We start from the raw sequence: 72,089 nt of genomic DNA, 5'->3' as shown, positions 1-72,089 counted from the left end.
CTGACATCTCCTGACATCTCCTGAGAATTTTCAGTGTTTGAACTTTTTGACTTTTTTCCCAACTTATTTTGACCCACCCTCCCACCCCTAATTTCGATTAATAAAAAACTGAACACGCACATGTACATGCACTTTCATGTACATATACTTGAACATGAACATGTATACCCATGTACATGTGTGTCTAGTTCAGTGACGGCGTGAAGTTGTCGGTCTTCCTCTTTTGCACTGGTGACCTTCAGTTTTCTTGTGTCTTGCCAGCTAATATGCTGTTGGGAAAGACAGGTTGTGCCTGTCACGTGAGGTAGCTGAGAAAAACATTCGCTCGTACCCCCCCCCCCCCCCCGCCCTGTTTGCAGGGCGGGGGGTACGAGCGAAAGAAAAACATCAGGTTTGGGCAGACCTCACATCACAGGTTGCGGTCCTCGTAGCCTTAGAGTCCAGTGGTTGAATAGTCCAGTTTATATAGCGATTGGTAATCGACGCCCGCGGCGTGTTATAGAGCCGATCTAGTACACCTGGTACCCTGCTGCCTCTGCCTAACCGCTACAAACGCGCAGCGTCCAAGTCTACTGAAAAACCACCTCCCTCTCATACCACAGTGGGTCTACATACACGTACATGACGTACATGTACAGTACATACAGGGGACGAAGTTGGAAAAGAAACACGAATCGCGCTATCGAAACGCTTGCGCGTAGTTCAGGCAAGTCAAAAGATCTATCTTTCTTTTCTTTTCTTGTATCTTTTCCCATGGAAATTGAATTTCGATTTTTCAATTATTTAGCTTGACCCACCCACCCACAATTTGGAAAAAAAATCGAAATTTTAAAACATTGAAAATTCTGAATGGCTCCTATACATAGACAAGTCCCAGAAGTGGTGCGGCAACACTTTTTTGGTCTCCACTTTTTTCTTCTTCAAATGTCGGCTGATATTGGCCTCTGTCGCCCTAAGCCTGTGACTCTGTGAATTGGGTCAGAGAAAAATCGGATTCCCGGTATCCAATTCGGTTCAAACCCAATTCTAAAAAGGACTAAACTTTTTTTACGAATGCATTCGTAATTACACGCATGCGCATAAATGGGCCTGGCGGACAAAAGAGAAAACGGTCCAATGAAAATGTTCAGGGCCACAAACATTTGGTTCATTTTCTCTAAATTTGTCAAAGATTTGTCAGTAGAGAGCACCTTATAAAAGGAACCAACTTATCCAATAACAATATGGCGGCCATCTTGGATTTTACGGATGGCTGCCATTTAAAACCTATATTTACCCATATCTCATCTTCTAAGCCACTTAAAATTAAAGTTTTGGTGTTTAAACATACATTTTTAGGGTCAATAAATGCAACTGTACCATTTGGTATAGTGTCAAATGGTTTGTTTGTCCAGATACAGTATTAATGCCATCTTATTTTTTTTTAGAAAATGGCCGCCGGCATTGAAAACTGCATGTATTGCATCTTTAAGCCACTTAACATTGAAATCTTAGTGTCTAACATATATTTTCAGGGTCAAAGAACGCAACTGAACCGTTTGTGTTAGTGCTAAATGGTTAATTTGCCCAGATACGTTGCAGTGGCGATCTTGGATTTTAAAGATGGCTGCCATTGAAAACCTATTTTTACCAATATCTGTTCTTCTAAGCCACTTAGGATTACAATTTTTGCGTCCAAACATACATTTTCAGGGTCAAGGAATGCAACTATACCATTTATGACAGTGTCAAATGTTCAGTTTGTACACTATTGTGGCCATCTTCGATTTTGAAGAGGCCGCCAGATACTATTTGGCATTTACTGATATCTCAGCTACTACCCCTTATCAAATCAAAACCTAGGAGTCAAAACATACATTTTCAGGGTCAGAAAATGCAATTCTTTTATTCAGAAGAGACCAGGATGATTTTACTTATACATACAAAATTGTCAAACTGAAGGTAAAATCTCTAACAGAATATCGTTTATACATACTGGAGTCACTGGAAATACTTTATGAAGTATAAGTAAAACAACATTATGTGAGAATAAATGTCATCACTCACAAACATTTACAGTTGAAGCCAATACCAAAATTAAGTCTGTCCAGTAATATGCTCTCGTAGATAATGGAATAAAACTGCAAGTTTTTGGCGACATGTGAGGTACACTTTTTTTTTCAAATGGAGCATTTAATTTTCAACATCTCTAAAGCGTTGAAAATTTACATGAAATGTGATTATTGCCATTAAGTAGCTAATTTATAAGTTATTATTGCATCAACATTTCAAAAATCGTTTTGAAATGGTTGCTTATTTGGTGAATTTTAATACAGCGTGAAAAAGTATTGATAACTGTCGTTTATTTTGAAAAATTCGTTAAATAAAGTTAATTATCTATCTGGAAAAACGATCACCTTTTGCAGCATGTTGTATAGACTTTTTGGCTTTTGGTGAATGCGCGGCTGAATACGCAGTTGAATACGCCGCTAGATATCCGGCCGAATCCGCGGCTACCTTGAGCCAGGTCAAGTTGCTGTGAACAAAATTCACGCATGAGTGGGTTTACAACTTGGGCCTGTCGTGAATATTGGCGTCAATATTGGCGCCAATATTTGCGACATGGAGACCATGTCGTGAATATTGGCGTCAATATTGGCGTCAATATTCCGACTTGGGTAAGATTTTCATTAGATTTTTAAGCTTTTTGGTACAATAATAATAAATTAGAAAATATATTACGCCAAATTATTTTTTTCAGAAAAATAAATGTGCACGATGGTTCGAAACTGCTCATCTCAGAAAATACATTTTGACCCCTCGGGGAATGGGATATTCGGTCAATGTTGCAGCCAATCACCGACTCGGGATTTAAAGTCTATAACTTCATTAGTCGGGTAATCAAAACATGCAGGGGTAACAATCAGCCAGTATAAAAACAGAAGGAAAAAAACCTTCAAATAACCTTTAAAAAATTACGCAAAAAAAAAATCAACATTTTCAAAATTAAAAAAGGTTAAATGGGACATAAACAAAACTGCATTTCAATGCGGATTGCATCAAAAATATATTGCACGGACCCTTTAACATTAAATCGTCGTGTGCCCGGCAGAAGGGCATATGTGCATATGCCCTTATGCAATAGCGCCTAATGACCAAAATGTTCCCAGCAAAAGGGCATATGCAGAAAACTGCCTCTATTTTAATGAAATTTAAACATTTTTTTGTCAGAAATTACTACTAGTTGTTTCAAAACTAATGATTCATACGTGTGACAAATTTCAAATTCCTACGATTTATATTACATGTGGGACTACATTGGATACATAATGCACTCTGGGGAACAATGGAACCTTTCAATGCAATTTTCTTGAAAATGATTTTTGTGTCAGAACGCTCATATGCCCTTCTGCCGGGCACCCGACGAAATATAGATTTACCATTGTCCCTTACCTTTTCCCTTATATTGGTTCTTCTCCCTTATTATTTCCTCGTATGGGAATACTCAGACCCTGGGATCTACCTCCGTGTATTGCACTGAATGACAAACTTACAAATCACTCACGCTAGTCAATAATAATTGAAAAAGAGGAGTATTAAACGCTCTTCTTTAGAAATTGTGCTCTCGAATAGAAGAGTGCAGGCTTCGATGTTGGCCACCGCACACAATCGGTTGTGTTCTTCGTATTTCTTAAACTGCAATCATAGTTCATATCCTACATTTTCTGCTCCTCAGGCCATCACGTACAGAGGACACATTTAACACTTCTATTTAATTGTCATTCTAGATACGTTTATCATCTTTGGCTGACGTCCAACTTAAATCACAAAGATGCAGCAAGACAGACTTGGTCGGCGGGGTAGAGCTAGGATCATAGCCGAGGAGTACAACCACTCACTCAGCAAACTCGTCAGCACGAAGAGGAGGGTTAAGCCAAGTCGTAAGGCGGCATTCATGGCCGCCTTTCCAGTCAAAGCCTCGCCAAGACTCCATCTTGTTGAAGAGGGAGCATCGGTCCTGCCACTGATAGGGGCTTCAGTAAAACATCTTGAGCACAGCAAAACTGCGACAACAGAAGAAACAACCAGGAACTCTGAAGTGAAAAGGTATGACCGGGAAATTACTCTGGAAACTTCAATTTACCAAATGTTCACTTATCACATATTTGGGCTGTACTTTTTTCATTTCCTAACGTACCAGGAGTATTGGTTTTCAGCATAGACTAAACCGAGTTCTTACCTCTAATGTTCATAAATTCATTTTCATTTTGTTAATAATAAAATCACATTTTGCGTCTTCGTGTTTAAACTTATTTGGTTTAGCAGTTCCAAGAAGATATCACTCTGTATCTTTAAACTAATTGCAAATTTGCAAATGCATAATACAATATAGCGAATATGACTATTTTTCTGAATTCTTAAGAATTGATCGTTATTTCCCCCATCCCAATCAACTACATGTATTAGTAAGCAACCTCTGGAATCAAAGAAAAAAGTGTATACAGGCCTAATAGAAACCTAACAAAGGTTAGCTGAATTGGCAAAAAAAAATGTCAGGGTTTTGTTGTCCATCTCATGCAGGAGATTTCATTGTATTTTCAATTTGCAGTCCCGTTGATGTTAGACAGAAATTGCAGGTGTTTGTGCGAGGTCTCCTCTTACCAAAGACACTTTGCCTGCAACTGGATCCGGAGACATCCGTATCTGATTTAAAGGCATTGGTGGAAAGTGAGAGTGGCATCAAGCCTGAAAGTCAACACCTTTACATCGGGAGAAACTTTCAGGTATTGCTTCTTACATTTACCATATATTTAAAAACCAAAAAAAAAAACATACTTTTTAAAAAAAAATTGATCTAATCTGAGAGTATAAAGGACAAATCAACTGTAATTAGCGCTTTCGGCAGACGCAGAAACAGCTATTTTTTTCTTCAGATTTTGTTTCATGTTAATTCTCTCCTTTCTCCGATTCTTGTGTAGGATGTGTTAGATATGAAAATTAAAGTGCTGTTATGATTATGTCATCACAAGTTATGTGACGTCACATTAAAGAAACATTATTTTGCGACCTATATCCAGTGAACTAAGGCCTGATTCGGTGTAATTTTGTGCTATACATGAATATTACCAACAGTCATTTCAAACAGCCGAAACAGCTGTGTATGGCAACTTGACAAATTACTTTATAGTTTCTTCATCTTTTTTTTATTGCATTCCTTCTATTTGAAAAATGTTGGTGGATTTTTATGGAGTGTTGTTTTCTCGGAAAGATTTATACTACGTAAATGTAAAAGGAGTTTGTAAAAAAAAATGTGACTAGTAAATGTATGGCAAGGTATTCTGCAAGACTGTCAGGTCCTTTTATTCTGCTACGATTTGGAAATGTTATGTCAGTCAAATAAGCAGTATACGCAACATGTTTTCTCAATAATTCAAATTTGAAATATTATTAAAATTGCTTTGCAGCTTTGTGACCTACTCTCCATTCGCGATCATGGGATACAACAAGATCAGAACATCAAACTTCGCGTCGGCGGGTTGTTAGGCGGTGGGTCATTAGGTAACTATGATGGGCCATGAAGCCGTCTCAAAAATCAGTTAAATTGAGAGTTTAACCAATGTTCGTTTTTCAAAACGGAGGGAAACGTTATCACCAATTTCGGCCTCATCCCTTTGCAAATTATGCATTACAATATGTTAAGAATACTGCAGAAACGGCGACCTTCGAAATGACAGAGTGTGCTTTGATTCTCTTAAAACGTATTATGAGCATTTGTATGAGAGGGTAACTGACTACATTTACACGTGCATTAGTCGAAAGCGTCATAAATGGTTCATCTGTACGATGGGCTTCTGATCTTCTGTAACCTCATCCCTAAGTGAAAAGGAGCTCACATTTTGTTTGGAGCCTTTAAAGCCTCGCTTAGATGATTGATGTAAACTGTTTATATGGTTTTGCATTCCAGACGAAGAGCAGTCGAGAAGCGATTACTTCTCCGAATTGTCAGACGAGCTTGGACATGGCTGGAAGAGGCTGGCCGAAAGATTGGGATTCAAGGAAGGACAAATCGCCCAATTCGAAGAAAACAACAGGGGAGACTTACGTGAACAAAGCTACCAGATGTTAAAGGCCTGGTGGCAGAAGCAGGAAAACCCCGCAGATGCGCCTGAGAAGCTGGAAAACGCTCTGAAATATATGCGTCGACAATTACCAGGTATGAAAACTAACAGAAAAGGTCAATGTTCGATTTCTTTGTCATATTCAGCTTGCTATTCTGACCCTTGTCGTGGCCCAAGTGGACGGTGCATAGTGGGCCCTCAAAAGGTACAACAATTAAAACAGTGGGCCTACTCGCACTATCGTCTTGGCCATTTCGTAACAGCAGTTACACTTGTTGTTTTTTTTCCATTGGCTTTCCTAGGGAATCAATGAGCGATCGAGAAATGTTCAATAACTCGCCCGACGGTGACGTTTTTAGTTTTAGTTTTCACCACTGTGTTACTTTAGACGACAATTAAAAGAAATGCAGTAATGGATAATCTTTCGAAAGTCTTGTTGCTTAAAGGTAATTGCACTTTCAGCAAATTGTGCTTGCAATAAAAAAAATGTTCAAAATGCAAGTGCTGAGAGACGAAACAAAACTACATAGTCCAAACACGCGCGAAATGTAAGTTAGAGTATATAGCATACCGTATGTTGAAGAGCTTCGCCGTTCGTATAGATCAATGTGCCAATAAGGAAATCCATGTAAAATTGTCGTGGTGCTGCTAAAATAGTTAGCAGAGAAAAATGCGTTAGATACAGCAAATTGTGAGATTCTTAAACATGAATAACTTGCTCTTAAAACACAGATTCTCATAATAAACCTTCAATTTGCATGTTTTGTTTTACTGGACACATGGGAGTAAATCCCAGGGTGGGGGTATTATCCCCCACACTATTTTGACCGGGCGATGGGGTATTGTATCATCCCAAACGTCTTCGTGGTGAGAAAAAGATTTTTGAGGTATGTTTCGAACTTCCCAAAATGTGTTCAGTCTGTAGTAATGAAAAATGTCATGTGCTGTCCAGCCCCCCCCCCCTTCCCGCTTTTCGAATGTCCACGGCCGGGCAATTTTTTGAGCTTAGTCATCCCCACTCGGCACAGATTTACGTCACCGAATGAACAAGTGGTCTGCGAACCGCATGTGTCGCCCTTTTCAGCGGGCGATACAAATAGTTATGTTTTGTGTTCTGAAAAAGTCAGATTGTGGGCATTTTTAAACAACGACCTTAAATAAGCACTAGATGACCTTTGACTCTCAATTTTGGAAGACGAGTGATGAATTCCATTTCCTAGGAACACTCAATCCAAGTTCCGTTAAAATCCATCAAATTCTGTAGACAAAGAAACATTTGAAGCATTTTTAACAATGACCTCTAATGACCCCAACATGACTGTTGACCTCAGTAATCTGATGAGGAATTGTGTCTTTTCACCTAAGGTTCACTGTATCCAAGTTTCATCAAAATGTATTGTCATACATTTTGATGAAACTTGGATACGTAGAAGTTTAACATTATTTTAACAAACTTAACCTAAATTTCTGTGAATTGCATCATAATTGACTTCATTTGACCTTTGACCTACGACCTTTGACCTGAAATATATTCCACATTATCTTTGGTACTTAATTAACCTTGTGTGCAAATTTCATGGAATTTAGCGAATATTTTAGCAATGACAGTAATTGGAAAAACTTTAACATCAATTCTAACATCATACGGAAAACGGTCATACGGTCATACAGAAATTATAAGTGTCTCCCAAAACGTTCGTTTAGGCGACACAAATAGTAAGTCTTCTTCAGTTCGATGTAGGGCGATTGCAAACCTCCGAAAAGGGCTTATTTTGTGCAAAAGTGGACCCTTAATGAAAGAGCCGAGTTATTGTCTGGCAGACAAAAAAATAATCATTTTCTGAAGATTAATTCATTACGAAAAGGATGGTAGTGTTTTTTTACTAAAACCTTTAGTGCAACGAGAAACTCGAAAATACGAAGAGGAACGCGTCTTTATTATTTCATGGCCTGCTTACGCTTTTGCGCGCGCGCACACGAAGGGTCCAACTTTTGTAACGTCACTCACTTAAGCATTTTTTTTACTCTGAAGTTACAAGCGCTTACTGCTGATGGTCTCTGTGAAAAAGATGTCTGAAGCATGAACGTTTAGCAGCCACATGAAATTTAGCCCGTTTTTAAACCTGGATTCATTGAGATTTATGCTCATAGTAGTTTTCAAATTGCTTTGTTTCTGCGCAGGAATTTCTTTTGACGTTACACAGTGTGCAAGAGAATTGGCAGCGCATTATCGAGAGACGATGAAAGTGACGACACATCCTACAGAGAAGCATATGGCTAGAGGGATGGATGACATCTACGTCAAGCCACTGCTACTGCACGAGACGAACATGCCAACTCCCGCCTCCTCGTCCGAGACAAAGAGGCAGGCAGAAACAGGTACCCAATCGGAGCATTCGAAAGCTTCGAAAAGAGGTACCTCTGATCCACTCGGATCGCAAACTGATATGGAGAAAGGGTTTCATGTCCAGAAAATTCCCATCGGCTCCTATGAAGACATGCTTAAGCTCGAAGGAAATCGATTATTAGTCACAGCTGAGGCGGGTTTTGGGAAAAGCACACTCCTTAAAAGGATAGCATACGATTGGGCTGATCTGAAAACCCCAAGGAAGGTATAACTGAAAACCAACAACAACAACCGGAGTCCACATCAGTTCTGGGTAGTTACGAGCTTGTCTTTGTGGTTGAGGTAAATCGAATGGGTAAGAAATTTGACATCATCGACGCCATTTTCTCTCAAATCATCACAGACGGGAAACTGAAGGAGAAATTTAAAGACTTAGAAAAATACATCTATGACAACCCAAAGCGCGTATTAATTCTTTTGGATGGCGCTGATGAGATTTCCATGCAAAGATTAAAGGATGAACAGTGTGAGAACGGAATTAGCTTGAACGGTGTACTATCGTTCCAATCACTAAAGTCGTGCAAGGTTATAGTTACGAGCCGACAGAAGACAGCAAATGAACTGCTGAATATGCATGCATACTACACAAAATTTGCCTTGGTAGGATTTAATGAAAACGGCAGGGAAATGTACGCGAGGAAATACTTGGCACATTTTAAAACAGATAAACAAAACAACTTCCTCGATAAAGTGAATGGATCCGAAACGCTTCGTACTTTAGCGGAGATACCGCTATTTCTGTGGCTGATGTGCCACACATGGGCAATTGAAGGGAAACTGCCTGATCAAATAACAAACCTTTTTCGGGATAACATTGAGCTGCTTTTGCGGCATAAGACAAGTAAAGAAACAGACGATCAAGTTTCTGACACCAAGACACATGTTTCCCAACTTGGTCAGATAGCTCTTAAAGGTTTGTTAGATCCAAATGGGGAAAGGCTTCATTTCATGGAAGATGAGATCGATTCAAAGGACCTAGAGATTTTCGAGAGTGGTTCTGATATTGGCTTGTTGTCCAAAAGGAAAGCCTTTCAAGGTCTCAAGACAATCTATCTCTTTTCTTTCCTGCACAAGACTTTCCAGGAATACTGCGCGGCGGCATATCTGGTAGATTTGTCACGGACTGACAGAGAAGCCTTTAACCAATACTTGTCTGGTATACTTCATGGTGATGTGGATAGCTTGGAATACGTTCTGCGATTCTGCTGTGGGATGGACATAAATGCCGCCGAGGTGATATTGAGGCACACTGGAGATGTCTTGAAGCAAAATGAACTGAACATGTCCTTGCATAGACTTCCGATGTTGCTCCTATTTGAAGCGCAGTCAGAATCCCTCGTGAAATACTTTGTCGAGACTGGGAAGGTTGCGTTTCCATATGAACTCCAAGGTGAAGTTCTCGTGGCTGCGCATTATTTCTTTCAAGTCGGGTCCAGACATACAAGTCTGCAAAATGTAGAGGTCCATGAAATTAGCGCTAAATGTCGGGGTTCCGCTGACTTCAGACTTTTAAAGGATATAATGACACTCATGAAATATAAGCCATCCTTGAACCTTGTACTTAATGAAATCAGTTGGGACACCTTCGTGGATAACTCCACAGCGATGTTAAAATGTCTGAAGTCTTTAAACGTAGATTTCTGTGATTGTAACCTTGTCAATCTTTTGCAAATGTTATCAAATAACAAAACGCAAATCGTTTCGTTAACAACAAATGGAACCATATCGGCCGATACTCTGTCTAAAAAAAATATTGAACCGATTCCATCTCTGAAAGAATGTTATCATTTTGACTGTGGTCTGAAAAACAATAATATCCAACCACTTTTTATTCTCCTTGCTGCAGCAGGCAGCATAGAGACGCTTGCTTTAACAGGAAGCAATCTACACGGTTTGCAGCCTCTTCACGTAACTGCCGTTCCGACTCTGTCTAAACTCTATCTCTATGATTGTTGTCTGACGAACAGTGACATTGAGCCACTCTTCTCTCTCCTGTCAGCAGCAGGCAGCATAGAGACGCTTCATTTGACAGGAAACAATCTACACGGTTTACAGCCTACGAATGTCGCAGCTATTCCGTCTCTGACTGAACTACAACTCGATCAGTGTGGTCTGACAAACACTGACATTGATTCAGTCTTCTCACTCCTGTCCGCAGCAGGCAGCATAGAGACGCTTGATTTGACAGGAAACAATCTACACGGTTTACAGCCTATGAATGTCGCAGCTGTTCCGTCTCTGACTGAACTACAACTCGATCAGTGTGGTCTGACAAACACTGACATTGATTCAGTCTTCTCACTCCTGTCCGCAGCAGGCAGCATAGAGACGCTTGATTTGACAGGAAACAATCTACACGGTTTACAGGCTTCGAATGTCGCAGCTGTTCCGTCTCTGACTAAACTACAACTCTACGATTGTTGTCTGACGGACAGTGACATTGAGCCACTCTTCTCTCTCCTGTCAGCAGCAGGCAGCATCAATACATGTGTTTTGATAGCAAACAATTTACACGGTTTGCAGCCTGAAAAGGTCGCTGCTGTTCCCTCCCTGTCGGTACTCCATCTCTACGATTGTTGTCTGACGGACAGTGACATTGAGCCACTCTTCTCTCTCCTGTCAGCAGCAGGCAGCATAAAAACAGTTTTTCTGAGAGGAAACTATCTACACGGTTTGCAGTCTATTAAGGTAAATGCTGTTCCGTCTCTGGAGAAACTACATCTCTACGAATGTAGTCTGACAAACACTGACATTGAGTCAGTCTTCTCACTCCTGTCCGCAGCAGGCAGCATGAAGACACTTTGTTTGAAAGGAAACAATCTACACGGTTTACAGCCTACGAATATTGCAGCAGTATCGTCTCTGACTGAACTACAACTCGATCGGTGTGGTCTGACAAACACTGACATTGAGTCAGTCTTCTCTCTCATGTCAGCTGCAGGCAGCATAGAGAGGCTTGATTTGACAGGAAACAATCTACACGGTTTACAGCCTACGAATGTTGAAGCTGTTCCGTCTCTGACTGAACTACAACTCGATCAGTGTGGTCTGACAAACACTGACATTGATTCAGTCTTCTCTCTCCTGTCAGCAGCAGGCAGCATCAATACATGTGCTTTGATAGCAAACAATTTACACGGTTTGCAGCCTGAAAAGGTCGCTGCTGTTCCCTCCCTGTCGGTACTCCATCTCTACGATTGTTGTCTGACGGAGAGTGACAATGAGCCACTCTTCTCTCTCCTGTCAGCAGCAGGCAGCATAAAGACAGCTATTCTGAGAGGAAACAATCTACACGGTTTGCAGTCTATTAAGGTAAATGCTGTTCCGTCTCTGGAGAAACTACATCTCTACGAATGTGGTCTGACAAACACTGACATTGAGTCAGTCTTCTCACTTCTGTCCGCAACAGGCAGCATGAAGACACTTTGTTTGAGAGGAAACAATCTACACGGTTTACAGCCTACGAATATTGCAGCAGTTTGGTCTCTGACTGAACTACAACTCGATCGGTGTGGTCTGACAAACACTGACATTGAGTCAGTCTTCTCTCTCATGTCAGCTGCAGGCAGCATAGAGAGACTTAATTTGACAGGAAACAATCTACACGGTTTACAGCCTACGAATGTCGCAGCTGTTCCGTCTCTGACTGAACTACAACTCGATCAGTGTGGTCTGACAAACACTGACATTGATTCAGTCTTCTCTCTCCTGTCAGCAGCAGGCAGCATCAATACGTGTGGTTTGATAGCAAACAATTTACACGATTTGCAGCCTGAAAAGGTCGCTGCTGTTCCCTCCTTGTCGGTACTCCATCTCTACGATTGTTGTCTGACGGACAGTGACATTGAGCCACTCTTCTCTCTCCTGTCAGCAGCAGGCAGCATAAAGACAGTTATTCTGAGAGGAAACAATCTACACGGTTTGCAGTCTATTAAGGTAAATGCTGTTCCGTCTCTGGAGAAACTACATCTCTACGAATGTGGTCTGACAAACACTGACATTGAGTCAGTCTTCTCACTTCTGTCCGCAACAGGCAGCATGAAGACACTTTGTTTGAGAGGGAACAATCTACACGGTTTGCAGTCTATTAAGGTAAATGCTGTTCCGTCTCTGGATAACCTACATCTCTACGAATGTAGTCTGACAGACACTGACATTGAGTCAGTCTTCTCACTCCTGTCAGCAGCAGGCAGCATAGAGAGGCTTGATTTGACAGGAAACAATCTACACGGTTTACAGCCTACGAATGTCGCAGCTGTTCCGTCTCTGACTGAACTACAACTCGATCAGTGTGGTCTGACAAACACTGACATTGATTCAGTCTTCTCTCTCCTGTCAGCAGCAGGCAGCATCAATACGTGTGGTTTGATAGCAAACAATTTACACGATTTGCAGCCTGAAAAGGTCGCTGCTGTTCCCTCCCTGTCGGTACTCCATCTCTACGATTGTTGTCTGACGGACAGTGACATTGAGCCACTCTTTTCTCTCCTGTCAGCAGCAGGCAGCATAAAGACAGTTATTCTGAGAGGAAACAATCTACACGGTTTGCAGTCTATTAAGGTAAATGCTGTTCCGTCTCTGGAGAAACTACATCTCTACGAATGTGGTCTGACAAACACTGACATTGAGTCAGTCTTCTCACTTCTGTCCGCAACAGGCAGCATGAAGACACTTTGTTTGAGAGGGAACAATCTACACGGTTTGCAGTCTATTAAGGTAAATGCTGTTCCGTCTCTGGAGAAACTACATCTCTACGAATGTGGTCTGACAAACACTGACATTGAGTCAGTCTTCTCACTTCTGTCTGCAACAGGCAGCATGAAGACACTTTGTTTGAGAGGAAACAATCTACACGGTTTACAGCCTACAAATATTGCAGCAGTTTCGTCTCTGACTGAACTACAACTCGATCGGTGTGGTCTGACAAACACTGACATTGAGTCAGTCTTCTCTCTCCTGTCAGCTGCAGGCAGCATAGAGAGGCTTGATTTGACAGGAAACAATCTACACGGTTTACAGGCTTCGAATGTCGCAGCTGTTCCGTCTCTGACTGAACTACAACTCGATCAGTGTGGTCTGACAAACACTGACATTGATTCAGTCTTCTCTCTCCTGTCAGCAGCAGGCAGCATCAATACATGTGTTTTGATAGCAAACAATTTACACGGTTTGCAGCCTGAAAAGGTCGCTGCTGTTCCCTCCCTGTCGGTACTGCATCTCTACGAATGTTGTCTGACGGACAGTGACATTGAGCCACTCTTCTCTCTCCTGTCAGCAGCAGGCAGCATAAAGGCAGTTTTTCTGAGAGGAAACAATCTACACGGTTTGCAGTCTATTAAGGTAAATGCTGTTCCGTCTCTGGAGAAACTACATCTCTACGAATGTAGTCTGACAAACACTGACATTGAGTCAGTCTTCTCACTCCTGTCCGCAGCAGGCAGCATGAAGACACTTTGTTTGGGAGGAAACAATCTACACGGTTTACAGCCTACGAATATTGCAGCAGTTTCGTCTCTGACTGAACTACAACTCATTCGGTGTGGTCTGACAAACACTGACATTGAGTCAGTCTTCTCTCTCCTGTCAGCTGCAGGCAGCACAGAGAGGCTTGATTTGACAGGAAACAATCTACACGGCTTACATCCTACGAATGTCGCAGCTGTTCCGTCTCTGACTAAACTACAACTCGATCAGTGTGGTCTGACAAACACTGACATTGATTCAGTCTTCTCTCTCCTGTCAGCAGCAGGCAGCATCAATACATGTGCTTTGATAGCAAACAATTTACACGGTTTGCAGCCTGAAAAGGTCGCTGCTGTTCCCTCCCTGTCGGTACTGCATCTCTACGATTGTTATCTGACGGACAGTGACATTGAGCCACTCTTTTCTCTCCTGTCAGCAGCAGGCAGCATAAAGACAGTTTTTCTGAGAGGAAACAATCTACACGGTTTGCAGTCTATTAAGGTAAATGCTGTTCCGTCTCTGGAGAAACTACATCTCTACGAATGTAGTCTGACAAACACTGACATTGAGTCAGTCTTCTCACTTCTGTCCGCAGCAGGCAGCATGAAGAAACTTTGTTTGAGAGGAAACAATCTACACGATTTACAGCTTACGAATATTGCAGCAGTTTCGTCTCTGACTGAGCTACAACTCGATCGGTGTGGTCTGACAAACACTGACATTGAGTCAATTTTCTCTCTCCTGTCAGCTGCAGGCAGCATAAAGTCTTTTTTTCTGAGAGGAAACAATCTACACGGTTTGCAGTCTATTAAGGTAAATGCTGTTCCGTCTCTGGAGAAGCTACATCTCTACGAATGTAGTCTGACATACACTGACATTGAGTCAGTCTTCTCTCTCATGTCAGCAGCAGGCAGCATAGAGACGCTTGATTTGACAAGAAACAATCTACACGGTTTACTGCCTACGAATGTCGCAGCTGTTCCGTCTCTGACTAAACTACAACTCGATCAGTGTGGACTGACAAACACTGACATTGATTCAGTCTTCTCTCTCCTGTCAGCAGCAGGCAGCATCAATACATGTGTTTTGATAGCAAACAATTTACACGGTTTGCAGCCTGAAAAGGTCGCTGCTGTTCCCTCCCTGTCGGTACTCCATCTCTACGATTGTTGTCTGACGGAGAGTGACATTGAGCCACTCTTCTCTCTCCTGTCAGCAGCTGGCAGCATAAAATCAGTTTTTCTGAGAGGAAACAATCTACACGGTTTGCAGTCTATTAAGGTAAATGCTGTTTCGTCTCTGGAGAAACTACATCTCTACGAATGTAGTCTGACAAACACTGACATTGAGTCAGTCTTCTCACTTCTGTCCGCAGCAGGCAGCGTGAAGAAACTTTGTTTGAGAGGAAACAATCTACACGGTTTACAGCCTACGAATATTGCAGCAGTTTCGTTTCTGACTGAACTACAACTCGATCGGTGTGGTCTGACAAACACTGACATTGAGTCATTCTTCTCTCTCCTGTCAGCTGCAGGCAGCATAAAGGCAGTTTTTCTGAGAGGAAACAATCTACACGGTTTGCAGTCTATTAAGGTAAATGCTGTTCCGTCTCTGGAGAAACTACATCTCTACGAATGTAGTCTGACAGACACTGACATTGAGTCAGTCTTCTCACTCCTGTCAGCAGCAGGCAGCATAGAGACGCTTGATTTGACAGGAAACAATCTACACGGTTTACAGCCTACGAATGTCGCAGCTGTTCCGTCTCTGACTGAACTACAACTCGATCGGTGTGGTCTGACAAACTCTGACATTGAGCCACTCTTCTCTCTCCTGTCAGCAGCAGGCAGCATAAAGACAGTTTTTATGAGAGGAAACAATCTACACGGTTTGCAGTCTATTAAGGTAAATGCTGTTCCGTCTCTGACTGAACTACAACTCGATCAGTGTGGTCTGACAAAAACTGACATTGATTCAATCTTCTCTCTCCTGTCAGCAGCAGGCAGCATAAAGACATGTGTTTTGATAGCAAACAATTTACACGGTTTGCAGCCTGAAAAAGTTGCTGCTGTTCCCTCCCTGTCGGTACTGCATCTCTACGATTGTTGTCTGATGGACAGTGACATTGAGCCACTCTTCTCTCTCCTGTCAGCAGCAGGCAGCATAAAGACAGTTTTTCTGAGAGGAAACAATCTACACGGTTTGCAGTCTATTAAGGTAAATGCTGTTCCGTCTCTGGAGAAACTACATCTCTACGAATGTAGTCTGACAAACACTGACATTGAGTCAGTCTTCTCACTCCTGTCCTCAGCAGGCAGCATGAAGAAACTTTGTTTGAGAGGAAACAATCTACACGGTTTACAGCCTACGAATATTGCAGCAGTTTCGTCTCTGACTGAACTACAACTCGATCGGTGTGGTCTGACAAACTCTGACATTGAGCCACTCTTCTCTCTCCTGTCAGCAGCAGGCAGCATAAAGACAGTTTTTATGAGAGGAAACAATCTACACGGTTTGCAGTCTATTAAGGTAAATGCTGTTCCGTCTCTGACTGAACTACAACTCGATCAGTGTGGTCTGACAAACACTGACATTGATTCAATCTTCTCTCTCCTGTCAGCAGCAGGCAGCATAAAGACATGTGTTTTGATAGCAAACAATTTACACGGTTTGCAGCCTGAAAAGGTCGCTGCTGTTCCCTCCCTGTCGGTACTGCATCTCTACGATTGTTGTCTGACGGACAGTGACATTGAGCCACTCTTTTCTCTCCTGTCAGCAGCAGGCAGCATAAAGACAGTTTTTATGAGAGGAAACAATCTACACGGTTTGCAGTCTATTAAGGTAAATGCTGTTCCGTCTCTGGAGAAACTACATCTCTACGAATGTAGTCTGACAGACACTGACATTGAGTCAGTCTTCTCACTCCTGTCAGCAGCAGGCAGCATAGAGACGCTTGATTTGACAGGAAACAATCTACACGGTTTACAGCCTACGAATGTCGCAGCTGTTCCGTCTCTGACTGAACTACAACTCGATCAGTGTGGTCTGACAAACACTGACATTGATTCAGTCTTCTCTCTCCTGTCAGCAGCAGGCAGCATAAAGAAAGTTGTTCTGCAAGGAAACACTTTGCACGGTTTGCAGCCTATCACGATCGCTAGTGTCCCTTCCCTTGAAGAATTCGAACTACGCGAATGCGGTCTGACAAAGAGTGATATTGAGCCTCTTTTCTCTCTTATTTCATCATCAGACAGCATAAAGACTGTTGTTCTGGAAGCAAACAATTTTCACGGTTTATTAGAAGTCAGCATCGATCCTCTCCCCTCCCTTGACTTAGTGGATTTATCTGACTGTGGTCTGCAAAATAGCGATATCGGGGCAATCATCCATTTACTGTCATCACTTGGTCATGTGACTAAAGTCCATTTAAGCGGAAACGATTTGCATGGTAAGGAACTGGCGGAGGCTTTGGCTGGCGTTCCCTCGTTGGAAGCTTTTATTCTCGATAATGAGGTGAAGCAGATGTCAAACATCAGACATTTAAAAGGTTGCATGGTAATGTAATCCGCATCCCGGAGATGTTTCACTAATCATCCTTTTCCCTACAACTGAAATCCGTAAACGTCCTTCTGATTGCAATAGTTGTCCGAGGCCTTCCAATTAGGACCCATGCCAGATACATGTCAACTGTCCCTCAAGCAAGAGCAGATCACTGTTTTGGCTTGGGGTAGGCGGTGGCTGTAAATATGGTTGTATATGGCAGGCTAGGGGGTATTTACCCTTTTTGTGCTGCCCAAGAAGGTGTTGTTTATACCCTTTACCCCCTTAGTCAGGAATTAATGTTCCACAATTTCTCCTTCTATTTTTTTTCCAATTATAAATTCGGTGCATGTTTCAAACATTGATAAGATTCAGTTCACTGTAGTACACACACACCCTGTGCCGTTTGTTTATGGTGTAAATTGAGGATTTTTGTTTGTTCCTATTCCCTTTTCCTTTGTTTATACTCTAAACTTTTATGCAACAGCTCTCATTGGTTTTGTACACGTTTTCTAATCGAGGTCGTCCTCGATTTTGTTCCTGTTCTCGATTCACCGATGATGTTGCACGTGTGTGTCCTCGATTTACACCATAAACAAGCGCACACACACAGGCCCTAGTACAACTCTCAATGACAACATACAGGAAATAAGATATTCATAACTGGATTTGCAAACATTCCTGGCACACAAAATTGCAATGAAAAAAAAAGAAACAGAAAAATGAAAAGAATATTGGCTCTGCTGTGATAAAATCCTAACAGAGAAAAATTAGTTGCAGAAATGAGCATTGGTCGAGTCAAGTGTGTGAGAATACAGAAACGAAGGAAAATACGTTATAATCCATAAATTAAGAATAATACGTCGTGTCAGTGCAAACAATTTTTTTTTTAAAAGTCAGCTTTTTTGTGAAAATGTATTAAGATTCACCCAAAGATTATTACCGGAGAGTACCGGAAAAGTGTTGTGTCATTATGACGTAATTGATTAAAGTCATAAGGTCGTATCTCAGCAGATGAGAGCACGCAAAAACGTCATATCTCAGCGCGTTTATATGCAAAAGCCATACGATCCTGTTTGTGCAAATCTCAACAATTCTCGAAATTCATGTCCTTGTACCGATGTTACATCAGTTAAGGTTAATTTGGAATTTTCTTGAAAACAAATTATCATAATGAGAAAATAGGACAACATAATGTTATTTTGTAATGAAAAAAATTAGTTAGTGGACAATACGAGAAACAAAAATGATGTAAATGGAAAATAATATCAAACTAAAGATTATTCGTACAACGAATAAGACGGACTTATTTAATTGGACAAGCTAAACACCGATTTAAGCTCTAAAATTAAATAATATCTAAAGGCCTTATTGTGTGTTCGTGCAAAAACGTCGTATCTCGACGAGTTACGACGTTTTGACAGAATTATACAAAGCGCGTCGTCTCAAGCAAAAAATACCTCATTCATTTAAAAGTTTATCTAAAATAACGCGGGATAACAAAGTATTCAACATACTGAACATGTTTCTGAATAAATTTTGTTCTTGATGTTACTCGCACATCTCAGACAGCGGAAAGTGTGTAGTAACCAATAAAATTGCATCAGTGAAGGGGAACACATTGAAATGAAACTTAAGAGGAAAAAATATCTGGGTCACACAATCCGCAAGCCGATTACACACACCTTGCAGTTGACGGCATATCTTATATCGGGCGCATACCTATGTTCCCCAATACCGATGTTCCCCAATACCGATGTGCCCCGAAATCCCTACCCTATAACCCTAATCCTAACCCTAGCCCTAACCCTAACCCATAACCCTAATCCTAAGGGTTTCAGGGAACATCGGTAGTAGGGAACATCGGTATTGGGGAACATCGGATAGACCCCTCTTATATCAGGTATATGTTCCGCATGAGCAGACGTATGTTACTGTCAATTATTTTAAGTGAGAAAACAAAACTGTCATCAGTGAGGGCTCACCATGCAAGGGGTCTGTTGTAGCGATTCTAATGAAAAAATTGTTTCTAAATGTAAAAATAAAGGAGATTGCTATTAGCTGTGGCAGTCACTGTGGTATACTATACTGTGAAAAAAAACAACCACCGAGATTGCGGGTGTCCGAAATTTTAACTAGGATTCGGCCATTCTTTGGCCAGTGTGTGACATAAAATTGATCTCATCTGATTTTGAAGCTTTACCCCTTGTTAACTACATTTGACATACATGTACTTCTTTCACTGATTCATCAGGTTAGTTCTTTTTACTCCCTATAGTATAGTTTCTACTTTCACAAATCTTTCCAAAATATTAGGAGTGGTCATCAAAGTTTGGTCACGTGTGTGAAATCAGACGTAACAAGGTTATCCTGCCCATACCGGATATTCACACTTTTGTCCAAAGTTCTGAGGACACATACACCCATACTTATTTTGGAATATGACTAGTCTTTTATGATTTACAGAATGCAGAAACAATGTACACCCTTTGCTTTAGTTTTGCTAAATGGAAATTGTTTTGTGATCATGTGTGTGATATTTTGATCGTTCACGCGTGTGACATTTTGTAATTACAATTATGGTAATTTATGCACGGAGAGACCAACTTATGGAACGGCTTAAGAAATTTGCATCATTATTTACTAGCAACACCGTAGTGAACAATGATCATTTCTATTTCATCACATAACATTTTTTTCCCCAAAAAAATTAATTGAGGTTCAATTTCTGAAGAATCGCCCAACTTGGGAATTGAGAACTCTAGGTAAAACGATGCTACACTGACAACCATTGTTTGTAGTATATGGAAGTGTCGAAAGCCTTAACTTTTTAACAGACAGTGGAAATAAACATGTATAACAAGTAGCGCTTTCAAGGAGACCTTCCCTCTGTTCATGCTTGAGATGTGCATAAAGAATGTGTTTTGTATAAAGTTGTAAACAAAGATTACATAAAAACTATTCGTTATAAGAGCCATCATTTGCTAAATGGTGTTGTATTTAATGTGCAAGTAGCACCTATAAGAAAAATACTCTGTAACATAAATGTGTGCCCTATTTAATATGTTAACATGCCAACATTCTAAAGTGAAATCATTTCACAGGTGTTCGTTCTGATATTTTGATTTCATGTGTTTTGTATAAAGAATTTGTTTTGTATAAAGTTGTAAACAAAGATTACATAAAACCTATTTATTATAAGGGCCATCATTTGCTAAATGGTATAGTATTTAATGTGCAAGTAGCACCTATAAGAAAAATACTTTGTAACATGAATGTGTGCCCTATTTAATATGTTAACATGCCAACATTCTTAAGTGAAATAATTTCACAGGTGTTCGTTCTGATATTTTGCTTTGTTGTATTGTAAAGGTGTTTAATTATAAAGACGCAAATGCTGCTATGTGGGAAATTATGTGGGATTTATATCTGCATGTTTAGAACAGAAACAAACATCGGGTTTAAGAATGAACACAAAGAGAGAGAAAGACGCTCATTTGTACACCAAATATTGTTTTAAATATTTATGATTGTCATGTTTTCTGGATATACTAATCATATCTAAGTGAATATCTGAAGTTGAATCTTTGTCATATTTTTGAGAGAATCGGAGCCTGCTGTATACCGACGGAATTTTGAGGCAAAAAAAACTTGCAATATCTCTTCAATTGAAGCAAAGTTGTGTATTTCACACTTGCTTCGACGCAAACAGTCATGATTGTACAAATATAATTGTGCAATTATTGAAAGTAGATCAATTTGTACCAAAATAAATCGATTACATTTAACGTCCCATTCCCTCGAATATAGCTCACAATATTTTGTTTTATATCAGTTTAATTGATATTCAGCTAAGATCTGATTTGAGTGATAAAAGTACATGAGAAAGAGTATTAACAGCCAAAATAGGCGAAACATTTGTACAGAGAAATTCTTTGAGGTCGGATCAAAATAGGGGTTAACGTCGCACAGAAAGTTTTGTTGAATTGTACCTTTATACGTTACATATTTTACCTTGGAGCTATTTCTAAAACGGAAAACATGTTCGATAAAAAAATTGTTAAACAATAATTATGGTCAATTTTATAATTTCAACTTATTTGTTGAAAAAGACAGTGTGGCCATAATTAGTTGCAGATTTTGACATTTGTAATAGACGTGTCTCATCGAAATTTAATCAAAATTGCATTGAATTTAAAAATTGTGTTTTTAAGATACAACTTGTTTTGAAGAAACACCCCTGATATAAGATAAGCCCCATTTATAACTGTTGTGGGCAAAATGCAGTTCAATGTGTAAATAAACCTACCAAAACGGTCAATGTCCATACTTTATGACTGATGTTTACCCTGGTAAATAAATACAGTTTCATTGATATATTTCTGAATAAAACGGTTTAAGAAGAAGATAATTTTTTTCGTTGGATTAAGTTTGTTAAAAATAAATAAAAAAATTCTGCTAGAAAACAAACCAGTTATTTTGCACGAACAAAGCTACCTAGAATGCTATATTTCCGTATAACCCTCCCCGTCCGCATCACCGCCCCTCCCAAGTTCTTTGACAGAAATATGACATCATCTGGAAACAGTCCAAGATTTAACAACGAGGATGGCAGAGGGCTTTATGTCAATGAATTTACAGGGGGAATCGGCCGGAGATAAGGTATTGGAACAGGTGGATCAAGGGACAAAAAGGGACTGAACCAATGGACCAAAATGTGGAATTGAAGGAGATGGACGTTATTAATTCAAAAATGTTAAAGACAGTTTGTTTCCAATAATGTAACCAATTAACACGCGTACGCAGTAGAGGAGTGGGTGACCCCCCCCCCCATTCAGTCGCTGAAAAAAATGTTTCGATACTGGTAACACTGACCCATTATAATAATATTGACTCCTACATTTATACTCAAAAATTGCCTTATAATGGAGAAGAGGGTATGCCCCCTGACCTCGTATAGCAGGGGCACCCCTTTACTCAGATATCAACCCCCCCCCCTCCCAGTCTCCATACGCTTAGATCTGCCCCGGCCTGGAACGGGTCAGTCGTTTACATCCCTCATGCCCATCCTTGCATCTTGTATACGTTTCTGCCTATGTAGAATGAACAGCGCCCTCTTTCAGAATCCCATATCCAGCAAAATGATATTTGCATGTCGCCCACCTGCATGTATACCCCGCTGAAGCATTTTTGTTTTTATTAATTAGTGAACATTTTGCCTTTTGCCCCCACCCCACCCTCTTCCCGTCCAACTTATCCGTTAGCCAATAAACAATTTTTTTTTGCGCTGCAAGGTATTGTTTTGTTGTTTAAAATTGTATGATGAATCGATGGACCCAGCCAGAAATTCAGAAAACGCCCTCTTGTGGTATGGTCTTGTGGCGCTCGTCAAAAGCTGGAGTTTTTCCTGCCAATCTTCCCAAGATTGGGTTCGATTCATCTTGTTGATAGCGCCCTCTACCACCGCGGTTGCTTGTTCGTGCCTGCAAGTGATCAGCTGCATTAGGTAAATTAATATAAACAAATCCAGTCTTGGACGAAGACTATCACGTCACAAGTGTTTGGATAGATCCTGGGCTCCAATTTTTCTACTTGGGCTTTTCGGCCTGCATTGCAACTCCTCCGCTTTGCCTAACAAAACAATTAGTAAAATCGACAAGGCGCGTTTCGTTATCCATTCATAAATTCCCGCTAAAAACGTTTTTCAAGAGCCTGCACCCATTCTCTCCGCTCTTTCTGTATTGAGATCGATAGCTTCTCACTGCAAAGGGAAGTGCTGCGTGAAAGAGGATGGGACATGGAGTAAATGTGAAGATTTTCGGGAAGGAATGGGAGTAGGGGGTCCACAGAGCGTGGACCTGGGAAACAGGAAAACCAGGACTTCAATCGAGAAAATTGCCGGTTAAAAGGTTCCGTCACTAATAGGACCTACGTGTCAAAAGAGTAAAGCGAAGCATATTGTTTTTTTAAATCAATGATTCGTGTGAACTTCCGTTAACGAAACCACCACAACACGTGTATGTATGTATTAAGTACCATAGTGAAGGGTTGTTGTATACCGAAATGGGCTTGGATATTAGCCTCTTTTATTTTGTGAAATTAAATACGGCTGTGGGGCCAGCTTACTTTGACTTGTGTTTGATTCCTGTTTAATTTCATATTACGCTTAATTTTGTTTAGTTTAATACTGGCTGGCGATTTTAACATGTTAAGTTGGGTACATGATTGTTCTCAAACCAGCCTAGGCCTACAGAAAAAAAAAGATAATGGATTTCTTTTGTGCTTAACTTGAGTCTGTTCATTAATCTGATTTGGGTGAGGTGTTTCAAATCACTGACACGTTTCCCATATCCAAAAACTATTGAATGTTAGGATTGGGCTTGGAATAGTGGAGTGCTATTACAATACTGCAAGCCAATGTTTGTTTTTGAATGATGCGTCCATAGGTGACAGAATTAGGCCATTCGTCATGGCGTTCGATCGGAAAACAAAGTTGCAACGGCATTATAATCTTACCCATCTCGCCTTGTGGTGTCATGATAATAACCAAAATGGAAAAGGGAGAATCGTTAGTCAGGAGGGTTCGACCTAATGCAAAACGATAATGAAAACACGTAATACAGGTTGAAGATGAAATCGCCAACTACACGGCACAAATCCTTCGCCTGGCATTGCGGGATTCGAATTAGAATAAAGGAAGGAAGTTACAATCCCCAGGGTCTCTTTGGCCATCAAGGTTGAACGAAGACTCTGAGAACGAGACTGTAAAACTGATAGACCCCTTGAATAGCGCGTCCTCACTGAAACCAGGGCTTTGTATTTCTGTGATGTGCATTTGTGCAATCTTCGTACTTTCGCAAGTGCGTATTTGGTTCAGGGTGTTTGTATGTAAACGTATCGGTTGTAGTGCTCCGTCCAAAAGCCGGGCTCATCGGCCTTCAAATTGCTTGTGCCGCGTCAGAACCGTCGGCAACAAGCAAGTCTTGCTCAGGCACTGAGAAATCGCGACAAGCGGCAACAGCGTATCCAGCTTTTGATGTCGGGGGGGGGGGGGGCAACCGCACATCCGCTCCGAAATGTAGACATGTTTTTTTTCTCCGGACACTTGCCCTCCGTAAAATCAAAAAACTGGGGGGGGGGGGGGGGGGGGGGGGGGGCTGGTACCCATCTTCCGAATGGGGGCGCTTTTCAAAACTTACCATTATTATGTATACTATATTATTATATAGACAATTTCAAGGCGCATTGTAATGGTTTTCTTTGGTGGGATTGATGTCAAAAGAACTCTATAAACACTTCAAATCATTGCTAACAAAACAAAATTGTCAAAAAAAATCCGCTGGGGGGGGGGGGGGGGAGTGCCTCCGCCCCATGTGCCCCCTGCCCCCTCCCCCCCCCCCCCCCCCCCCCCCCCTTGGATACGCCACTGACAAGCGGTATCTCGACACAGAAATGTAGCAACCATGCTCATGTCACCCACGACGCGACGACGATCCACAATCAAATAAGATGATAATAATGATGTTGATGCGCGCACGACATCGTAACAGGTGGACTGCGATTGATTCGCGCATGTCGGGACCACATTCTTTCGCGGCGCACAAGTTCAAATGTTGTCCGCTCTTGCCACTGTTGATTTTGTTGAGCGCCAACTAATGTCGTTCGTCTTAAAAACTCGTCGCAGTTACTTTCAGCCCGCAAACAAATTCGGCGACTGAATTTTTCCCGACGGTCCTAGCTCATGCGCAGCACGATCATAAAAAGTCAGTCGCCAATACTTGCCTGTGTCGTCGCCGACTGTTGTGTGTAGTCGCAAGGTGGACCTGAGGGCAGCTTCAGCAACGATGCAGGACACTGTGTACTTTTCTTTCCCGACTCATGTGATTCTACGATTTTTGGCGGGGAGTTTTGACATAATTTCTCGTCAGTATTGAGGGCAAGAAAGTTTGAAAAGATTGGTTAATGTGGTACGCAATGCAATATCAGATTCGAACCAGCCGCCAGCCACATAAGTGGTCGGGGTTGTTGGTTCGAGTCCCACTCGGGTAATTAATGTTTCCTTGCAATTGCTCGAAAAACAAAATCAAGTATACAGTGTTCATAGAATTACTTTGGTGATCGTGAAGGGCCAGGGCTAACCCAGTATCGGACAGGATCTTCAAGATATTACACAGGCCAATTTCGTTCTTGAGATTTTACAATAACAGCTGTTGCGCTTTTTAGAATTCCCTTTTCTTCCTTTCAATTTCGGCGGTCGACCTCCTATGTCCTTCGGTCCCTTCGCAGACCGGGGGCAGAGTCGAGCATTTCTCGGGCCTCTTAAGGCCAATTTTCAGCTCGGTAATCAGACCCCTCTCTCCGCGTAAGCCGATCACGGTAATTGCCGTGCTGGAATTATGTGCACGCGCACGTGCACATCTCAAGTTTCTCTCAACCACGCATTCCGCGCGTAGAACAGACGACAATCAAACCACGCTCACCCAAAAAAATGGCGGGAACACCGGAGTCACGCCTCGTCATTTCAAGCAGAGTGGATGCTCTGATATTATTCGCATCCCGGGAGGGGGGGGGGCGTTATTTTTCAAACCGTGAATTTCAAGTACTGTCAAATAGTGGGCGGTGGCAGGGCGGTAATATAAGGACTGGAATTTACAGAAATCGAACTGAAAGTTGACTTAATTTTCGAGAATCAAGGAGATTTCACGAGACAAAAAAAAACCTGGCTTTCAGGATCATGGTACGTTAGATGCCCCTCTTAGTTATCCATTTGCTTTCACACTTTACGCCGCATTTTCCGAACAAGCTCGGTTTTTTTTTTCGAAACCAAAGCCCTATGACGCATTTCCGTTGATTTTTTTTTGGGGGGGGGGATCAATCCACAATTCAAATGTAACAAAATAAAGGACACATCCAAACATTCAAAGAAAAACATTCGTAAAGTGAAACTCAAAGCAACGCTTTTGAACGAATTGGTATTATCTCCATAATAGAATTAGGACAACAGTGAATTTACCAAGGGCTTTTAATGCACGATGTTTACAACTTCAGTGAATTTTCTTAAGATGTTTTTTTGGATTTTTGTTTCACTGGTCAAAGATTTTTTATCCCTTAACTTTTAGATTGAGCTTGCGCAATGTTTCACATGCTGTGAACATTATTCGAACAGTATTTTCTGCACATAAACATGCGTTAGAAAAGGTGAAAACAAAATACACACAAGAGAGACTCTTCGAAATGTAACGTAATCCCACAAGGCTGTAAATGTTTTTAAGCAGTGAGTTTTTTTAAGCCCACTTCATGGTTTAATGGCGCAAATTGCACCTGCGCCTGGAGTGCAACACCAATTAGAAGATTGATTTGAAGTGTTTAGTAAAGCCGCTATATTTTGCAGGTAGGTAGGAGTTTTCCGGTGAGTATATCTGAAAAAAATGAATCAATGACATAAGAAGGTTTTTGATTGAAAGCTATACAATATCTGAGGAATGATTTGAAGGGGGTGCCGATTGAAAATAACATAAAATCTTTACGTTAAAAGATGAGAAAACAAAACTCTTCAATGAAGATGAAAAACGAAACGATGACCCAGCAGGAGCTTTTGAAACGAAACTTTAAATAGTATTTTTAATGCAGACATTTTCTTTTTTAAGGATTAATCGATCGTGCATCTACATGCACTTTGCTCCGCGGCTTAATGAACATAATGTCTTACTTTTAAATTGTTTCAAAGTATTACAATAACATGATTCGGCCATGAAGTATAGTTCAACCAAGCACAAATCATACAAAGCATACAATCATGCTCGTCATAAAATCATGTAGTGTAACTCTTCCATTATATTAATTGTATTTTTAATACCTGGACCCCAATATGTATAGCTCGAACACATGCGGAATATTAGAGGAAGAACATAGTGCAACTAATATTGATGGACTATGTCGTGGGAATGAAATGACATTACGGTTCAAACCAATCACCCAAAACAAAATTCTTCTAGCAGAAAATTGACTTTTGAAAGACGGGTTGCACAACTTTTCAAAATCGGACACTCTGCCAGCAAAAAATGGAAATAAAAAATTGATTGTCACAAATGTTGGACCTAGGCAAAGAATATAGCACTGCACCAATCCAACTCCTGGGAGAGGCGATTTCGTGTCAACATGGAGGGGGAGTAGCACAGGGTAACAACAGCTGGGAAAATTTGAAAAGCGAGGGGTGCTGAGAAGGGGTGTTGGAAACACTGGACTCTATAGGGCGCTATACAAAGATGAGTATGCACATGAATACAACTAGAAAAGCACTCAGAGAGCGCAAACCTCCGCTAAGGCTCACCAATTTCCCGCCATATTGTAAATACACCCAAAAGAAACTCGCATAAATGGTGAATAATCCTCAAACAAAATCCTGGATCCAGCCCAGATCCGGATCACTTCCAAAATATAATAGATTTGTACCTGTACCAAGGACCAGTCCTCAAAAGAATTTTTAATGCAAATCCGTATATAACTTATTGAGTTATCTTGTCAAACGAACAAACCAACCAACAAACAAACATAACCTCCTTGGCGGCGGTAATTACACATACGTACACAATAATTATACGTGTTTTGCGTTATTTCCGCAGCATACTGTTTCATTTTGTAAAAGCGTGTGGCAGACAAATGATATTTCAGAGCTAGTGCGCCATTAAGAGAAAATAGACTGCAAGGTTATGGACAATCGGACAAAAATCAATATGCACTAATAAAGTACGATCAAGTACTGGGAGAGCATTGCACTAAGCGTGCTCCATACAAACAGACTATTGAGAGAGGGCGTGCCACCGCCCACGCTGATTTCCTTCATTTTGAACGCTCTTGTTCTACCCAAGAAGACTATCGCACTAGAAGGTTCATCTTGCACAAAAGTCACGAAACCCCAACATGATTGAGTATTTCTAACTCTTAACAACGAGCTGCGTATCTCGCCCTCATCTTGACTCCGGAAACTCCGGACAGGAAGAATCGTCCGGCGATACCATCGTAATTACCCCGGCCGGCCGAATCGCTCCTAACCTACCCCTTGCCTCGTTGGTCGTCCGCGCACGCAGGCCGAAATGGCCATTAGTCCCCATCGATATGTCGTCGCCCGAGTTTTTGGACATTATTAATTCGCTGAATTCCTGCTAAACAAATAAGCTGTTGTTGTGGCTGAACAAGCAGTAGATTTGATCTCCCTTGATATGGCTCGGGGTCTAATGAAATATTCTTGCACGGAAATGTTCACGTACGTCCCTGTCAGGTATAACTCGATCCCGTTCAACTGATGTCACCTTTAATCTTCATCGTACGTTGTCGGGCCATTTTGACATCTTCTTGGCCGATGTAAAGACCATTTTTCTTTCATGAAATGTAAGCTTTGTAAAAGTGGGATACGCAAATATCATTAGATGGACTGCATTAGTCCCACGATAAATCCATGTAAACGTTGGTCATAAAGCATACAGTTGTCGAATGGCAAAATACGCATAAATTTGAATTCCTTTTTCAATACATTGTCAACCGGAAAGTGAGTTTGCTCACGTCTCGATCCAAGGAGAATGTTCCTAAAAGGTAAAATAAAAGGCGTTTGGTCTAATTGAAAGATAATGAGCTTCATACACTGTATTATATGATTCTGTTTATCGCACGTCATTCCAGCCCGGATAGCCTTTTTTTAATTACCAACACAATATCGGTAAGGATATTGTCATTAATAAGGTGCAAAGTTTGGAAGGCTAGTTATATTAGGTAATTAAAACATATCTTGGTTAATTGACATTCAAGGATTATGATTGAGTTTGGGTCATTTTCAAGAAGAAACGGTCGTCATTAAAGGGACACTAGGTCCTGGAACAGCCGAATTGGGCTACAAAACGCGCTTTGAACGAAATGATGTTAATTGGAAATAACACTTAAAAGTAGGATATATAAATCCACACAACTATCTTTTCAAAACTGGGCGTTTTTGTGTTATTCCTGTATTATGCGTGCGAGAACGAATTTCGGGGTCCACTTTTGCGACCCCATAAAGTAAACAATCCAAAACATAAAATGTTCAGGGATTTCAGGACCTAGTGCCCCTTTAAGTGGTTGAGACGCGCAATATTTTAGCTCCGAATCACGTCAGACTCGCAAACGAGTCTAAGTAGGCCTAATATTGTATGAAATTGATATAAGATACCACGAATCCATAGACTTCTAATCAATGACGTCATGTAGAAAGACACTGAGGACTTGTAGAGTTAGCCGGTGACGTCACCCGTTCGGTTCTACCCCCGGAGTTCATTTAGTTAGAACAATATCCTGCTTGTTTTAATTTTCTCCCCGTCCACAATTGGACGACTTTATGGGGGTGGCACAGCGTCCATGGGCATGCAACACGCGCGGGCGCTCGATAATCCTTCAACCAATAGCGATGCACATACAAAATTACGCGCAAGCCGCAAACTTAAGAACGCGTGCGACATAATTATACGCAAGCGCGACACCGCCTCAGTAATGGCTTCTAATTATTGTGATCGGTCTATCGTGGGGCGATCGATCGGCCTGTGATTTGGACCGTGTCCGTTTGCAGCGCGATGCCGGGGCCATCGTCGCTCGAAGCCGGCCCAAGATGGATCACTGGCTACGGCGGGATGCGGCCTCTTGGCTTTCGGGCGTGCTCCAAATGGATCAAGTTCATTCCTCGTTTATTGATTGGCTTCCTTTCTGCCCGAGCTCGCATAAATTATCTAAACGAGTCACGACGGCATGATCAAAACCTCAAGAGTGGAGTGATGCGGTACACTGGTAATCAGAAAGTCGTGGGTTCGAATCCCAACCGAAATAGTCGCTGTTCTAAAAGGTTCACAGAAAGCACTGTGCGGGTAGCGTATTTATGCCAACTCTTCATCACTCGTCTGAAACTAATAAATAGATGCCAGAAAAAGTGGTTTTTTTGTCAGTGATCAAATTAACAACAGATTTTAAGAAACACTGACAGGACGTATAAATTACTACTCCCAACAACTTGTCCCTACCCATGTTCATTTCGTAAAAAAAAGACAAGTCCCAAGGCCATGTATGGTGAACTGATATCAATCATCAACTATACAATCACATACACCATTTTAATTGATATCTGGTCTACTAATACATCTTACGAAGTCATACAACTATTATTTGCTGGTTCAAGTGGCCCGGTCTTGTGTTCTCTTTGTACCGGACTGGCCGGGTGACTGTGGAATACTGACTGACTGCCATTCGTGGGTCGGGCAGTGCTATCGTATGGGATCCACTCGTAATGGCAGTGACAGATCTAAAAATCCACCCAATCGTGTCGACCAAAATGTGTGAAAATCTTCAATTAAAATGCAAATCATTCTGGAAAAATCTTTGCGTTCTGCGACCAATGTTAAAAGTATTATCATTTGCATAATGTATTCGCTCGCGTGTGCGCGTCTTATCAACGCTCGCGCGTACTCATTCACGGCTACTGATGGAAATTTCCAAGTATTCCATTACTATCTTTAAACCCATTATTCTTTTTAACAATATTTTTGTCAGTTACTTTTTAGATAGCTGCAAACTTTTAGATATTATCTACCTTTAATAGACTTGCATTGTCTTGTTTGTGGTTATTCAATGTAAAAAAAAGGAAGCCAATTGGAGTATTAATACAAAATAATGTTATCAATACATTTATTAATGCTCCAATTGTTTTATTTTTATAAATCATTATAAGCACCATCGTTTCTGGAATTTTAAGGATTCCCTTGATAACCAATTAAGTTCTTTCGTTGAATCATTATCAGCACCATTATGCAAATTGGAAATAGCCACTATTTGAAGGTGTTCCTGTTTCTGCATGCACATGTAGCCTACTATAATCTTCAGTCATTCTACTTCCTCAATTGCTGTCCTGGGATTTGGTCGTTGAGCGTAAATATACTTCATTGAAAACGATGCTCTAGAGAAGAAAACAGCAGAAGAAAAATCCCACACAATTCGTAATGAGAATCGGCAAGTTGAGCGCGCGTGTTCCGATTGGCGCCTATGGGCTTGACCGTGTAATACAGTATAGATTCTGCGGCATTGATTTTTGGACATTCTAGAGTCTGTCCTGTGCCGTCATCGCGCGCTTTCTGACTCCCGATAGGGAAGAAGTCAGCGAGTTCAATATTCGCCTAAAAGGCAGCACCGTGCCTGTATATCTTCCCTTCTATTTGCCGGTCCCAGCGGGCCAGCGCAGTGTCCTCTTTGCACCTATCTCAATGGTTGGCTGGCATTATTTTGGGAATTAGACTCGCTTAGGTCTCACCGTGGCTCACAATTAGAATTTACTCGCCCCAAGGGGAAAACCTACACAGTCATCTTTGAACCTATCTATCCAACCTCGTCCCCAGTGCTTACTTTATTTCCAACCTCGTTTCCAATATTAAGCCCTGGATAGGAAACTTTCTTCCTGTATCCTGATTCGATACTGCAATGTTTTAGTAATGGATTTGTATCGTGTAGTTGGTGTTGTTATTTCCAACGTGCATAACATGTTTTCACGATCATTGTGATTATAACGTCCACGCGTTCTCAAAAATACCCCTTTCCTTTCCAGTTTGCTCATATTCATATGAAATGTGATACTGCATATTGGCGGGCCAGATTGTAGCATTTTAACCTCCAAACAAAATCGCGTTTTCATAACTCACGGCACGCCGAATCGATGCTGACACCGTATACAAAAACAAACGCTAATGTAACGCACATGCAGGCACCAGACTATTTTTCATTTGCATACGTGTTTAAAAATCTTGCACATGCAAAATGATCCAATACCAGGGTGAGAGAGCAGGCAGTGGTGGGCGCGTACTGCTCGACACCCTGGGGACGCGGTTGCTATCTACCTGATTCACTGAATGTCTGTTCTGTGTTAATTACACTTCAGTCTCACCATTGCTCACACATTTGAGCCAGATGACTACCTTGTCCCCTTAGATTAAATTTGGTCTAATATCAGCTTTACAAGTACGAGACTCGTCTATAGTCTTTTTTATAGACCATTATCATGTTACGGCCATCTTGATTTTTCCCATTCAAATCAACATAGCCAAAGAGAGGCTGGAAGGAACAATAGTCTGGTTCCTTTCTGCACAAAAATCATTATCATTCAGCATCGATATTGGATACAGGGAACATGATTGAAATGATGGAAGCATGATAAGGGTCTATTGTATGCACTTTTTTGCAGAGCATACAGTTCGAAGATTCTCCGAACCCCTTATATAACTCTTGGACAGCGGCTGTCTAAATGTCGAGTAAAAATTACAAGGAAAACAAGCTCGATCGGATCTCCTAAGCTGCAGTTCAACAAATGTGTGCTCATGCATGAGTCACGCAACCTCGTCCCAGTGCTTACCTTATCTCCGACCTCGTTTCCAATAGTAAGCCCTGGATAGGAAACTTTCTTCCTGTATCCTGATTGATACCGTACTTTGCTGAAAATTAATTTATATCGTGTACTTGCCGTGTAGTACGTGTTGTCAACGCCTTCTCGAAATTATTCATTTCCTTTCCAATTTGTTAATATTAATATGAAATGTGATACTGCATGTTGTCTCGTTAAGATTGTAATATTTTAATTAAAATAAAATCGTGTTTTCGTAACTCGCGCCATGCTTGCGCTGCGACGAATTGATTTTGTTTTTACCCCAGACACCGCATATAAAAACAAACGCAAATGTAACGCACTGGCAGGCACCAGAATACGTGCATACGTGGTCAAAAATCTTACACATGCAAATGATCCAATACCAAGGCGAAAGAGCAGGTAGTGCTGGGCGCGTACAGCTCGGCACCCTGGGGACGAGGTTGTGAGTCACGGGATTGTGCTATGTAATTTCTTTTAGTAGTGTTTGAGTAAAGAAATTCAGGGATTTTTTGTTTACTCCAGTGAATCCATGATGACCTTTGACCCGTGTTTGTTCATGTGACATGAATGGGGCTGGGCTACTGATTCTTTGACAAAGTTTGGTCGAAATCTGACAAAATATGTTGGGGCAATAGAAAACGTCAAAATTTGTTACTAACTAACCAACTTACTAACTTACTTACTATTTACTAAACGGAGATACAAAACGATTTGTTGCTAAAAAATGCAATCGATGGTCAGCTGTTAAATATTGATCCTGCTCGTCGGCTTTTTTAACAATTGAGAGGAAAGGGTCTAAGGTTATAAAGTTACAAACAACGGATATCAACAACGACTTGCAATCGGAAAGGATTCTTTTGTTTTTCTCGTAAATGTTCGTTCGCTTTTGATATGTACTCGCTTTTTTTCTCTTTTGCTCTATTTACAATGTCACTTTTAGCTGTTTCTTCATCATTGTATTGTCCAGAACCCTTTAGCACTACTTTGGCATTTTGTCTTATCTATTTTCGGGAATTTTTTTTGCGAATGAAATTTATTTAATTAAGGTTTTTATAATTGTTGGTGGTGTTTTTTATTTAGAAATTTCAATTCACAAATATAGGCAGTTAATACACTGCGATACAGATTTCTTGAAAACTGCAAACGTGGATTAGACTACAAACGTGGACAAATTTCAATTCACAAATCCAGGCAGTAAATGGACTGCGATTCAGATTTCTTGAATACTGCAAACGTGGATTAGACTACAAACGTGGATAAGTCCTCAACTTACAATAATGAGCAGTACATGCGATCGCAGGCGATCATTGTCGTATCATCTGCAAGATTAACAGACGTTTTTATATTTGGCACATCAGTAATGCACCGCGGTGTTTCGTGATCCCATTTTCACCAAACATTCGAAATGGATACAATTGTTTTCCTCCGCGAATCTGCCACACGATATTCCTAGCAAAAAAACACGAGTTAGAGAAACACAGGGCCTACAAATAGATTTTCAATACGCAGTGACGAGTTGGGGCGAAATTGATGCACGATGTATGAATGTGCTCTAATGACAATACCAAATGTTTGCATATTTCGAAGCCTCATTAGCACAACAGAAGGAATGTATACGTATCACATGTTTTGAGTACCCTTCAGAAAATTGTCTATTTATATTTCAGTTGCAATTTTCCATCTTGGTCCGAAACACTTTCTCTCGTTCCAAAACAAAACAAAAATAGCGAAATACCTGTCATTAGCATTTTCTGGGAAGCTGACTGCGGATGACCCTAATTAAAGCTAGTTTTGTGCTGCTGATAATGAAAAAAAAAATAATAACAGACTACATGGAAAACTTGGAATGTAAATTGAAAGGAAAAAAAAATGTTTTTATTTCCGGAAAAGGCTACAATTCAAGTCGAATCCTGAAAAGGGAACGGACAAGTCATTAATGAAGCCAGTGGCGCCCCCTCGCACTTTACAGGTTTTTTTCCAGAAATTTTATTCGGTTCCAATTGTCCATGTCCGATTCAATACTCAGACAAAATCAAGAGATGCTTAATTATTCACCCACACAATTGTTTGTCATACAATGTCCATGCTGGATAAAGAAGAAAACAAAGAACGGTGGAATAGTTCTTTGTTATGAAATGAATAATGCAAAGGGCACGGGAGACTTAAAAATAATGGCAAATTTTAGACATTCTTCGCAAAACTTACCCCGTAATCCAACTGTCGTCAGAACAAATCTTACTAATTAGGTTGTGATAACAACGTAGATGGTCACATATTAAAATGGTACAGCCCGTTCAGGTAGCTCATTATATCATCTGAAAATGCCAGCTCTTATTAACTTGTGGGGGAAACTCATTCCACATTTCTGGATTGTACAATTCATTTACGAAGTATATAAAGGACTCGGGGTTCTCTTTTCAATCTGCTTTGGTATTAACATCATTAGCAAATCTGCACGCCTAATTACAATCAAGTCTAAGACAGTGCTGAAAGGCTCTTTGCATAAATAATATTACTAAACGATGACTGGCAAATGCAATGATGTTATTTGTTATGATGTTACTTACTGATATTTAGCAATACCAACAAATCAGCTTTGAATTAAACTGTGGAAGAAAAATCCGCCCGCGGTTAGTAACGGAATAATAACTTCACAAATTTCGCATTATTGCAGCCCAACAATGATTCACCTCTCTTATTGTACCGGTGGACTGGTTTCGACCCCCAAACTATTATCGAGTACGTGGGGACCGGAAACCAGTCTACTCGCAGGGCAAATATGTTTCTGCGTATAAAAGCAACCAAGATATGTTTGTTCTTGTTTTCTTCTTCTTTTTTTACAGAGGTTTCAGACGCCCGAAATAAGAAACAATGTTAAAGTAAAACACACAAGTTGAAAATTCGTCAAGAGAAGACAAGTGGAATTTGTTGATTGGCTCGGGCAGCGCGTTTTTAACTATTACTCTGTTGCGTGGGCAGGAGTTATGAGAATAACAAACATAAAACACTATCCGTCACGCACGAGGTGATCAATTTCAGACACAGTTATACCTCTCCAGTAGGACAATGTTTCGGGACTTTTCCGGGTTCAGAAAGCGTAACTGAGACTGGTGCAGAGATACCTCACATGAGAATCTTTGGTTCTCCAACTGACGCATTTACAAACCCGGGAGACGCATGCTGACTGCGTGGCGACGCCAATTAGGCCTAACCTTTTCCCAAAACAATAGCAAAAAAAACACACAGCATGCAGGGTCGTGTTTCTGTCTGCCGATTTTGTTCCGTTGAGTTTAAATAAACCTAGCCAAATCGGTATGGACACTTTTGTTTTTACCTCCAGGTTTAGGGTAGACGAATTTGGGTTTAAGTTTGGTTTGGTTGATGTCTGAGTTTAATTAATTTTAAAGATGGTGGCAATTTTCTTGCCCTATTCTGACCCCCCCCCCCCCCCCAGCGGCTCTTGTTTAACCCCGGTCGTCACTGCGCTAATTCTTCATCCCTATGTCGAGATAGTGCGTTATTAATTGTGGACTGTTATTAATACGCCACTATCGTGATCGCACGCACGTACGTATACGGGGTTCGCGATGGTTATCGTTCACTCGACGCCGGATATCCTCCCGAAGCCAATCAGAACGGCCGTCTCTTGACGGAGCGCCAGAAGCCCAAGTGTCGCGGCTCCTGACTGCACCGCACCCATGATATTGCCGCGCGCGTCTGCTCTCCCGGGGAACCAATCAATTTGCTGGAATCTCAGCAGACGATACGTGGACAAAGTGGCCCAAATGGTGGGCGGCGGGGTATAAAATTCCCGCTTCGTGTGGGAAAACTTTCATTTCAAGTGCAGTAAAACGCGAGGAAAGTACGGAACCTCACCTTCTGTCGCTCACAGCCGGAAAACAGCTGACGGGATATCTTCTGAAAGGTATGCTTGTGCTTTTTCTTCTGCAATTGGAAAATGTCACGTTTCTCCTCACCACTCTTCTATTTAACCAGCTGCATCTTTTTGATTGCAAACCCAGCGTTCCTCACAATTTGCACTGCCACAAATCAAAATTACGTGCGAGTTGACTATTCCAAAGAGCAGAGAATCACCTGTTTCCGTGTTTGTATAGCTTTACTGCTTTTATATAAGCACACTATCTGATTTTTTTTCAATTTAAAGGGGTTTCAAAAAGGGTAGTGGATTACGATAAATTATCAGAACTCAATTCCGCTCTTTGCATGGCTTGCTGACACAGTTGTGTTCAATTTACCGAGTTCAATTTCATTCAATAAACGTCGCAGGGAAACATACTGTTAACCGGGTGATCTTTAAAAAAAAAATTCTGCTCACTGTGTATTTATTCTGAGTTGGATTCGGACCTCAGACCCCAAAGTACTTATACTTGTGCTCCACTGACTAAGTCAAAGCAGTGTTAGCTTTGGGCGATAAGCAGAGACCAAAATAAATACATAGCAGCTACTGAACTCTCTGAAAATAAGGAAACTTACCAAAGCCATACTGTTGCGTATTACTTTGTCAATAACTTAACATTAGTAATGCTGCAATTTGATCGGGAAACGTTCATCACGATCATTTAGGGATAACTCCGGTTTAATTGACATACTTTCTGTGGATTGTACAATTTGACTGAATTATTTTGTTAAAATTGGGTTCTACTTGGCCAAATGTTTTGCAGGGACAAAAAAATGACACTTTTCTTGATCACAATGATATTTTCTTTGATCCTTTTCCGTGTCATTTTGACCGGGAAACCTTGGCAAGAGTGTCATTTTGACCCCACAAGATGTCCTCTTTGGACCCTGAAATGATTAGCCCAAATAGCCCGTATATTCTGGATTAAATCTAACATTTTCTGTGTGTTAATTACATTCTCTCATCTCATTGCTAACATATTGCAAAATACCATTAATAGACTATCAAAAAGGCATTATCTGACGTGGTTTAGAGAACCATCGGAAAGAGAGACTATTGAGTTATATCAGTAGGCGTATACAAGGAAATTGTAATTTTAGTCAATATGTGTGCGAGGAGTCTTACAAGAACCGTTATTCATGACATTTAATCAATAAAAGTGCCCTCAGCGACGGCCCCAATGTAAAAGGTAGACCCGAAATACGTTGTTCTCGATTTAGGGAATGTTTAAAAGTTCGCTTATTTTCCTGACTGAACTTTACAGTTAGAAAAGGAGGGGGCGGGGTTATAAGAGCATTTCCAGGGTATCATATCTCAGGGGTGGGCCAGTTACCCAGGAACCCAAATACACGCTACTGCCCAAGCGGTTGAGCTTGGAAGTTTTGTCTTAGTCGTGGACAGCAAACCATATGCCATCATAATTCTGAAGACGATCAGAGCATAATGGTCGAAATGTCAAGTGTTACCGTACGGCTCTTCCTAGAAACACTACCTAATCAATCAGAAGAGAAATCTTCAATACTGCAAGCATTCCACATATGTGTTCCTCCACGATGCAAAATATACAATCATAACTCAGAATCCGAAAACCTATATTTCATTAAGCAGATCTCGAGTCAAGATTTTGTAATATTCTCCTCTTGTCTTCATGTGAAGTACGGAGAAGTCGCGACAGCAGGTCGGAGGTAATAAACTAACTGAGACGTCCGAACGGAAGCTCGTTTGTCATCAGGATTCGTGCCCGGCAAATAATTGCCGAGTACACACGGTCCGAGCACTGTGATAAGGGGAATAGCTGGATAGCTGGGGACTCGTGTACCGCTGATTCACAGATAGTTGTCTGGACAGTTGTCTCTGCTACTCCTTCTTCCGTGATTTAAGACAGGGGTAGGCAGTGAGGGGGAGGGTTAAAGTATGAAGTGGGGACATGATTGGGCATGATTTAGACTTGGCACATGACATATTGCTTACAAAGTTTGGCTTGCTTCAAGTGCCTATCTATGTGCGCGGTTGAGGCATTTATCATTCAGTCACCATTCCTGATTTCATGGAAGTTTACCTGGGCCTAGTTTCTAATCGGCCCTTTTTGTCTTTTGGTATTTTTTATGTTACAGTTCACTGTCCATTTACCCTCTGATCGTAATGCGCCTATGAAATGTTTCCCCCACCCCTTCCTCCTCCCCAACGCGCTGCCCCATGTCCGATGTCGGGGTTTGGTCACGTTTTTCATGCCCCAAAGTGGGGATTTTGGTCACTCAAATAGCATTGTTAACATTGGCGTACTGCATGGAAAGGCAATCACATAGTGCGCCCCACGTATGTATGTCAAGGCATGGTCGGGGATTGTCACTTAAATTTTGCCCGAGGGGTGAGGATTTTGTCACTTCAAAAGTGACAATCCCCACGTCTTGGGCGGGGAAGCCCTGGGGAGGAATGGGGAAACAATTGATAGGTGCATAGCCAGCGTTTACTTTAGCTGCTATACCAGAGGGCAAAGGTCATCTTTGTTCCTGACTGACTCACTGACTGACTGCCTAAATCATACACCGACTATCACATGTGACTAGCCTGGTTGTAAACTGGTGTAAAGAGCTGGGCAGTGCCATTGTATTGGATAACACAGCAATGGTAAAATCGGGCACATAGTGAACTATCTCACAGAAATAACTAATCGTAGTCGATGAAATATAATTTGCGTGCTCCAGTAATAGGCTCACCTTGTCTTGTTTAATTATGTTTTACTTCCTGAACTTTCTCAGTTATTTGTAACTATGACGGCACCAATTTAATGCCTCCTCCATAAAATTAGCCCCTCTCCCTAAGTGCCCCTCCTACAAGTTGGACCCTCTCTCGTCCAGGACTTTACTTACCTGATCTAGAGATAATTGTCCACGATCTTGTGGGTACACAGGTGGCCACAAGTACAATAAAATGTTTTCATGTGGGCCTATAACATCCTGGCAATAAACTGAGAAATTACTACATTCTGTAGATCAATTTGAAGTGGCCTGGTTCAGGTAACGTTACACTACGACCAACGAAATGCTACTCTATTAATATGAACGCGACGATCATTCAGGAAATATACAAGGCCCGTCACTGCAGGCCTTAAAAAAACATAATCGGGTCTAAAATCCACGTAAATGGAACACAGATTTCCCGCGGCCATAAATCACCACGAAGATGAACGGAATCGACTGTTTGTAATTGTCGACCTGCGATGAATCCGCATTTCTTTACGTTTCAACCACATGGACTTTTCCGAAGGGAGGTAATCTCACAAGTCGGAAGCACTCTCGAGATCGAATAATTATGTGTGCACATACACGTCACGAATATTATGTGTACACGTCACACCGAGATAAAGTGTGATGAAATGTTACTGATGTGTGAAATCTTACTGCAATATTTTTTCCCCCGAATTTTCTTTAATGCGAGTCTTATAATTGCAGATTAAAACGGAAGCCTCGCTGCGCATATTTAGTGACGTCATCATCCCGACCAAGACGCGTGGCGTCATATCCCGGTAAAAAAAATTAAACGAAACACACTGCTCGGAATGTAGACAGATTGACGGGGTTTTTATTTTAAAAAAAATCATAATAAGACATGTATCTTTATTTTGTAGAGTACTGGAAAGAATCATTTAGAGTACTTTCCCGGAAAGTTTTTTCTCCAAATCTCTCTTTGCGATACTGACAGACAGCATCATCGTATTTACTTAATGTATCAACAGCAAAAGCTGACCAAGAATCGCTTTAATCCCTCAAATAACAGACTCTGGTGGACAGAACAGTGTGAGAACATTACGTACTTGGATATTCCGAAGCGGCGATCTTAATAGGAATGGCATTCGCCTCACCGGCACACGCAGAAGCCATTAAAACAAAACAGACCCACTATTAACCTGCTATTCAGACTTTCCTCTACGTGCCGAAAATATCACCATAATTTCGATTTGCCATCATCTTGTGTTTCTGTTTTGGCGGCCGGAAACTCTATCTCAGCAGCGGTGCTCGAGTAGGTATAAAAAAACGGTCTTTTTTCTCCCTTATTTGACGGGACAGTGACAATTTCGAGATGGCTCGAATCTCGCATTACGGGCATTAATCTCGCTTTGGCATTTCCCCGATGCGTCATTACCATTCTACAGCTCGTCTTAAATTTGCCCGAAACCGGGAGTTACGGCTATGAGAATTTGAAAACGATATTATTTTTAATTGAATTCTATCATTTGATCCATGTCGTATATCTTTGTAGCCAAAATAACGATATCCATAACAATGTAACTTTTGCTTCCAAATACTGGTGACATCATAAAACCGGAAGTTAGATGTAATAAATGCATGCAATTATATTTTCCATATTTCCATACGTTATTTAACGTCACAATAAACATTTATCCACTCCGAACTAAATCAGTATTCACTTCCCGTTTTTTAATAATGACGTCATCAAGCTAGAGATAACTCGTATGTGTACATGAAATGTTTATGGAAATTTATCACACCGTTAAAGATGCATTGTTAAACAAAATAATGTATTGTGATGGAAATGATTTAATTTCGTGATCCTAGTTCTTACATCAAAATATTCATAATTTAACTCGGCAGTGTTTTATAAAGTTACATCTATGAGAATTTGAAAACGATAACATTTTAAATGTAATTGCATCATTTGATTCATGTCGTATATCTTCGTAGCCCAAATAACGATATCCACAATGTTCACCCTTTGCTTCCAAATACTGTGACGTCATCAAACCGGAAGTTAGGTGTTATGAATACATTCAGTTATATTTTCCATATTTTCATACGTTATTAAACTTCACAACAAACATTTATCCAATCCGAATTACATCAGTATTCATTTCCCGTTTTTGAATAATGACGTCGTAAAGCCAGAAATAACTTGTATATGTACATGGAATGTTTACTCAAATTTATCACACCGTTAAAGATGCATTTTTTTAAACAATAATTGATTGTATTGGAAAGGATTACATTTTGTGATCCTTTGTTCTTACATAAACATATTCATAACTCAACTCGGCAGTGTTTAATGAACAAATTGCATGCCCGACCACACTGCGTTTGTAACACAAACGCGAACCTCTAGTTAACTTTGATATTATGCATTTCGATGAAACAGAGAAAGCTCATGCCCTTTTGGTCTCGTAATTGGGTTCTGTTGCACACTTCCGATTCTAAAGTTGCTGTTTCGTATTTTGAATTACACCCTCTTGTGTACAATCCCCGATCAGCACTTCAGGACATGAGTTTAATCAGCCGGTTATGTTGTAGGCTGCGTGAGGTCGAGGCCCCGGTGGATGGTTAGTTTTTACAGTATATTTAGTGAATATCGTCAACAAAGATCCTGTCCGCGGGCTCAGTTTTTTTAAAAATCAGCTTCAGAGACTCTTTCTTTCCAATTAGGATACCATTTCAGGTGGACTATTTCACAAGGTATTTGGTACTGGTCATATTTTTTTTCTTTAAGCAAGTTTCACTCATAAAATTTGTAAGTTCGTTTTTGGCTAATCACCAATGATACAACGTGCCCTTTTAGCAGCGCTGTGTACAGGTTGTACAATTTACATATTTGTGCGGGTAGCGTGTCTTAACCTGAAACGCCATCGCCATAGAACACACAAGGCATTTGCAGTTAAATCTACATTCTGAAATTTATTCATACGTAATTTTACATTCTGAAATAAAATCACATATTTTAATTTACATTCAGGTTATACATACAATTAATGCTTTTAAGAGTTAATTTATGCTGCAATCTTTGAACCAAGACATCAACCAAACTTCATATACATCGTTAAAAAAAAGTAAAAACTGAAATGCTGTTTGGAAGATGCTTTGCTCAAATGACAAACATATAACTTCATTTTGTTTGCTAAAATGAATCTTGCTATCTGTGTCTTGCAAGAATATTTATAAAGTTGGGAGAAAAACATTGAAAGAAAAAATACAAATCCCGATCATTCCCTTTTTAAATTTTAGCCTTTAAATCGACTACTGACTCGAAACTGCCCCAATTCTCCGGCGGTAAACATTCAATCTGAAATGAAGTAAACTGTCAAAGGACGAAAGTGAAGACTCCATGAATAATTGAAAAGATGATTCAAGCCGCATATAAACATTGGAGTGGGAAAAAATATCAAATAGGGGTTTATGTTTACCTGTTCTTTGTGATTGCTACGGTGTGCATCACCAAGTGTCTGTCAGCACTTGTATAATTATGACTAATTTTAACAAGGTAAGGGTTAGAGTAAGGGCCATAATAACGAACCGGATGGAAATTTCCCCGCGTTTTCTCCCAAAAGGATTTTTTTCCGCAGGTTTTCCGCCCCTCCCGTAATCAGTGAATATAATTATAGCAATATATTGTATTGATGTCACAAGATAGATCCAAATTATTTGTGTTTACTGAATTAGCCTTATATTAAAGCCTGTTAGCGATGTTGTTTCAGACTGTGCATGTAGTTAGTTTTACAATACAATGTATTTATAATAGTTGCTTCACAATTATGCATTAATCCAATGTGCATTGCATTGCATTGCATTACATTGCATTGCATTGTATTGTATTGAACTGTATTGCATTGTAACGTATTGTATTTATGTTTGTAGTCATTTTAATTTGTTTGCAGGGCCCCAATGGAAACCAGTTTTGAACTGTTTGAGCATACCCTGTGTATTCTTATCAATAAATAATAAATTAGTGTAAGACACATAAATTAGACTTGTCAGAGGAGTACAGCATGGTGTAGGCCTACATGCAGTTACACAGTAAAAATGGTGCTCAGGGTTTAATCACTTTTTTTAGTACCCGTTGGTGACATTAGGCATAGGCCCTACATTGTATAAAGTAAAGTCTATCGTTTGGAGGCAAGAGGTTGGGATATTTAGTGACATAAACACACACAAACAAAGAGTATACAGTATACAGTTAACTTGTCTTTCGACATGTACCGATAAGTCGATATTCTATTTACTTTTACAACACTTGAAATACTAACAGACTTTCCTACTGTGTCTATAAACATGTCACGGACATCCGCAAATCTGCACACGTCGTATAGATTCAAACACGTGTAAAGAGTTAAGTGCGGTTTAAATGTTTAGAAATGTGTTCGAACTCTGAATAGTTTTTACAGTATAGCAAATGATGTTTGGACGGTGTTTAAAATAGGGTAAGTGTTCTACATTGGATTGGAGGAATAGGGTTGGCGTTATTTTGAACAGTCTACGGAGTTGTCAATTCAATTTGCAGCTCTGTGTACTTTTACTGAAATCTTCCGTGATTGCCGTCCATTCTTTCGTCTATCACTAAAAAACAAAACAAACAAAACCTCACATATCCTCAGGTTTCTTTGAGTCTCAACCAAACTATAGGACCTTAGATTTCTTTGACAGACTATAGGATTGGGGTTTCTATCACAAATTGGGACGGCTTTCGACCTCAAACGTACCTGCTTCCCGCAAAGACACACGTTTCATAGAAAAATCATCCGGAACAACACATTAAAACAAAATCTAAATTCAACACATTCCGGTCGAGCCCGAATTTCTAATCCCCGCTTGCCGAAGGAGCATGCAGGCTCTACGGAGTGATTCCTGGCGATGAAATGAAATTTAAAAATCAAATTTTCTTCCTCTCTTCCTGGATATTGATGGACAGTTTCCCCTCCGTGTCATGAAAGTGAATGAATAATTCGACCGGGTCTTCCACGGTGCGTGGCACGGTTTTACTTTTCAAGCTATTACGGATATACGTCAGCTCCGGAATGATCCGGCGTCGTCCGGGGATTTGGTATTAATCCGGTTATGGACGGATGCTCCCATGGTTAAGTAATCAATTTGGAGGAACGAAAGAGGACATTGAAAGGACAAGACGAAGACGAGATGTATGACAAAGACGGAAAGACAGAGAGGCAGACAAAGAGACGGAAAGATGAGCACGGTTGGAGAGTATTTCATCTATGTAAATTTATAATTTTTGAAATGATTGGATACAATCTTCTTCTTTTTTCGAGACAAAAGCAAGCATATGTCAAGCTACCTTCACTAAAAATGTTCCACCTTCTCTGTTTTTTTTTTTTTATCAAATTTCTAATTCTTTTCGGGAGGAATTTTTACCAGGACATCATTGGTTAGGGTTACATTTATTTATTTTTTTGTAATTTGTTTTCTCTATCCGTGTTTTTTGGTTTCATGACAGCCTTGCGGTTGTAAAATGTGTACCAGGTAAACATCTTCAGTCAGTATCATTGCTCCATAGTAATATCCGGGTGTTGCAAACAAGTCATGTTTTAGCAGTAACTCATATTATTTTTTTCAGTGGTGGGGGAATTCAAGCTGTTTTCCCCTCAGAATTTGAACCCCGGTTAGATGGGATTTTGAGGACAGAAATACCTTTTTTATAGTAGGTTAAGTCTCCATTAAAATATCACATTTCCTCGCCTTTAGGCATGCTGGATTTGGGGGCATGCGTACTGCAGGGATTCGTCGAGGATATATTAAGTTCGACCATGCGTACAAGAGAATCTACGATTTGCCAATCATTGGAATAAACAAACCGCTCGCAGCCAATCAGCCAGCTTTATTGACATTTTACAATCCTCATCAATTGCCCGCGACGGTGATGGAACAAATGAATGTTGTTAGCTTTGTGTTGCTCGCCCCAGGAACAGCTGTCAGCTAAACATATTTGGACTTTCAAATTGAAACCGCGCCGGCACCGGAATTTAGGCCGTGGATTCTCCATCATTCTACCTTTTTTTCAGTACTTCTTTCTTCTCTGAAACTCATGTAGTTTTGGTGTGAGATACAGCGTCATAGGTAGCGCTAGTTCTTGCGGAATAAACAAGTAACGAGTTACTATAGATACCAACACAAATTAAACTAAGAATCACGGAATGTGAACTACGTGTGTTTTAAATCTGCACAGATCTTAAGGCATATAGGATCATGTGCTTTTCCTATATTTTGTTCGTTTCCAATAACATCACCACTCAGAAACCAAATAATGTTCAAAACTAATCTAGTAAAGTTTCAGCTCATCGGATATTATACTTTTTGAGAAACAGTTAAAAACTGTTACCATGCACTACATTTTGATCACGAAGAAAGATTTCGTCGATGGCACACTTTATTCTAAAAAAAAAAATCAGTCACTTGACTGATCGTTGGAAATCGCCTATGCATTAATTTTCTTGATTTCTCTAAATGACAGCAAGCCAGACGGAATACATTCACGGGGTGTTTAGTAGCAGTGCAATCATTAATCCAAGTAATCGTTTTGATAATAATTCGGTGGGTTACTTTGCGGATAAATACAAATGATGCCATTAAAGCTGCTTTGCTACTGGTCATCATTCAAAATAAATTGATTGAACAAACATCGAATATCAACCTTATAATGACAGATGGCAGTGTGTAAAATATGTCAAGTGTAGCTGCTACGGCTTCATTGTTTTTCTCCATTTTGCGCTAAGGTTAACAGCCCTAGCCATAGTCAGAAATATTCATTTTGCTTGCAGCACTCACGGTTTATGACGAGCGAACTATTTCACCGATGTTCCATGAGGGTGAGGATGCTGCATTCATGCTGAGCAGCAGTGGCGTGTTGTGTAATAAGACATTTCGTCAATTATGAGTTCAATTTCAAGACGAGCGCCATGGCCTCGTGGTTAAGGGCATTGATTTCGTGGTCTGCGGAGAATTCTGCAGGGTTCGAGTCCAGCCTGGGGTTACGGTGCGTGTGCTCTAGGGCAAGGCACTTTGTCACTCATTGCTTCTCCCCTAACCATGAGTAAATGGGTACCTGTGAGGGTAGAGATGGTTATTGTGATTGAAGTAGCTTCCTTGCGCCTAACAGGCTGCATCGAGCTGTATACCCCCCAGGGAGTTGAGATGGTATTTGGAATGTTTATATGAAAGAAAAGGGTAAAAATGCACCCTTCTCACGACTTTTTATTTAGGGGGAGACCGTTCACATGAACATCATATTTTTACATTTTGCTTGTGTATTTTCTTTTTTAATGGATTTTTTGGGGGGAGGGGGGCTAGACAAAATTAAAGGGGGGTTGGGTTAGCGCCCCCCCCCCCCCCCCCCGTAGAACCGCCACTGGCTAACTTCAAACAGAATTCGCCTAGACACTGCACTTTAATAGCTGATCGGACCTGTGATGGTATATATATATATATATATATTATATTCACTGCATGATGCCCAACGGCATAGCGTACCAAGGCTCTTGAATTTATATTGACATTAATTCCATCGTAAGAAACATCTCTTCGGGTGTCAGTGTTTTAAGTGCCTGAAGCGTTTCTATGGTTAGACCCAGTTATAAACTTACCTTGACTCTCCTTTTTTTGTGTAAATTCGATTTCCCGTGAATTTCTTTGACACACTCTCGTAATTGGGGCAAATTTCATTTCATCTTCCGTTCTCGCTGCACGTCAGTTTCCGATTCTCTCGAAGCGGTTTTACATTGTCGGTCCGATGCAACACGTCTCTTGACGTTAAAGGTATACGACCTGCAAACAAAATTCCAAAGAAAGGGTTTCGAATATTCGTAATCTTAAAAGGCTTACATGGTAATAAATCGATTTTTGAATGTCCTTTTTACGGAAGTGAACTAAGACATTGACGTATTTTTTTATATTTTTAGTGCTCAAATAATTATTAAGGTATACCGTTTACCGGTAAATTTATCTTTGTTTATTGTTAATGCAGTTTTCATTTGCTCACATAGGCTTGTTTTTTAATTTAATTGATATTTTGAGTATCCCATATCGTTATTCCGTTGTTTTCCTTTTTAGGTAGTGTAAATTTAGGCACAGTATGGAACCTATATAGACTCGATGGTTGCATTACGCAATCCTTAGTTTGGTAGTGGACATAATTAGGACATTAATTGAAAGATCACGTGTGAGGGTTAGAGTCCATATTAGGAAGAAGAGACCAGATTTCAGAGAAGTCCAATTTTCATACGACACCAGTTTAACTTACACTCATTGAACTGTTCGATGACTTGAACCTCGCGGTGGACTTGTCCTTTAACACGGCGGCGCCATCCTTTGTTTTGTCTCAAAACGTAATCATCTTAAAACATATATTGTTTGGTTATTGGAGGCTATATCGTAGGCTAAGCTTCTGGGTCGGGTAAATAGCACTGATCTTTATATAGAAGATTTAATGTTCCCTTAATCCAGATTCCGAGTCTGTGAACATTTCAAGTGCGACCATTGAGGCTTGACAGGGGAATAATTCGTACAGCGATAATGTTCCACTTCTTTAATGAAGTATTACAATAATCTCCAGATTCATAACTCGTTGGAAATCGGCCAACGATTCCTTTTAGGTTTCCAAATCTAGATTTTGAGGCAATTTGGTTATTATTTTACTTTCAATCGAACTTCGTCACTAATTTTAAATCGTATGTAAATGGTTGCACAGGCCGTGTAGCCTTTCCTTGTAAGATATTTTGGAAACGTCCCAATTTGTATGTTTTTGTTCATAACACAGATTTTCAGCAGCATGAAATATTATAAGAAATGGTCGTAGATGTATACAGATTTATAAACCGTGTTTACAGACAATGTGTATAACCGTAAAAACTACAATTTCGGAAACACCTGAGCGTCAGACGTTTTACCTTTGGGAGACCTTTGGGAGACTCTTATAGGTGGAAAATAAAGTCGCAAAAAGGCTAGATCGAATGCTCGGGGGTCCACTCCATAAATATACCAAAATTCGTGAGGGTAGGTTCAATTGGGGGAAGATGTCACTAAAGTTGGAAACAAAATTGTGCACAAGGCTATGGGAATGTCTGTCTCAGTCATGGGCGTCGCCAGGATTTTTTCTAGAGGGGGGCAAAACACATTTTTCCCAAAAAAATCTTGTATTTCTGAACAAATTCTCGATTTCTCAGTTTTAGACGGGGGCAGGGACATTTTGCCCCCCCCCCCAACTCATTAAATTTACACCACTATGACTTCGCGCCTCTTTTTTTTTCTTTTTTTTTTTGGCTTCCCCCCCCCCCCCTCGCGACGCCCATGGTCTCAGTTACCATTGTCTGTTATTATTTGTGGTTATCTTGTATCGTCGTCCAAGATGACCATAATTATGACAGGTTTGTCGTTTTTTAAAATTAATATTCCAGGAAAGACAAGATATGTGGGCATGCCTAGACAATTTCTTGCATTATTTCTCTACCCCGAGTCCCTCGGGTGTACGGGGTATAGGGTATTTAAAGAACGGATCGGGCAACACGATCTTTACATGTTCACCGATCATCATAGCAATTCAGCCGGCTCATAATCCGCTGTCAAAAGCTCTCTTGGCGCGCAATCACAGACGCGGTGACGTCATACGCCAGCGTGTATTGGCGCCAATTCGGTGTAAAATTTCAATTTCCGGATTTTTTTCCCCCTACTTTCCCTTCTTGTTCCGCATTTGTGTTGGACATGATGTCTCGTCCAGAATGCCAATTTCGGATTTAGATGTGAGAAGAGCCCACCTGCGTAAAGAAGAAGCGGAAGAAAAAAATGCATTTGTTTCTTAAATATGGCATTAGATTTCAACTGCGCGCATATCGGCTATTGGCCGAGTTGCCTTCCTTTGGGTGCATTGTAAAAAGCTTCCATAAGAAAAACAGCAACTTGTCCTTGTCAAAAACAGTTGCAATAGTCTGTGTACTTGAAGTTACTGTAAAGTGACCAAGAAAATACCACGCGTCTGGGTTCTGTTTTCCTTTCATGCTTAAATGTAAATTGCAGAAATTGTTGTTAATTAACCTGAACTCCTGTTTTATCGTGTGTTTTTTACTGTTTGTCTTCATTTGTCGTTCGCCGTGGGTTTTTTTTTTGGGGGGGGGGTTGGTCCTTGCATCCAAATTGGCAAAAATTCCTGTACAATTACCTGAGTTTTTTTAAACAGTAAAATGGTCAAGTTGGGCGACTAATGAATATTGCATCATCTAAGGACTTCTCAACAATATGAAGATGAATTTAAGTAAGTCAATTCAACAGTTCGGTCTTCAAAATCATCTATCAATTTTCCTTTAAACTTTGGTTCAAGACTCATACCCGAGGGAACGAAAAGTGGCTTTCCTAAGTTCTGTATCAACCCTTTTCGGCTTCATTTAGCAATCCACGCGCAGAGCGCTTGAACACAAATTGACCAGCAGTAGAAGGGCCGTCGAGTTTTTGTGCCCGAGGAACGACCAAAAAACAGTAAATTTGTGTTCTACTTATGATCATGTGAAGATCTAAGCCTGGGGTATTTTTTTTTGTCTCCTATACAAATAAAGTGCCAACTTTCAGCAGCATTTGCTCAACAGTTTCGAGAATTATCTTGAGCCTCTAAAGCTCACGGTCCTTTACAAATCATGATGCGCGTCATTGCGTAAATGATTCAATTTAAGCGTTGTTGGACATTTTGTTTGTAATGTCTGGTTGCGGTGCAGTTCCTTTTGTCGGCGAATGAAGCTAAAAGATAACACTTATCGGCAAAATTGTCCTCGATCTTATTGCATCTAGGCTAGTATGTGAGCTTTTCGAAAGATGCTCGTCATGTGAATTCCTGTGCCGATTCCAACTTGTTTTATCCTTGGGCTAAATTGTGCTCCTATTGAAAGGTCAGACCCTCTAACATTTTTACAGATTTAATTGTTCAGCTCCTTAGCAGGTACGTTAGCGTTATAATATAATATAATATAATATTTTATTCGGCAAATTGACATATATACACACAATTACAATAAATACATACAATTTGATATTATAACAAAAGGATATACAAACAATAAGAAACCAAGTAAACACTTCACACGAAAGACAGAACGTGAACAGTGCAGGGCTGCCAAGGAGAAGAACAAAAGTGAAACAAATACTGTCGCCAATAGGGCGTGTCTCTCCAATGCACAATGACAGACACATAACACAGATCAAGCACAAAACAATTAAAAATACCAAAATTATTGTACAAGGGAGGAAATGGTTGGTTGATACGCATGGAGCACGTGACGTGTTATAGACGAATCCCAAAATAGCCCTGAAACCGAGGCTCTCGGTTATAAGGCGTTTTATGAATTGAGGAGCTTTCCTTTTTCAACAAAAGACAGCACCGAGGCCTTCGGCTTCAGTGCCAATTTAAATTCATCTATTACACAAAACAAAAGACCATTGGGTTGTATAATGCCATTTTTTTCATGATCAATTTGTACGCAAGCGCATCAGCAACAAGGAAGTCCGTTAGGTAAATGGGTCGTCCAAATCTGCGCTTAGGCACAATTTGAAAATAAACACAAAATCAATTAGGAGAACAATTTGAGTGCTTTCACCGGGTCATATATTAATCATGGATGGTGTCATGACCTTAGATTTCTTTACCTTTATAGCCTTCTCACGGCAACGGGATTTCGTCTGTTCGTGGCCTCCCTACCTAGAGCAAGCTGGAGTCATTGCTCGTACTATGAAAACAGTTTCAAGTTTCCGATACCTAATCCCCCGCAGTCACAGAGAAGTAATAATATTAATTAAACCGCAAACGGTCATTACCGAAAACCATGATGGATTCCGCTATTAGGAGAACGTGCTCGGTTATTAGCGATTGTCTTACAGTTGGCATTTTCTGACGCCGTGCCGTACAATACATTTGGGGGGGGGGGGGCTGATTGCGCAGATATACCATGCATGGGAAATTGTAACTGTATATAGCTTTTTACTGCGAGTACTCCTTCGTTTACCCGACACCCGTTTATACCTGATACCCATATCTGCAATAAATTCCGGATACGTCGATTCGAGGGGTGAACAATTACGGCATGGTGCGTTGAAGACAGTGACACCGATTTAAAACTTGTTTTACCTTCAGGGCTTGGGCCGTGTAGGCTTTCGTAGTGAAAACACGGACGGCGCGTCACTACACGACGCGTATACCCGCGAGTTTTCCTCGTTAATTCCCGCGTGGTACACGTGCACGCCACGACATTGATTGATTTGCAGAGAAAATTAAATTTGGACAGCACGATCTTCGGTTAGAATTTCCCGTTTCTTTTGCTGGAAATCATTTTTGAACGCAGGCCGGCAGGGAATACAACTGTTTATGTTTCATTTTTCGGTGAGCCCTGGGGAGGTCTTTCGGGGAATTGGTGACTTTCAGAGGGGATTACGTTACGGTTGAATTACAAGTGCTACGTCATGTCAATGTGAATTTACAACGTTGGTCGAATGTATTGTTGTACCATTTTACCGGGTAGGATTATGCATAAGATTTTGCCCACTGATGTTGCCCACTAATGACCATTGGAAATGTATATATTTTTTGGTTTTTTTTTATGTTTCTCCATTACACAGCACTGACGTGTTTGGTTTGAAATATGAAACTTGACTTGGTATTAGAACAAAACTAATACTAGTAGTTGTTCTTTTCGGTGTGTGTACATTTAAACAGAAAGAAAGGCTATCAACACGGTTTCAACCAATGATGTCTGATAGGTGCATTTTCTAGAAAATGTTTTAAAACCAATATGACGCAAATAACAGCAGATTGTGGAAAAAAATATTAAATATTAACATTTTAGCTAGGGTATATAGTTCTCACCAGAACGATAGACTTCTAAGACACGCTTATTATTTTCTTCCCAAGATTTTGACATTGTTAATTATATTTGTTACCAGGAATGGAAGAATCAATATTCCTACAAAAGGCGTACACAATATGCTGGATTCTTTTAAATCGTCCAAGGTGACCCGTATAATGTCGTATGGCTTACGGCGCTCCCACGTTCCACCTTCCTCCGATTTCACGGACGGCCGAACCGCGCTGACGTCTTTGTGGGACCGAGAACGGAAGTAAGCCGCCTCGCCCGCCCGGGCATTCGCTCACCGGTATTAACCCTAGAGGAATCGCGTCAATCCCCGCTTGCCTAATATTTCTTCTCCTATAACTACCTTTTTTTTACTTCTCGTTTCAGTAGTAACTGTACACGCGGCTTGCTGTCTCGGTTTGGAAGATAAAAGATTTAAAATAAAGAGAACAAAAGTGCGCCAACGAGATTTAAGAGAGCCAGCTAATGGTTTGGGACAGATGAACGGGGAAACTTTATACATTTTCATTTGGGAAATGGATTTGTATATCTTCTCTGAGAGCAATTGCAACACAAAAAATGTTGTACTTTTGTCTGACCCGAGTGGGATTTTTTTTTTGGAAGTGGGCTCAAACTGAGATTGCTCGGGCATGATTTCGCATCACCCGATCTGTATATGATTATGATATGCCCTATCGTGACTCGCGTGCGCTTCCCTCAATATTAAATACAGCACCGAGTGGCAAAGTGCACGAACTGATGTTATCACTGTCATCTTTGCATAAGACTATCGTCAACCGGGAGAGATTGGCATGCGCTTTACGTACGTCTTCACCTGCGATCTTAACTTATGCACGCCCTTTAGCAATGGGCATTTGAAATTAAACTTCAATCCTCTGTACCAATACAGTATAAATCTTTCAATATCCTTTATAGCAAAAGACGGTATCATGAGATTGAACGTGTTACCTAATACCGTCTGAGTTTATGGAACATGCTGCCGTCTTCGAAGAACTATACATTTGTAAATGTTGAATTGTAACCGAGATGGCACTAGAACGAGTGGAGCGAGGTCGCCTCTCCCGTTCACTCTAACATTTCATTCGCTCTAAGGTTTTTTTTAAATAAAAAACACACGAGTGTTCTTAAAATGACCAAGCACAAAAAAATTTACATGTAGGCCTGTCGCAATTTACTTTTGAAAAAGAATGAATGGAAAGAGCCGCGCAAGTTTGTCTTTTGTATTATCTGGCATGCAACTCTTTAAATGTGCACGAAGTGTGACTGCCTCCCTTCCTCAACAACGGTTCACGGGCATCCCTTTTAACGACGAATTCCCTGTGCGTTTAACATGCACGATCACAGACAGCAATTTAACATCTTAATAATAGAGAATATTGACAAATTAGTATATACTGAAAATGTTAATAAGTGCTTTTTCAGCCGATTGTCATCACACCACACTACACCAGTAAAAACTACAGTTTTGCTTATTTTCGCTTCTCAGATGAGATTCCAGCTACAGGGTGAGAAAAGAAAAAAAACGGAACCTAATCTCATAGCAATATATTTCATATTAAAATCAATATGCAGCATCAAACATAATTATGACAGGTAAGCCAATCTAATAAATTCATTTTAGATGAAAAACTTACTTCAATTGCTCAATCGGTTTAAATTATATCACCATTCAAACGAAATGACCCTAAAATCTGTTTCGTCTAAAATGCGATTTCAAGAATTGTTGTTACAATTGTCTATTTGACAATGTCAAATAAGTTTGACCTCAGTTTAAAAGTTTAAAATATTCAATAAAGTCCTTTTGAAGGCCCGTCTTTAAAACAAAGTGGATTTCATAATCCTATTGTTAGCCAAAGCAGGGTTGTTAATAAAGATATTTTGTACTACAGTTGTTGAAACAAGTATTCTGTGTCATTTTCTTTGTTGGTCCAAACAGTCAGAACTCACAATAAATTTCTTTCTTTTTAACGAAACTGCATGATTTTAGGGTTAGGCCTACTTCGTTTAAAAAGTGATAACGTTTAACGTGTATAGAGCAAGTGAAATAATTTTGTCACTTAAAAGTAGTTTAATAAATGGGCTTTCGAGTCATAATTCATTTTGGTGCTACATAGTTTTTTTATGAAATATATTTCTTTGTTTTGGGGTTCCGGTTTTTTTATGACTCGCCCTAAAACTTGGGTTTACAATCGCCATAGCGAAACACTGTGTTTACGTTGGGCCGCAGCTGCAGTGCGCGTAATGAAACGGCCACTGTGGCTGTACTGAGTTGACCTCTGAGTGACGTCACGACATTGGCAGCGCAAAAGAGGTCGGACAGTTGGAAGAATCTTTTTTCCTTTTTTTCGTGTTCTGGATCGATATGGAGCGTGACTGGGCTAGAATTTTCCGGATAATGAATAAAATATAAGCCAAATTTGAATAATTCGCTATCTCGGTTACTGTCTGATGCTGCCAGCAATCGACGACAACTGTGAAAAACGACACCTCCCTGCATCACCTCTAAAGTTGGTCAGGCAGGGTTTGGGAAGCTGAACGGCATAACAATGAACTCATGAGCATCCATAAGGATGTATCCGCAACGTTAAACATAATTGGCTTTGAATTTAAGTCAACTCAACGCACGATACGTACATGTAGGTCATTATCGAGACGTGCAGTTTGTGTATTTTTTTTATCGTTAGAAGCAACACAATTTGCTTTGAAGTATATCAAAGAGGGCGCATAAAAACTAACTTGTTGAAGTTTCAGTTCAGGGGATACTTCACTTTAATGGATAAAACAGACAAAAGATATACGTAAATCGTACGTCTCGTATTGGATGCCGTTGCTAACGCGTGTGAGAGAAGTGCCCGTGCACGTTTTTTGAAAACGCCATCGTTGATTGTTTTCTTCTAAACGATGCCATTGCAGACAGAATAATTTCGCATGTATGTTAATACCAGTCCTGTCTTCACTTTGAACAAGGTTTCTGTCATGTTTCGGTAATTGCAATTGATCGTACGCGGCTTTAAAAAATATGATAAAAGCTGACGATGTTTATATGACAAATGATACTCGACGTTTCGACCAGTATGCTAAGGTCTTCTTCGGGAAAATGCCAGGCTCGCTGTTGGAAGGAAGCTTAAGTATCAGATGCTGGGATCCTGGGAGCATATAGTTTTAATCAGTTATACAGTAAAGTAAGTTAAGTCCATTACACCATGGTTGGTAGAGAGGCGATCGGAAATTGTGTCACTTAGCGACACGTTGCCGCCTACAATTCAAAACAAAAAGCTTTAAAATTATCTCTGGCCTTTATTCTTCCACAAGTCCTGCATTGTAAGACAGCCATGATTGTTCAATCTCTAATTTTATACCTGGTATGTGGGGGAGTGTAATGTTTGTTTGAATTAAAGCGAACTTTTCTCAGTGTAGGGCATTTTTGCAGGATATTTACCCAGGATATTTGCCCCAATACACCTTTATACTCGTGCAAATGTTAGCAATTCCATTTTACGCACTGATGTTCACGGCAAAGATCTTCAGAACTATATTAAGTAGTACTGCAGTGACTCCCGTCGGGGACCTATAGGCAACTTTTACTCTAGTATTGCTCTTAAACTGTGGGCAGATACAGCTAGATATATCTTACGGCCACTCTTTAACCTGCTACTTATTACCCGAGAGAGCTCGGGGCGGTCATCACCTTCGGCCCCAGTGGGAGTCAAAAGACGGTAGATAAATAAGTGAGGATGCGGCCAAGTTGCGCGGCATGCCCTCGCGTAACGGACACCACCAAAATACCATTAATATAAACCTTATCAATGACGAGTTACTGACAGCGGCAAAACACATGTGTTTTGATTATACTGGCCTTAAACGGTTTGATTCCATCTCTGCTGATAATGCAGTTATGCCAGATCGCACGCTTTATCTCTTTTTGTTTTGGGTTTTGTCTTTCTTTTTTGTAGATCCCAAAGATCCAGCCCAGTGTCATCTTTGTACATGACTAACGAAACTGGCACACAGATTAATTGATTGATTGATAGACTGATTGATTGACTGACTGACTGACTGTCACTTGGGACTTAGATTAGTAGCAGACTGGTAAAGAGATCCGGGCAGTGCTATTGTATAGGGTTACTCCCGTAACGTCAATAAATGTGCTGAATCGGGCCCATTGTGTACGCCGGGTTGTACGGAGATTGTTACGTCCTTGGAGTTTATGCAACATAATTTCTCATCATCCAAAAATACATGTTTTTTGACTTGTTTTGTTTTTGCAGGGCAAAATAAAAATTTTATGTAGCCACAAACTGTTTGTGCAGCACCAGAAATGCGTTTTAAAAATATCAGATCTTGTCTAGCATCATTATATGTCGAGAACATCAATTATAGTTGCATTCAATGGCCAGAACCAATGAACAAAGGGAACTTCAATATTTACACCAATGGAATTCTTCTATAAACGGTTCGAGGCATGAAGACGAAACCTTGAAGAAACAATTGTCCAAAAATATGGACATTTTGTGACGTTATCGTATATCAAATTGCAAGCGAATTCAAATATATAATTATCAAATTTCTGTGAGCTTTGGACAAATGTGTTTTTTTATTGCAGGCAGAATACCTCTTCCAAAACGGTTCATGGGATGCTGAATAAACCTCGTATGAGCTTGAACCCCGTCCGAAGATGTGATAAATTTTGTGACGTCATCATGACGTCATCAGGTATCCAACGAAAAACAATTTAAGGTCAAAATTTAAATAAGTACTTTGAACTGTAACTTTTCGAATGAATGGTGTACCGTTCTCATTGTTTGTGATCAGTTAGACATTGTCTCGAGCAATATTTTGATTCCCGGGCACAAAGTCATTTGATCTTTATTTCCGGTAACAGTTTATTACTGCAGACAAACAAATTATGGAAGCGCTTGTTGAGGAATTCCAAACACACACAAAAACCAGCATGATGACGTCATCCCCTGAAAGGGCGCCCATTAGCAGCACATCCAAGACCGTCGACTATTCTTTTCTTTTTTTCATATATAATTTAAGAACCATTCGTCAAAGTTTTCCCAAATTGCCTATAGGTATTCTTTGCATAAGCCAAATGACTTTAGGTTTCATATTTTGGGATCTAGGCATGTCTGAATTATCCAGTCACTTATATGCTTTAGAAAGTAAGAAGTAAGAATATGGAAGTAGAATCCCCAAAAGGGCCATTCTTACCCAAATGTCACATGTACAATGTGTCACACACGTAACTAAGAACGGCCCAAAATATAAAAAAAAAACACCCAGATATGGGAATAAATATATCACATGGCGGCTATTTAAGATCTATGCAGATCAGGCACCCTTCCCAAAAGAATTTCAGGCGTCACCCCTTCTAAATATCTTCTCTTGGGCTATAAGAATCCATCTGCCAAGTTTGCAGCTTTTGGACCAGTCGGTCACGATTCTGAGCATAAGCCACCTGACTCTGGTTAAGATTCTACTCTAGGGGCGCCGTGTGGGTTGAGGATGCGTGTCAGTATTTGATCTGGCGCGGGATTTGCTCTCACATTTAGCCCTCCGGAATGTTCCGTCCACAATCTCCTGATGACATTTCTCATATTTGCCAGTATCGATAGCTTCACTGCAACCCGAAGCAGTGATCAACTTCACTGTGAATCTAAGCAATCCTTACCTTCCATTCCAAGTTGTTTTCCATTGTCAGAATATTGCGAGATCATTTGGGTAAAGCAACGGGGAAAAAATGTTGCATCCTGACGCCACTTTTTTCATCACATATATGACCTTAATGAAGGTCAGTAATAATGCAACAGTGTTGAAAAGACACGAATTTCGACTGAGAAACATTTCAAATTTCGTTCGAAAGTACTTTGAAAATTCACTCGACTGTCCATAGACTTTGTGCACTACCAAAGAAGTTGCGTCTGGATGCTACATTCTTTCCAAATCTTATTTTATTTACCTGTTCACACTCTAATCTCTTTTTCGGCTTGTACCTTGCAATTTATATGTCTTGGACTCAGCATTTTTTAATTTTGTAATTTGTATAATTACTCATTGTATATCGCCATGAGCGTCACTGAGTGATGGACCTGTTGCGCTTAAAGATGTCATTATTAACAAATCATAGTTGTTTTTGTTCTTAATCACATCTATTTACTACTAGAATGTCACTGGCGCTGTAAAGAAACAACTAAACATCTTGTTTAACTTCTAACGCGTCCAAACTTCTTATCTTCCTAAACAGCACCGCTCATGATGCGTTTACAATGTAAACGGACTGGGTTTTTTTCTCGAAAATCAAACTACATTAACAAGCGGCTGCAAAACTTCAACCGGGCGTTTGAGGCTTTGTGTATATACATGGATATCTGAGAAACGAATCAGACTCGGATTTTAACCTACGCCCATTGCTGCGGTCAATGACGTCTCTTCCCTTAAACGCGTTAAAGTGTTTATAAACTGTTGCAAAAAAAATGCGTTTATAATGTGTTCAAAGTTTAAACACTATAGGTTTTACAGTGGAAGTGTGGCAATAACGCTTGCCCTTTTAACGGTGTTTAGTTGGTTCGATTATGCAGAGGTGAAGTCTGCCCCTGCTTCCCAACCAGCCGAAAAATTGATTTGAGCTCACAAAACGCATCAGCGGACTGTATGTTGTCATGCATATTGAACGACGATTTGAAATGCGCATACGACGCGCTTCGTTTATCAGTTTCTTGAATAATGCATAAAATACGACTGGAAGCATTGTGAAGGGAAGAACACTGCACTTGAACTTGAAGTGCGCAACAAATAGGTGTCTCTGTGACAAATTAAGCAATTAAATGGGAGAACCATAAACGGTCTGTGAATGTGACGATCTATTCTTGGATGTTCTAATGCCGGGTTTTGTTTTTATAAGCAGTCGACCATGTTGTACTATTAACAGGGATTACAAGTGATTGATAGCCGTGTTCCGACCTAAATGCTTGAGCGCACCCGTGAGCCACCACATTTATGTTTGTCACAGTGTGGTGGTTACCACGTCACTGCCACAATTGTATAACTGTTTTTCCTGTATCCCTTTTAGGAGCACTTTCTTGGATGTAAGTATTAAATTGTTTTCAGGTGTATCAGAGGAATGAAAATTTGAAAAACCTCTATGAAAAAGCTTGATGTCATTATTCGTTTATTCACATGTATACATAAAGGCTTATATACACCTAGCACAAAAATACTAAGCAGTTTTTATAGTCATCCTTGTTTGGACATTTCGCAGTACACAAACAAAATCCGAAATAAACGTTTTGTCACAGAAACTTTCCGGTTCAATTTGATAACCTCACTTGGAAGACCGTGTAAGAAATAACGAGAGCGCAAGCGCTGAAGCTCCTGAAACCCCAAAACTAAAAAGTTGCACTTGGCGAGATTTCCAATGGGCATGCAACGCACAATTGAATGCGGGGCCTACAATCATTCTATTCAACTGTGCATGCGTTGCAATGCCCATTGAAAATCTCGCTATGTGCAACTTTGAGACACTTTCCAGTTCAGGGGTTTTCTATTCAAATGGCGAATCCAACAGCTTTGGTAAGAATATCTAAATTCATATTAAAATAAAGTAATATAATAATTAATAATTAATTATAATTATAATAATTAATAAATAATTAATTATAATATTAATAAAATAATTTAAAAATCCCAAAAGGCACACCCCCATGACCTTGAAAATGGCAACAACTATTAGAAATAAAAGTACATATGACACAAAGGTGTATTTTATAGCAGTTTTCAAAGCAAAGTGTATTCCATGAGCCCCAAAAAGCTCAAATGTTTACCTTTTGTGTGGTCTTTTAAGTATTTCTCTCAAAATACATAATGTATTATTTAGAGCGGTTAAAAAAAACTTTACATCAATAAACAAAATCGAAGCCCTGCGTCAACGTTTATTTTTCTCGGGGCTCAACTCCTGAATGTCCCCCATTCTAATGGAATTGTCGATAACTGTGATGTCACACTGGCAAGAAAATTCTCCACTCGATAATGCCGGATCAGCGAGGTCTTTACTCGAGGGGGAATTTGAATGCTGCAGCCGGCCGACAAAGAGACTCGCCTACCGGTCATTTTGACAGCCCGTGTAACTAGCGTTTGACCCATAGATGCATGGAAAAAACACCTGTAAGAGTGATACCATTATTTCTGACATCCGCTAATAGGTAGGGAACGTCCTAATAACAAACGACAGTAACACTCTCGCCTTGATACTTAGACGTGTACCGTGTCCAAATGTCGGCCATTTTGTGGTCGACTTATTTTTGTTCAAAATGCCTATGATTTATTTTTCTGCAATCTTAAACAACAATTGTTTCGTACATTCTTTCACTACGATGTCTACGATACGTATAACAATAACGCGGGTCATTTTAATAAAAATGCGTATAGATAGAACTGCGGATCGGAAAATAAAACTGCTTCTTATAAACTGAGACAATTTGCGTAGATTTACACAAACTATTACAAACTTAAAAAAAAAAAACATACTAATTAGTTCTTCAATGTGCACATCGTTACCGCAAAGGTAACACAATCTTAAACCATTTGAATCCACGTAAGATTTGCAATTACCCAGAAGAGAACGTGTAACGATTAAATGACAGAAATTTTGCTCAAAGTGAAGATCGACAAGCTGTTTTATCAAATACTGTGTGAAACGATTCAGCCTGAAAAGGTATCGTTTGGAATGAAACAAACATTGAAAGTTGTTTTAACAGTGCCTGCGAATGCTCTTCTATTTTACGTGCAGTACCTACGCAGTCCATTTACGACCCGCTTGTTTTCCATATTTTTATCCACCTTGAGCACGTCTGTTGCTTCAAACGAACAACAAAAATGCGCAACAAGCAGGTGACCCCACGTACCTTGAACACAGCAGCATTCTTGCTCTATTGCAGATGACTGTCGAGTTTTCATTCATTTTCGCGTTGCCTCAAGCGCAGACTCTCTCGCTGGAGAGCACGCGATGAAAAAAAAGGTAGCGCACGTTCAACAAATAATACACCGTGCAGTGCCACGGGGGTGCGTCAGAACGCAAGACAAGGAGAAGGAGAATGGGATAAAAAGGAGAAGGAAGAGGAAGAGGTTCAAGTAGTGGATATTTACTTAAAATCGTGATGATGCTGAAGGGTTTGGGCTGGGGACAAATGTGTGTACACTGGGGAGAAGTCAGAGGTTCGGAGAGCGAAACAGATGAGAGTTTTATGTCTCTCGGTTGAAAATTTTGCTTTAAAGCTCTGAGTTTCAGTCGTCAAAACAATTTCAAGCAGCAATTTTACAACTGGCTTTTCATTCCTTTTTTTATGAACTCCATGATTGTGTTATTTCTTCATTGATTTTTAATACAACTTATTGCATAATTTCAAGACTAATGCTTAAAAAAAAATTGGCTGGTTTTGGCATGGACTGCCAGACATAACTGTTCACAAAGTGCTAATTCTAATTCTTAGCATGTACACAGGCGAGGCAAGCCGAATAAAGCAACTGGTCACAGAACAGCCAAAGTTAGAGCGCACAAAATTCTATTCAATTGATTCAGAATGGCTGTTCACTGGTATAATGAGTGTGCAGATACATCCCACTCATTGACGTTGGTCTTCATATGCGAAAGCATTGCCCGGCCTTTATCAATTTAATTCAATTCAATTCAACTGAAATAAAAATACTTTATATCTCCTTAAAAAGGCAATTTCATATGGTTGGACAGCTCACCAGAACAAAACCACTATAAAAAAAAAAAAAAAAGTCGAATAAATATATAACATTTTAAACAATGAAAAACTACATGTACTCATATAGATTTAAAATTGATGTGAAACTTCTTTAAGAATATTCTTTATACTCTAAGTACGATGATGAAGATACACGAGATGACAAATAACAACAATGACAAATTAAATGATGGACCTTTACAAATACACATGTCAACTAGAATCGCGTCCGTGGACAAACACCGGCTGTTGGCGGCTGTCTGTTTGTGACGTGTTGAACATACTGATGACCGTGACTTCAAATTTCATCTATAAAGCATCCCGGTTTACGTACATATCAAGTTACAACAAAATCGGACCTATAGTTTAAATAGATTTCTTTATCAGCCAGTCGAAGACAAACATGACAGTCAATCAGTCAGTCGGTCAGTCAGTCAGAGAGGTACACAAAGGACACTAAGCTGGCCATCTGTGACCAGCAAAAATCTCAAATCAAGCGAATGAATTTAGAGCAAGAGCAACTTTAACATTGTATGTATAGTAAGATGAAGGGCGCGCAGATATAGCTATGTGCACCGTACCGCAGGTGCGCCACATCCCATGCAACGCGACACCGCCCCACTGTCTTCAAACACCACTCGAGTGGCCCTTAAATCCACGACCGAAGGTCCTGTAACCAGCCTGCAAACAAAGGCGAAGTGGGCTCTAGAAACTGACGGAAGGCTAGGCCAAGGATTGAACGATTTGCTCACGCAAGAGGCTTCAGTTGTATAGAGCTGTAAACATGCAATTGGCATTTTTTACTCGCATGAGCCGGAAGTGTGTCTGTAGGAGACGAAGCGCAATTTAGCGACTCCTCAAGACAAACATGATGCGTCGGACACGATTATTCGCTGCCTCACTGACACTCGCAGAGCGTCTCAAGATAGTAATATAAAATAACATCGAAAGTATACTTTGGACATTCTGACGCAATTATTCTACCAGCTACGGTATTTTGCTGTTTTTGGTTTTATTTGACAATTATAATAATAATTATTAATAATAATAATAATAATAACGTGTTCATAAATATAGCACTTTCAACTAAGATCAAAGTGCTTTACATTTTGATGCTATATGGTGCTATACAAGTTTCGACTGTGACTTGTGACGTAGATTTATTACACTGATCCACTTGCGATGAATTGTTAAATGCCCCTTGTTTGGTTGAGACGATTCATCCTCTGCGTCACTATTATTAGGATGAGATACCGGTACAAGTACATGAAGTGAACAGAATTTTCAATCTGTGCACAGCTCCGTGTACACGCTTTCTTGCAGTCAGATTTCACGTACTGGCAAACAGTTAAAATTGGCTAACTCAGCTTACTAAAAGGTGAGATCGATGTAGGCCTACGAAGAAAACCAGATATACTGCAAAAGGCTAACTTGAGAGGAATTCAAGCTATTGCTAAATAGGGCACAAGGCTTTTTGTCCATTTGTCATCGAGCTTGATTTGGCCTGTTGAAATTCGATAAAATTAAGCCAGGTGGCACATGCATTTATTTATAGAGATTAATGTTTGCTGCCACCAGTCGTTGTATTATGTTCAATCACGCGCACGACTTCACAGCATTTTGACCGACCTCCATGATTGCTAATCTCTGACGTCACGGCTTCCGGTGAATTCGTGACACGCATGGCTTGTCCAGACCGAACTTTCTCCACTCGTGTTTCACCCGTTACGGATGCCACAGCACGATCGGCCTCTCCGCGTAAGGCGCGGGTGCCCTCCTGCGCTTACACCATAACCTTGTCGTGCGGCCATCAGACACTTCAGTTCCGACCCAGCCGGGCGTTAGCTTATCGATCTGTACAGGCCGGTTTCCTTGTCCAATGCGCCCGCCGGTTGTAACCCGGCCTCTCCGGTACAGTGTTTTGCCCGCGCACGCTGGTATTAATAGTAAAAACCGGTCGTGGTTTGTAAGATGAAGACCACATACCATCTCACCCTTCAGTCTCGGAATTAATTGCTCCCATGCTTTCTTTATATAGAAAAGTCTTTTTAAAATGGGCTGGTTTGTTTGCGTAGGAAGTTCAGGTCAATGAACGATTGTATGATTTGAAAGTAGGTCTTATTGTTGAGCGTATCTCCTCTTTGAAGGTGAGGACTTTTCAAGCTGTAAGTTCCTCGTATGTGTGTTCCAATGGAAATGTTGACTAAACTGAAGATATCGAGTTGAAGTAGTAAACATACATAGGAGAAAAACTACGTATCAGCGGAAGATACTGACTGTGCGTCAGCATAAAGGTCTGGTATAAAGCTATAAATACACGAGAAACGAAAACCAGTTCATTACATCAAAATAAAAGGCTTTGTGAAAAAGGTGCCTTTTATGCGAAAAAAAAAGTTTTGAAGAGCCCTTTATTGCGGATTTAAAGATCTAAATTTGAACAGTACTGTATTTGTATATTGTGTGTAGTCATTTTGATTCCATCAGGGCCCCAAATGGACACAAGTTTTAAACTGTTTAGGCATACCCTGGGTAAAGGAATATGGCTTCCTGTATTATTTTAACACTGCCTCCTTCATGGGCGCAAATCCTGGGTGGATGGTGAGAATAATCCCCCACTTTTTGACCAGGGGAATGGGACATGGGATCATCCCACCATGGAGCCCTCCATTATCCCACCCAGATTTTTGTGGTGCTAGAAACCTAAACAAATAGCGATTTTGGGTAAATTATCTTGTAACTTTCCAACAGTCTAAATGTATGAAATTATAGTTCGGAAAAACAATTGACATACGCTACAAACGCTTTAAATGTACCGTTTTTTATGTTAGGTTAGGGGAAAATGTGCATTACACGTATATTAATTTGTATCATGAACAGCGCCCCTATTGTCATGTGATGTCCAGCCAGTCCGCTCCCCCCCCCCTTTCGAATTTCCACCTCCGCACAATGTTAGAATGTTGGGTCCCCCCCCCCCCCCTAATCGCCAACCCCGATTTTTGCCACTGGCATCTTGCAACATACGTCGACATTTGTCATATTACAAGTTCACTTGGTGCTACTGGTGACGTCAACACCTAAGTTTCCATGACCGACAGTTCTGCTGATCAATTCTCTTTCCTGATTTCGTACGCAGATCACTGACGTCATCAATCGCAGCCATGAAGCCAACAGTAGCTCTAACGCTAGCAGTTCTGTGCACGTTCTACACCATCGCCACAGCCGCCTCATTAGCAAGGTAAACCCAAAACAGTGGTCGACACTTTCGAATTATGTTAGACATTCTTGGTATGCTTTCATTGTTGTAAGATCCGATTGTCTTCGGTCTCGTTTACTTTAGGCTGGCGTTTACTGTCAACTGCATTTTGAAACAATTTTTGGCTTCTTTGTTTTCGTTTTTGGTTTTGTTTTCGTTTGATTTTTCTTGTACCACTACATATTTTCAGCTTCAAACTAGTCTTCTGTTAATTTTTCAACAGTATTTCTTTGGTATAGAGAGTGAGATTTCCTTACTTTTTTTTTTAGTTGATGTTATCAACGCGGATTTGTGTATTCGGAATTCGCAGCCAACGACAGTAAATAGAGACTACTCTTGTTTTCTTATAGTGTGACGTCATGGTCGTCACTGTTTATTCGAATTTCCCTTATAAAATCAAACCCATGCCCTCTATCTACGACATTCCTGTTTGTAACACTGCTTACTGGTTGGATGGGCCAAACAACCTAAAAGAGGATGTTAGTTCCCTTATAGGAACGGGCCCTTAACTTCGCCATTTCGCTGCACTGGACCTACATGGAGCTAATCGTAGTTATTATTTATCTTCGCAGTGGCTATTCTTAAGGCAGTCAACCATCTGGTTCCTTGACCTAATATATAGTCGTCAACGTCAGGATTTTTGCATGTTGGAAGCAGAATATCAACTGAATGGTTCTCGGACTTTATTTCCAAATCCTCCAAAGCCACTGATTTCAAAGACGAAAATATAATCTACTTTAATTAAATGTAGAATTTGAGTAAATATATGTTTAGTATATAATGGAAACCACTAACTTGGGAAAAATGGAACAGCACGGATTTGATCATGTTGTTCCGCTATAATTTGATGCGAAGGGGTTTGTCCGGTGTTTCTGCATGCACCTTGTATACCCTTTATAAAGGTGCTACATAAGGCAATGGTCTCATATTTGTCACAAACTTCATTTACCTGTCTTTAAAAAAAATAGACATAATTACCAGCGAGTTGAATACCTAATTTGTGGTAGCAACGTGCGCTATATAAGATTCCGGTATTATTAGCTCTTTTCACACTTCCGCCATGGGCATGCAGAGCCTCGATCTGGCAACTTAACACAATAAATAAAGTTGGTTCAGTGATTCCCGTGTCGGGGTCGAGATCACTGAACCGGCTATTTTTATTGTGTAAAGTTGCCAGATCGAGGCTGTGCATGCCCAATGGCGGAGTGTGAAAAGAGCGAATTATTCCCGGGACATTCGGCATGGTAGTCAGTGTCAAGCATTTAACCTATCGAGTTGGGCCAAGACTAGCTCTCTGGTTGCTGGTAGGGCAGATTCGCAACGGTGTTTCTGCAATGCCGTAACAATAGAAGATAAAAATCGAGTTACGGCTGTCGTAACGATAGCCACTACTAGTTATTTTTGGACGCCTTTAGCCTGAGAATTCAAGAATAAAACCGTTTACCTTCAGACAGACACGATGACCGATGTCACGATATTGTCCAGATGTAGTGAGACCTCTCGTGAATGGTATGAAGTGAGTTCCTGCAATTAACCGTTGACTCCAAGGCTGGTAAAGGACGTGGCTTAACAATACAGTCAAATTAACTCGACTGAACATATCAAAGATGACTGCAGTTGTCTGCTGCATGCTGCCACCAATAGTTTCAAATGGTGCATGCCGTACGTCTGAAGCCACCAAGAGTCTAAAACATATCCTTCTTTTTTTATTACAGAGCCGAAGCAGACCTTATGTTCCCACTGACAGGAGACGATTTAAGAGAATTAGCAGACAAAGTCGACGCATACAACGAAATCCTACTCATGTTTTCCGGTAGCAGTGAATTCCAGTCAATGTAAGTTGAATTCAATTGAATAAAATAGGGGCCTAATTAACAATGTCGATTTGGGGCCTATTAACGTGACAGACGTCAATGTTTGCACTCGATAGCGATGTTGGCAGGCATGACAATGAATTGAATAAATGATTAGGCCTATAGTGGTGATACAGACAACAGTGTGATGAGGGTAAAATAGGTCTAAACGATGTTGACAAAGAGGGACAACATAATTGGAGAACAATATGACGTGCCATATTCACGATGGTGATCAAAATACCGATGACATGGTCACAGAGGTGAAATGTGGATATTTGGCAAATTGCAGCTGTAGGCCTATACGTAGGCCTTTCTGTTAACCACAATTTGCATCACAAGTAACATAATGAAAAACGAAAAAGAAATGTCATTTTTGCCTGGTCTCACGGGTATATTCCTCTGTTTTGTACCTTAGACCCCCTTTACACAGGGCTGCGACCTTTGGGCCTCCCTCGTGCGACCATAAAACTGGTCAGGTCGCCGTTGGAGGCTCAAAGGAAGCCGAATGGTTGCCTAGGTCGTTCAAAGGTGGTACATAGGATGTTCAGACATCGCCATGGACGCCATGGTCGCCGTAAAAATTTGAATTTGAAATTTGAAATGTTCAAAACAGTCGCACAAAGGTCACCGAGGAGGTTGGTTGATCAAAGGTGGCTCAAATAATGAGGCAGAAGAGAGTCACAAGTATTGCCATGGTTGCAGAATGGATGCATAATGGTCGGCCATGTAATAGGTCCGTTCTGTTGGACATTGTACCGTAAATCTGGGCGATATGCTTCTGCCTCCCTTGTGCCTCCTTTGGTCGACCAAAAGCGTGCATTGAAAGGTGACTGTGGCGACCGTTGTGCCTCCATTCGGCGTTGGTTGCCGTAGGTGGCACAAGCACAGGGGAGGAAGGAAAGTGGCTCAGTGGACACACGGGTCGCTCGTAGCTTGACATGAAAACGCCCGAAAATTGCACTTTTGGTGGTTCAAGGGAGGCACAAGGATCGCTTTAGCAGTTACATAGAAACAGAATTTTCTGGGTTGAGGCGACCATTGAGCGTCCTGTCCATATTTTTGTCGCTCATAGGTGGTACAAAGGTCGCAGCCCTGTGTAAATGAGGGGGCCTAACTGACCCACTCAGTCACTGAATGTCATTTGTGCCGTGCTTATGTAATATACATAATTTCCTTTTGCTGTTATTTTCAGAAAGAATGGATTTTGGGTTAGCCTGTATTTCTGGCAGTGGCTGCAATATGCGCCGCAGCACATAATTGTAAACCCTTTATAAAATTACAGGTTTACTGGAATATCCTGTACTTAAGACTGACGTCCGTGATAGGCTTATGTGACTTTTGATGGCTTAGGTCTTGTAGGTCTACACCCATTTATTTTTTTAACATTTCCAGGCTAAAAAGATCAACCCCTGGTTGTAAACTATTCAGCGGCTGCGCACAACTGAAGGTCGGACAGGATGCTCTATCGCGCGTGCTCGCAGACAGCAATTCCCGCTTCGGGAGTGGTGGGCCAGGAAAGAGAAGGCGATCAGTGGACACACCAGCTGAGGACAAGGCGTAGATGGGATGCACCTCAATAATAGTCCAGGTACAAGACCCAGAAATGCTGCATGCATTGCCTGCGATGTTTGTTTGTCATCACGAATCTGCATTCACGCATGCACGTAATATGGTGTGGAGATATACATTCTCGTCTCCAGAATAATAATAATAATCCTGACACCTTTTTTGTTTATTTTACTGCGACTAAAGTTCAGCAAAGTGTCACCAGTTACTCAATGACTCAAATTCAATGTAAATAAAATAGCCCATCAGTTGCTTAGCCAAGATTTTTGTGATCTATTTTTTGGGGAAAAATAAAATTGAATATTATTTTTTCCTTTTTGTGCAGGACGATGCATTATAGGCTTGGACATCCACAAGATTGCTTCCACCGCATGCACACACTACAAGCACGTCCGAATGGCAAAGTTTTGACTCTCCCGCCATGTTTGTTGTCAAGAGCACAGCGCCCTCTACAACTTGTTTGACTTCCAGCCAATAGAGCACCATAATGACTGCCCGAAAATTAGAATGTGGTTGGGGTGTAATCTGATCTGGCGCTAGTTTAGTTGGCAACAAATATGGCGGTATGCACTTGCGTTTTAGAGGCTAATGACTGTAAGCTATAACTAAAAAAATCCCACAAAAAATCCATCTTGGTCAACCTGATAAAGCACCAGCATATAATTTGCTTCAAAACTATGTTGAACAAAAACGAGACGGTTTATGATAAATCAGTAATTACAACACTAAAAAAAAAAATGATAATAACTGTATATAAGTCTAATCTGTTGAAATTCAGATCATATTAAAGAACAGATATATAACATTGAAGAAAATTATAACTTGGAGTATTAAAAATATCTACTAACATTCCTTTCTTCAGTAGATGCTTACTACAAAAAATAAACTGCCAAAATCTTGAGCGTTATGTTTAACACCACTAGATACATTTTACCGATGTAGGCTACATTTGCGGATAAATATACATGAGATGGAATTTTGCGGATATATATGGTTTTCTAATTGACAGTGACGTGACTTGCATTACACAGTAATAAACATGTATTCAACCGCGCACGTATACACACAGGAAATAATTTCCAAGTTTAATTTTGTTAAAAAATGCCCCTGTTAATACAGCATAATTTATTTCACATAAATTGACTCCGTATTTGTTTTTGTGGACGATCATTATTGCCTTCCATTTGAATGCAATGGCCAAATAAAATGATGATTGGCGTTATGATCTCACCTTTGCCACCAATGCCTGGGCAGTGCCAACCTCGGTTCAAATTCGAACTTCTCCATGTCTGGTTCCCAAGTCAATTGCTCGAAATCAACAAGTTTGCACGTTGGGGAGCCATTCTGATTTGTTGTTATAAAGCTCGTCCCCAGTTATTGCAATTTGAAACCGAGGTTGGATAACTGTAGGGTTTGATCACAGTATTCTGCACATTCACTTTTCTTTATACATTCTGCAAAATGGCGATTCCGTGGATTAAACTGTACACCATTACTGGCAGTTTTATGTAGGAATATATTATTCGCCTGCAGAATACTAAAATTGGATTCATTTCAATAAATTATGGCAGCTACTGCTTCAAACTGTAAAGATTGCGTCTATTGTCGAGTTGGATTTCTTTCTGCTGTTGTTTCGGAATAGCCTGTATAAGGCCTAGTCAGTTCGGGACAAAGTCTTTCCAGAGCCAAAGGATTCATAATCAATCATAATTTACTATCAAAGTTACAGCGTGTTGCTGGAGCGGGACCTCTCCCGGCCAAATGGGCGTCGCCCAATTTTGTTTAATGTGTATTAAATTTAAAGCAAATATGACTTCACAGCTCTTTTTCTTTTGCTTTCCTTTTTTCCTCTTTTTTTGGGGGGGGGGGGTGGGGGGCAAGTGCCCTCCCGCCCCCCTTGCGACGCCCATGGCCGGCCGCGACCTGACCTGACATCACCAAAAAGTGCATTAGATTCAGTAGGATTTTCAGAAATGACCCCGATACGTTAGGCAATAATATAAACCAACTTTGCCGTTTCCTAAAAGTTGATAAACAGTGCATGGCCTCAATCTGCTCAAAGCTACATTCTGAAATTCCTACTGAATCTTATGCAAGACCATATGCTGGAATTACACCACTGACCTTTATAGTTCGATTGCATTGAACAGCCATCTTGGATGTGTTTATGCTAACTAATAAATCACAGAAGGTCGATTCATCGGCGCATCTGTTGGACAAAAGCACACACCTATCAGAGACTGTTGCAGTGCAAACGATCTATCTGAGAGTGTTTTCGTGTATCTGGAATGATGTTCAGGCGGAGTTTTGTGATCTTGATAAGTTCAAGTTCGCATGACTGACCTGACCACAACCAAAATCAGAGATAAGGAATACAAAGCACCTATGAACTTCGCGCAGTATCCAAAGGTCACTTTAGAACAAAAGACGGCAAATAATCATCAGATCTCATGCGGTTCCCAAGTGCACAGCGAATCACCGATTCACGATTCTGATAGCACAGCACAGCTAGTTTTGAACCAATTTTCTACCAAAAGAGATCGGGGGAAACGAATCAGAGAGCAAGATGGACATGTCCGTATTTGAGTGGGGCTGGGTCTCGCTTCTATCCTACGCCCTCTTGTGCTGGGTGTGGTGGAGTGGCGACGTCATCAAGTGGATAGTTACCATCGGCCTGATCAGCTGCTACGTCCTGGTGACGCACTACAGGAAAAAGCACTCGGACCGTGGCAACATTACACCCATGATGCAAAACCACACACCGCTAGTAACCGGTAGGTCGTCTCCTGCCCACGTTGATGAACCATAACCAATCGCTTAAAAAAACCTGAAGGAATTTTCTTCATCCACAAAAACAAAAACAAAAAAACAACCCGGGTATTTAAAGGCACATTGGGATCAATTTGCTCTTCGTGCATTGGCTAAACGTTAAAGCTTAAGCTCAGGGGTTCCTATGCCCTATGTAAAGCAGGGAAAACGTATTGCACATTGCTAACGCAGGTGAAAATACATGTCTGAAGGCAAACTTTCTAAAGCAACTTCAATGATTGATTTATCTCCATCAAAATCATTTCACTCTGACTAAATTCAAGGGTATTTGGTAACATCCCCACATTCACTTTGAGCAAGGCTTTTAACTGTATTGATTCGGTAGGTGCGTTTCCAGGGAATGTCCAATGTTCC

At 40.5% G+C, this 72,089-nt stretch overlaps 1 protein-coding gene across 1 annotated transcript; it reads left to right on the top strand.

The window, feature by feature from the left end:
- Window positions 1-36,751: 36,751 nt before the first annotated feature.
- Window positions 36,752-70,502, top strand: LOC119743440. Its single transcript, XM_038219879.1, has 5 exons — window positions 36,752-36,854; window positions 65,365-65,466; window positions 67,200-67,319; window positions 68,733-68,928; window positions 69,232-70,502. Exons 2-4 carry the CDS (start codon window positions 65,390-65,392, stop codon window positions 68,899-68,901), a joined length of 366 nt encoding a protein of 121 aa, XP_038075807.1. The 5' UTR covers window positions 36,752-36,854; window positions 65,365-65,389; the 3' UTR covers window positions 68,902-68,928; window positions 69,232-70,502.
- Window positions 70,503-72,089: the final 1,587 nt, after the last annotated feature.

Source organism: Patiria miniata, unplaced genomic scaffold (genome assembly GCF_015706575.1).
Source record: "Patiria miniata isolate m_02_andy unplaced genomic scaffold, ASM1570657v1 HiC_scaffold_1, whole genome shotgun sequence".
Classification (NCBI taxonomy): Eukaryota; Metazoa; Echinodermata; class Asteroidea; order Valvatida; family Asterinidae; genus Patiria; species Patiria miniata.
The sequence above is the reverse complement of the archived record's forward strand: the minus strand, read 5'-3'. Positions and strand labels throughout refer to the sequence as shown.

Bases quoted from the DNA above. Each gene is read 5' to 3' on its own strand.
- LOC119743440 (XM_038219879.1), top strand. From the start codon at position 65,390: ATGAAGCCAACAGTAGCTCTAACGCTAGCAGTTCTGTGCACGTTCTAC. The intron at 65,467-67,199 runs GTAAACCCAAAA...TTTTTATTACAG, and splicing joins ACAGCCGCCTCATTAGCAAG to AGCCGAAGCAGACCTTATGT. The intron at 67,320-68,732 runs GTAAGTTGAATT...TAACATTTCCAG, and splicing joins AGCAGTGAATTCCAGTCAAT to GCTAAAAAGATCAACCCCTG.